This window comes from Vulpes vulpes, unplaced genomic scaffold (assembly GCF_048418805.1).
Source record: "Vulpes vulpes isolate BD-2025 unplaced genomic scaffold, VulVul3 Bu000000631, whole genome shotgun sequence".
Taxonomy (NCBI): domain Eukaryota; kingdom Metazoa; phylum Chordata; class Mammalia; order Carnivora; family Canidae; genus Vulpes; species Vulpes vulpes.
In genome coordinates this window covers 167,030-238,952 of record NW_027325738.1, presented here as the reverse complement: position 1 = coordinate 238,952, position 71,923 = coordinate 167,030, and the positions used below count along the sequence as shown (strand labels likewise).

The 71,923-nt window shown below is 42.6% G+C and overlaps 1 protein-coding gene across 1 annotated transcript; it reads left to right on the top strand.

The window, feature by feature from the left end:
* Positions 1 to 11,526: 11,526 nt before the first annotated feature.
* LOC112933391 (KIT proto-oncogene, receptor tyrosine kinase) lies at positions 11,527 to 61,056 on the top strand. Its single transcript, XM_072745199.1, has 21 exons — positions 11,527 to 11,659; positions 13,260 to 13,529; positions 16,329 to 16,610; positions 17,692 to 17,828; positions 22,222 to 22,393; positions 26,310 to 26,499; positions 29,413 to 29,528; positions 43,757 to 43,871; positions 45,669 to 45,850; positions 47,063 to 47,169; positions 47,263 to 47,389; positions 47,676 to 47,780; positions 47,868 to 47,978; positions 49,170 to 49,320; positions 51,211 to 51,302; positions 52,005 to 52,132; positions 53,226 to 53,348; positions 56,879 to 56,990; positions 57,103 to 57,202; positions 57,568 to 57,673; positions 58,733 to 61,056. Exons 1-21 carry the CDS (start codon positions 11,527 to 11,529, stop codon positions 58,859 to 58,861), a joined length of 2,988 nt encoding a protein of 995 aa, XP_072601300.1. The 3' UTR covers positions 58,862 to 61,056.
* The last annotated feature ends 10,867 nt before the right edge of the window (positions 61,057 to 71,923 follow it).

Here is a 71,923-nt window from a genome sequence, read left to right as displayed (position 1 = left end):
ATTTACAACAGGAGCTGTACTGGGCTATTGGGAAAACCCCCCTTGGAAATGAGAAAGTTCCTCTTTTCTGTTGCAGGGATGGATCCTAATATATCGTGCTTGTCAAATCCAGACCTTATCTGATTCCCCAAAGACCGACTTCATAATGGCTGAGAAAGGTTTCCTCTCCCTGTGTGTCTTTGAGATCAAAAGAGGAAGTCCTGCTTCCTCCAACACTCGGTTGTATTTTTCTTACAGTGAGTGAGTAGGAAATACATTAAGTCGTCCTATGAAAGCCTCTGCTGCTGGCGACGTATGCATAGCAAGAAGAAATTTTGCAAAATAATCAGCTGAGAAGGGCCTTTCTTCCAGGGTTGAATGATCTGTACCTTTCCACACTTCCTGTCTGCCTCCCCCTTTTGAAAGATTTTATTTATTCATTCATGAGAGACAGAGAGAGAGAGAGAGAGAGGCAGAGACACAGGCAGAGGGAGTAGCAGGCTCCTCGCAGGGAGCCCGATGTGGGACTCGATCCTGGGACCCTGGGATCACGCCCTGAGCTGAAGGCAGGAGCTAAACCACTGAGCCACCCAGGTGCCCCCTTCCTGTTCCTTTTATAAGAGGTGAGGGCCAGGGATCAGATTCCACGTCTAGGCCCTTATTCTGTTGTTCCCACAGTAGTTTTAAAACAAAGTAAGTGATGAGTTACATTATTTATGTCACAAGAGAATCACTGCTCTTCATTCTTGCTGCAGTGAACTGAGTACCTGGTCTGTCCAGCCACTGTCCGGGATCTTGACACTTGCCTGGCCTACGTATTTGATAACAGATCCTAGAATTCTAGAGCTTCTGATGACCTCTTCATAATTTTTTAGAAGAGGACATGGAGGCCTAGAGAAACCTCAGTGACTTGCCCAAGATTTAGAATCCAGAGCTGCATTTCTCCACCATGACATTTTTTTTTTCCTTCACACCCTTCCCTGAACTGCTTAAGAGCAAAAACAGGCTGTTACACATTTTATCTAAAGCCTACAAATATTGCATATCGTAGCAGAAACCAAACAATTAATAATTTTGCTAGTCTCCTTCAACCTGAGCAAAGCTTTCATAGATGTTGTATCTTGAAAAGGCATTTACCGGAAGTTTGAACCTTGGCCCCTAGGTCCTCTTAGTGTAAGTGTCCTAAGAGGCAGGCAGAATGTTTAACATCTCCTTGATCTTGGGGGGGTCCTTTTCAAACATCAGAGTCAGCTCAAGGGGTGGGGGTGGGGGTCTTCTCTTGCCATCAGATGGCATGCTTGTGAATCAGGACCTAGTGACAGGGAGGGATCCAGGCTCTGGCTACAGTGAAGCTCCACGCTGTGCAGTGTTGTGGGGACCTTAGTGGCAGGTGCTTTAAGGCAGAGGACCGGGTGTGCAGACTTTGACCAGGGATCCCGGTAACGGCCGGAAAAGCAGTGAATGCAAATAGTGCAACGGGAAAGGTGTGCTCCACGCAGGTGATTGAGCAGGCCTGGGGTTCTCCAGGCACGCACCCTACCGGTTCCGTGGTTAAGGCAGAAAGGAGAGGAGCCGGCCCGGCCCCCGGGAGGAAACCGCTCTCAGTTGCAGAGGCAGGAAGGGTCCAAACCACCGGTGAATCCACCCCCCGGCTGAAAAGCCCACAGAAAAGCGAGTGGGTGAGAAGGTAGGATGGGTGATGCGGCCTGGCCCTGCCCCCCCCCCCCGGAGAAGAGCACCCACCCCTGGTGATGGGGGGACATCCCTTTCTTAGCACTGGGGAGCCTGGTGAACCACTGTTTCCTTGGACATCCGTGAGAATGCAGGACCCACGTGCGGTACCCCTGGCCCCTTTGGGCCACAGGTATTTTTCTGAAATGAGTAGGCCCAGAGCAAAAGGGACCTGAAATTAGTGTTTTCACCTTGGCTTTGGTGCCTTTAAACCCCAAGTGGGCTAATGCCCCTTATAGCCACATGCCTCAGCCCCCAAGGTCAGGCAAGAACAGCGCACCAGCTTGTGGCCGGGATACTTTCTGGCCTTCTCTGCTGGTCGGTCCTCTCTGCCTGCCTTCCAATCCTCTTTGCTCTTTGTGATCCTCCCCCCCGCCCCTGAGGATGCTCATCACCCCTCCCCCCCAGGAGCCCTTGGCTCCCCTGCTCTCCAGCTCCGAGAGTCCTCCCCCTGCTCCTCCCTCTGCCCCTGGCTGGCCCCGACGTTGCCCTCCCCCAGTAGCCCGAGCCAGCCAGAGCTCCTTCTCCCACCTGCCAGGACTGTGGCACCGTGGGAGATCCTGGTGCTATGGGCGTGGGGCAATGCCAGGAGTGAACGTGGGGTGAACGACTAGGGTTGTCAGGAGGCATGCAGGACGCGCCATGGCCTGTCCCTCCTCACGTCGGTCAGGGACCAGTCCTGTGCGTGGAGGGTGGTGGGCCTGGTTCTCTGTTCACTTCTGCTCCCCGTCTCTACCCAACTCCAGTCACCTTGCACCTGTCATTCCGTTTTGGGCCATCTCTTTGTACTCCCCATGCCCACCCTCGAAGATCTTATGAACATGGCTGGTTACTACCCCTCGCCCCCTGCATCGCCTACGGTGTGCTGCGGAGGACGTTGGTGGCCCTGACACCAGCCACCACCCCTGGCTTGATCTCCAGGACGTTTCAGTGCCTCCCACTGGTCCACATATGCATTTAAACGTGTTCTTCCTCTTCTCTTCTGTTGGCACCCCGTCTCCCCATCACCTAAGCCAAAAACAGGTGTTCTCTCTTCTTCCTCTCACTCCTTCGCTGCCCAGATCCAGCCCAGACCCTTACCCATCAGTCCTAACCCTCACTGCTCCCTGAGGGGTTCCCCCCAAGCGCACATCAGTAGCTCCCCATCAGGGTGGGCTCACCCCCTTAACTGTGACACAGGGGGCCCTGAGGTGATGGTGCCCCCCAGGACCCGTGGCCTCACACCCCGATGCTGCAGCGATTCTGAACGATCCTGTGATACTAAGCACACACTTACTAGGTCTGGGATAGTTGCTCTTGCGGTTCCCACACCTAATAGACCTCTCTCCTCCTCCACCCCTGGGCTTCACCAGGTCACACACATTCTTTAATTTGAGCTTTGGGAATCCTTTTCTGACCCTCCCGCCGCCCCAGTTTCCCCTGTTGGCTGTGCTGGCTCGCTTCTACGGTGATTATCTCTGAGTCCATCTCCCCCACTGGGCCCCAAGCCCCTGCTCTGTATTCCTGGTTCCCAGCCTCTCCCAGGACCACTGGTAGGAGCTCAGTTACCAGTTCATCAATGAAGACAGTTTGAGAAGTGCCTGCTTTGTTACTGATCCGTCTCTCTGCCAGTAATGACTAATGCTCCAGCTTTTATTTCCCTGTCCTTTGGTTCCCTTCTGTCAATTAGTTCATCATCATTAGGCCAACGCTGGAATACACTTAAGGAGCTGCCTTTTTTTTTTTTTTAACTGTGTTTCAGTGAAGTCTTTCTTATTTTGGGATTTTAAACTGACTTCCAAATGGCTGATCATTGTACAAGGCTTGAAAACTGTGAACTGTCTCCAATACTGAAACACGTTTTGTATGATTTTGTAGTACCGAGCCCTGGCCCGCAAATAGCAAAGTTATTTTGTTTTTAAGGACTAAGTACAAATTTGCACCGTGCCAAGGAATTGGTTTTTGAGTCCACGGACACAGGACTAGGACAGTGAAAGACTTAAGACAGTGAGGAGATCGTGTCAATTATTATAGTATTTACCTCCTGTCTGACCCGAGTAGATTTTCACAATGAGCTCTTTCTGGGTAAGTGCTTTAATCTCTGTATTACAAGGTTAGAGATACATCTGAACTCCCCCTTACCCAGAAAATCCTTTGGAAACAGCAGAGTTGTGAATCTGGAATTCTGTGATGCAGTAGGGGACTGTTTAATCTTGTCCATGGAGGTGCTGTTAAAAGTTAGGGATTGGGGTGTTGTGTTTGGGAGGATGTGGCTGGAAGGTAGTTAAGTTTCTCGGAAAGCTCATGTTTTTCCACCAGAATTTTTCTTTTACTTTCCATGTTATGATAGATAATATAAAAGCGTTTAAAAAATGATTTGTCCCTGCAAGAAATGGACCTCCCAGAAGACGGGGTGGGGTGAAAGCACCCGAGATCCCGAGAAGCACTCCTCTGTAGGATGGTGTTCCAAATTACCTTCCCCTGTCCTGCACCTCCCCAGTTAATATATGCAGTAACTCTGTCACCATGCATTTATTGTCCCCTTCCGTATTTCTGGTGCTCTGTGAGGCTTTGGGGACACAGACTTTGCTTTGGATTCTGAGAGCTTACCGTTTGAGGGTGAGGTAGGAGCAGGAAGCAGGGGTGCTTGTAGGGAGGAGCTTTTCCTGACTACCACACACCTCTGCACTCAGAGAGCTTTGCCTTTGCCTTTCCCCTCCTTGATTACACATAAACATGGACACATGCAAATGGACCAAGTCTTACTGGCCCAGCTCTCAGGGCCCCCATCCCTCTGGACATTTTCATGGTGCTCTAGGCCGAAGAGTAGCCGCTCCCTTTGAGTCCTGGAACGTGTTCATCCCCTTTCCATGTTTTTATTTCATTTGTATTGCATTTGTCTCTGAGCTCCTCCATCAGCATCTGGTTCACTACCGTTTTAATGATTATGCAACAGATGCATGGTGAAGCCAAAGATTTCAGTGCTTATGGTAGCATGAACTCACCACAGTAGAGTGGGGGCCATTCTGGGATCCTCCATCGCATGGCTTCCTTCACTCTGTAAGGGTGATCCAGAGTGGATTTACAGTGCCGCCCCCCCACCCCCTCTCTGGGCAAGAGCATTTTTTTTTTCTCCAGATTTGTTTGGTTTTCACTGAGCTCATACTCTCTCTCCTCCCACCCCAGCTTTATTCTATTTCCAGTATCATCTACTTGTTTTTAAAGCCTCATGGGTGTTGTGGGCAATTACTAGGATCCTTCCATCTTGGTTTTTATCCAGTTTATTCCTGTGGGGATCTAAAAGTATGTCAGAAACAGTAGGATATACAAATCATGAGCTTTTTTTTTTTTCCCCTTTTCCTGAATCACAAATTGTGGTTAAATAGTGCATCAGAAAGGATGAATTCCTACCATTTACTTCGACGTGGATGGAACTGGAGGGTATTATGCTGAGTGAAGTAAGTTGGTCGGAGAAGGACAAACATGATTTCACTCATACGTGGAATATAAGAAATAGTGAAAAGGACTATAAGGGAAAGTGAGCGGGGGGGGGGGGGGGGGATTAGAGAGGGAGACAGACCATGAGAGACTTTGAACTCTGGGAAACAAACAAAGGGTTGGGGAAGGGGAGGTGGGTGGAGGGATGCGGTAACTGAGTGACGGACACTGAGGAGGGCACTTGATGGGATGAGCACTGGGCATTATATATTGGCAAACTGAATTTAAATAGAATATTTAAATAAATAGTACATGAACTAAAGAGTAGTTGGACTACAATGGAGCTTGGAGCTTTGTCTTTGCTATAGGTCCTTTTCTACTTCCTCAAAACCAGAATAGGCCTCTCTACGTGGGTTTTCCTCCCTGCCGTTATTTTACCTGGTTCCTTATATTTGTGTCCAAAGGAGAAAAGGTTTTGAAATGACTTCCTTACTTTTAACTCCGGCTATAAATCCAGTCTTTGCAGCTTAGACATTTGTGAAGTGCATAGACCCCTTAGGGCGGAGGGATCTTTGGGACAACATTTGCAATAATGGGTGGTCCAGCCACCGCGGAGCTGACCAGGGAGCGCCTTGCACTCAAGCAGGTGGCTCTTACACTGGCCATCGAGAACATTCTATAGGACCAGTGCAGCCTGGACTCTCAATTAGTCTTTTAATCGACAGATGGCAAAGATGACAGGTGTATCTTGAATAGTTTATTTTCCCTTAAGAAAGATGGACAGCTGTGTTCATTTTGATGGAGAAGCAGAACCTTTTCTTTGAGTTTTGGTTGACTTTGAGTTTGGGATGAGGGGCGGGAGTTCTCACCACACACCACACCCAGAATGCAAGCCAGGTATGCAGTTTCTAACTTCAGTTTCCTTTAGTGTAGTGCTTATGAAATAGCACTTGGGATAAAGAGCCCCCCTGCCCTTGGTGGTCACCCCCCCCCAGGTTCTCATGTTTCAATCCCATTTAATTGGACACTCCTTTTAGTTGAGTCACCCTTTGAGGGTTTCTTTGTTACCAGAGAATCAACAGCTCTTTTTCAGCGTGCACACACACACACACACACACACACTCCTATTTCATCAATTTTCATAACATGCACTTAATCTGTATATATAATACGCCACAAGTCTAGCTTCTGTAGACAGTTTGAGAATAAGACCACGTGACTCTGATGGTGCAAGCAGGAGAGCAGAGGTGCCAGAGAGAAGAACCTCACAGTCTTGAGCACTCAAAGTCCCCGGTTTAAAACTTAGAGCTTATTCAGCCCAGAAAGTTGAAAGCACTTTTATGAATGCCTGCTTTGTGTCAGGTAGCGGAGAGATGGGAACCAAGATGGTATGCTTGCCCGCAAGCACAACTGTGTGGGACAAATACAAATAATGACAACAATTAATTTTTTTAGATGGTGTGATTTAAAACAAAGGCAGGGGGCTCACTGAGGCCAATACCAGAGGTCAGAGAAGTCAGCTAAGAAAGAGCCAGGAGAGCAGAGCAGCTTTGAGGCTCACCAGCCAGGGCTTTGAAGAATTGTTTTTTGTTTAATGTTAGGGTTTTTAAATTTATTTTAAATTTTTAAGATTTTTCTTAAAGATTTTATTTATTTATTCATGGGAGACACAGAGAGACAGAGACACAGGCAGAGGGAGAAGCTGGCTCCTCGCAGGGAACCCGATGTGGGACTCGATCTCAGACCCTGGGATCACGATCTGAGCCAAAGGCAGACGCTCAACCACTGAGTCACCCAGGTGCCCCTAGGGTTTTTTTTATTGTGGTAAAATACACACAGTACAAAAAGTACCATTTCTAAATGTCCAGTTCAGTGCCATTAGGTGTATTCACAATGTTGTGAATGGAAATTCTGTACCCGTTAGCCCCATTAATTTTCCATTCTTCCCTCCCCCTGTCTCTTGGTGTCTACATTCTACTTTCTGTTTCTACAGATTTGTGTACTCGAGGTGCCTCATGTAAGTAGAATCATATGACATTTGTCCTTTTGTTTCTGGCTAATTTCACGCTGCAGGATGTTTTTGAAGTTCGTGGATGTGGTAGTCTGTGTCAGAATTTCCTTCCTTTTCATGGCCAAATAATATTCCATTGCACGATCTTGCCACTTGTCCATCCATTGACCTGTGGATGGGTACTTGGGTTGTTTCCACCTTTTGGCTATCGTAGATAATGCTGCTGTGTACATGGGCGTGCAAATATCTGTTTGCATCCCTACTTTCTCGGTTCTCTTGGATATGGTTGGATTTTACATGAGCGAAAGGGGTTATAGAGGGTATGTTGGCATTTATCGTGATATTGTTAAACTCTTGCAACCTTATTGACTGTTCATAAATGCTCCTTTTCTCCCTCATTCTTGTTCTTTGAGAGCACGGACTGCCTTCTAGGTTCAGCCCTTAGCCAGGTACCTGGGATAAATATATCAATATTTGATTAGTTCCTGGAATTCTTAGTCCAGAACCATCATATGCTCTAGTAGTTGGCCCCCAGAATGGTAGGTTTTGCCATCTATCTTGTTTTCTTTTTTTTCTGGCTCATTAATTAACATGTGTTCAGGGAATAGAAAACAACTCTTAAATTAGCCTTAGCCAAACATGATTAGGGACGTACATTTTCTAATGCAGAGACTCCTAATGTAGATAAAACCCAATTCAACAAACATTTGTTGAGAACTTGCTATGTACCAGACACCTTTTTAAAATGTGTAATTTCAGGGCAATTTCTAAGCTCAGTTGGAATACCTTATTGGTATTGAATTTTAAATATAATAAGGGTAGGTACATACTTTTTAACATGAATCTCTAGTCTTTATTGTAAGAGCTTCATAACAACATTCAAGATAGTTTGGGAAAAAGAGAATAAATAATACCTAGGGTCCCATTCTAATATAAGCTCTATTTTCATTTTGTAGGATGAGTTTGAGGGTTGAACTTATAAGTAATTTACTTTGAAAATAAAACCCTTAATCTTTTGGTGCCAATTATCTTAAAATTTATTCTCTAAAGCTCTAGAGGTAAAGCAGAAACCAATGACCTCAAGTTCGGAGGACTCTTTTTTAGAAGCATCCATAGCAGTTTAATGGATGCATAGAACCCCACTCCCTTTTCTTAGTGGAACACCAGAAATGACATCTGTCCTCTTTTGGGGATAGGTCAGTGGACTGTTGACACCCGTTACAGGGGCTAGGTACTTAGGAAACTGTCCTTCCTCCGATCTTTTCTATGTTCAGGGATTGAAATGTATGTTTTTATGGCTTTGCCAGGGGGAAAATACAATTTAAGATCCTTGGAGTAGGTGGAGGAGGTAGGACTTAGATTTAGAACATGGTGAGCGTCAGAACAAACGGATGGGTGATGGGGCTGGACATGTTGGATGGAGTTAGTGAGGGCAGGTGATCGTGGTTAGGGACCAATGCCTATGGAAAACAGGGCTTTCCACATGGCAAGAAGGTGAATTGGTGGAGTAGATGTGTTCCGGGGTTGGGAATGGGGGCGGGAAGATGGGCCCACGAAGGGATGGAGTTGTTTATAGGCTCCTTAGCCCGCCAGCCTAAGACTCTGTCTTACTGGAGAGGGAGGTAAAAGTCCAGAGGAAGCAGCTAGAAACTAAGTCCCATGCAGGTGCTTTGTGAGCTATCCATGAGGTCAGTCTTAGCTGCTGCTGCTGCCTCTGACAGAGGTTTCTGAAGCTGGGACTGGGGTTGTTGAAGGACAGTGGTTTTCTTTTTTTTTTTTTTTTTTGGCCTGATGGATCTCAGGGCTATGAGGTTTGATGAGTTGGGAGTTTGATGAGCTGGAAGCACAGAGATCTCCTAGGAGAAGATGTCATCTGTCTGGGTGGTAGTAGGTGGCTAGTCGGGGGTGGGGCAGCAGGAGAGGAACGGCAGGCAAGGATGAGAGGCAGAGGCTCCAAAGGAGAGATGGCTGGGATTTGCTGCCAAGGAGGCAGAAGTCAGGCAGGAACCCATTTGGGAAATGATGGAACCGTTTACATTCATGGGAAGTGAGTGAGTCAGGACTGACTGGAGGGGTGATAAGAGGTTCTGTTTTTAGAATAATTGTGTCTAACATTTATTATGTATTTTCTACGTAATAGAAACAGTTCTGAGTGCTTTGTATGACAGCCTTATGAAATAGGTTCTGTTGCTGTCCCTCCTTTGCAAATGAGGAAACCGAGACAGAATTGATTAGTAACTCGCCTCAGGATCACACACTTAACTCCTTGGCAGAGCCAGGATGCAAATCTAGAGTCTTAACTCCAGAGCCAGGCTCTTACTGAGTATGCTCGACCATCTCAGTGTGAAAGCCAACATCTTCAAAGTGCCCTGTCCTGTCTTAAGCTCTTTGCATGGATTTGTCACATTTGATTCCCATAAGGACTCTAGGAGATGAGGGTATTTTTATCATTTTCCAGATCTGGAAACTTGGTCACAGAGAAGTAGAGTGGCCTGCCATTGAGGTCACGCAGCGAGGCTTAGCTTCCATTGGTTACGGTACTTCTCCAGAAGTTGGCGATGGTTATTCAGCTGGATTGCCATGCACCTATGGCCCTTAAGATCCCCTCCCGAGAAAGCTAAATTGATTGAAGTGTATTGCAGTATAAATTCTTTAAGGATTTTTGGATTAAATTTTCTTTCAACGTCACTGCTATTCCCTTGCAACAACTCCCTTTTTAAAAGGGGATAAATAATTGACATAATAGCGTCTCCATTTATTGCTGTGCCCATTTTCATTATTTAACACCGCATATGACTCTGAAAACAATCCCAAGCACTTCGTTTCCTATTCTGGCCCCCTGCATTTAGATGCTGAGCCCAGCAAGGGACAGATGATCTTGCCTATAGCCCTTCATGTGTTATTGGTGCTTAATAATGTTTGATGATTGTAATCGACCTTGTTGTTACCTTCTGCGAATCGAGGTTTGCTGAGTATCTTCAATCTGGGGTGTACTTGGCATGACCTCACGCAGCTGCAATTGAAGCCATGGTTGAAAGGTGCCCAGATGAAATATTGGGTAACAAATTGGAATTGAGACCAGTCATCATCTATATGCACCTGCAGGGGATGGTTTCACTGCTGCTCTAGAGCATCTTTGGTCTGTCCCTCTCCTCTTCTGTCCTCACATGTCAACAAGTCTCGTCTGGGACTGACTTTCTTTCTTTCTTTCTTTCTTTTTTTTAATTTTTATTTTTATTTTATTTATCCATGAGGGACACACAGAGAGAGGCAGAGACACAGGCAGAAGGAGAAGCAGGCTCCATGCAGGGAGCCCGATGTGGGACTCAATCCCGGGTCTCCAGGATCACGCCCTGGGCCAAAGGCAGACCTCGACCACTGAGCCACCCAGGCGCCCCTCTTCTGGAACTTTTCACCTCATTTGACTATAAATTTTTTTTATTATTATTTATTTATGATAGTCATACAGAGAGAGAGAGAGGCAGAGACACAGGCAGAGGGAGAAGCAGGCTCCATGCACCGGGAGCCTGACGTGGGATTCGATCCCGGGTCTCCAGGATCGCGCCCTGGGCCAAAGGCAGGCGCCAAACCGCTGCGCCACCCAGGGATCCCTCATTTGACTATAGATCTGTTTCTGTGCCTTCCGGTGCCATAGCTTCTCACAGAGGTCTACACGTAGAGCCTCTGACCTTGGGAGCACATGGAAATTCCCACTCACCTGAAATTGTACTCTTGCATTTCCTGCAGTCTCTTTCTCACCAAATAGATTTGGTTTGTTCCCTTGGTCACTTTTGTTCATCCTCTTGATCTCGCTCAGCATCTGCCCTAGTCCCTACCACCTCTTTGAAACCTTCTGATGTGTTGCCTTCCCCTCCCACCCTCTTCCTTTCTGGTGGTGGTTTTGTTGTTGTAGCTTGTTCATTTTTGTTTGACTTTTAAATCTCAAATCTATACCCTCTTAGCTGGAAGAGCTCTTCAAGATTGGTATTTTGTGTGTGCCTCTTTTTTCCACAAGCCCTCACCCTTGACTATCCTGCCTTTTTTTTTTTTTAAAGATTTATTTATTTGTTTATTCCTGAGAGACACAGAGAGAGAGGCAAGACATAGGCAGAGGGAGAAGCAGGCTCTCTGCGGGGGAGCCTGATGCGGGACTAGATCCCAGGATCCCAAGATCATGACCTGAACCAAAGGAGATGCTCAACCCCTGAGCCACCCAGGCATCCCCTGATCCTGTCTTTAACTTCACACGTTATTTGCTCTTCCTCCACCATGTGAAATGCAGGTCATAAGGTGAGAAGTCCCATCCACTGGCCCGGGAGCCCCTGAGAGCAGGGCTCTTGGCCTTCCTGGCCCCACACGTTTCTGATCATGTCTCCCCACCCCCAGTCATGCCAGACTTGGGGAGAGCTTCCTGGCGTGGCTTACCTGCTGCCTTTGCCTCCCACCTGCTCCTTTCTCCACCTGGATTGGAGGATTTTTACTCCAACATCAGAACTCAGGTCGCTTCTTGTCTCCGACCTTGTATGTGTGTGGAGGGGATAGATATGCCATTTTGCCTATGACCCTGCAGAAGTGATTGAAAGCTCCCTCCCCCTCCACCCCCCGGCGGGGAGTGCTGTTACCCTGTTGCTCTAGCCTACCTCACCCGGGGACCCTTTCTTCCCACTCACTCACCCAGGTCGAATGTGAGTCAGTCTTTGTAGTTTTAATTACACTAGAACCATTAATGTGTTTTTCCTCTGATGGTATAATAATGCTCCTTTAGTCTCAGATCCTTACTGTAGGTCTTATTCCTTCTGCCAACCTTTGAGGACTGGAGCTCTTCACTGAGTTCCTTGAATCCAGAAGATCTCGGTATCTTACTGTGCATGTCACTTTTCTGCTGGAAAATATCGAGTGTCTCTGTATGGTCTGTGTGGTCTCTATGGTATACATCTACGGCCCATGTCTGTCTTCTCTTTCACCTCTTCTGATATGGTCAAGGTCCAGCCCACCTCTTCCTTCTTCTTCAGCTTGAAGCCAGAACAGCTGTGTTTCACTTATTGTGACATGTGAGTAGTGTATTCTCTAAACTCTGGTGTGCGTGTAAGAACCAGGTGTTGCACTTATGTGGATGTTTCCCGAGCACCCAGCTCGAAGCTTTTGCAGACCGTGAATAAGGAACAGGTACATTTGCATTCATGCAACAGATGGATGAATGAATGAATGAATGAATGAATGAATGAATGGACTGCCGTGAATTTTCTAAGCTTCAAGTTTCATACTCCGAGTCTAAAGTTTGCATCTTTATATTAAGAAGCCTATCTAGGCATTAGTTTGATTAGGCTGCAGCCCAACATATGTCATGAGTTATGTCATGGTCTGATTTTTTTTTTTTTAAGATTTTATTTATTCATGAGAGATACAGAGAGAGAGAGAGAGAGAGAGAGAGAGAGGCAGAGACACAGGCAGAGGGAGAAGCAGGCTCCATGCAGGGGCCTGATGTGGGATTCAATCCTGGGTCTCCAGGATCACGTCCTGGGCTGAAGGTGTGAGCCACCCGGGCTGCCCTCATGGTGTGATCTTTAAAATGGGATTTTCATGTGCTGCCTTATTATTTGAGACTCTTAAATAGTTCTCCTTTTGGGGAACATAACCATATAAGGAGAATTTCACACAAATAACTGAATTCACAGCCAACCCATGTCATGGTCATGTACATTTTGCCAGAAGAGTAACAGGCCAGTAGGTTTTTTTGTTTGTTTGTAATAGTGTGGGGTTTTGTTTTTGTTGTTTCTAAGCAGGGCGTCAGCATGTCAGTACCATTTCGATGGCCCATATTCAGAGTGGAAACTTGACCCAGCTGTGTGTTTCACCCGGAGAAGGGCCATGCGTGGCATCCCGCGAGGATGGCTTGCATACCAAGTGTGACCCTCAGGATTAATGGAGAGTTGCAGAAAATAATTTTCTCGATGAACTTAAGAAACTTTAAAACAGAACTCTTTCTAACTATAAATAGTGGGGCAGCTTTGTCCTATTTTTATTGTAGAGCGCACAGAAGATGGAAATCAATATTGGAAGAGTTGCTTTATTTCGCCAAGGAAAAGATCATACTCAACACGATTCTTATTTTTCTTGGCAGGCTCTTCTCAACCATCTGTGAGTCCAGGGGAACCGTCTCTCCCATCCATCCATCCAGCAAAATCAGAGTTAATAGTCAGTGTCGGCGACGAGCTTAGGCTGTCCTGCACCGATCCAGGATTTGTCAAGTGGACTTTTGAGACCCTGGGCCAACTGAATGAGAACACACACAACGAATGGATCACAGAGAAGGCAGAGGCTGGCCACACGGGCAATTACACGTGCACCAACAGAGATGGCTTGAGCAGGTCCATTTATGTGTTTGTCAGAGGTAAATGTGTGGCTTTCTTTCATGCTATGCTTTAGAGAACTTAATATCCTGTTCTTAATTATGGATGACATAGAGATGGCTGAGCCATAGAGAAAATATGGCTAGGTCTAGAAAGCCTAAAACAAATTTTTCTTTGTTGGTCCCCCCCCCCCCGCCCCCCCACCATCTCTTGATACATCGTGGCTGTGGGTATGACTTCAGCTGAAGGTCTGTGAGCCTGTGCTGCTCTTCCTAATGAGATTACAATATGGTTAGCCCATTTGTCCTGGCACTCTGAGTAAACCCTGAGAATAAATTAGGCCCTTTGGGAAAGCTGCATTTTAATGCCTTGAGATCCTAGATACTCCCACTTAGTAAAAACACTTCAGGGAACGAAAGGCCTCGGAAGGCCCAAACAGACCAACACTTCAAAAAGAATTGACCCACTTTTAGGGAGCAAATTCCAGAAAAATAACCCAGTCAGCTAAATCACCCCATGTCCCTCTTAGGTTCTTTAATAGTTGTCAGTTGATTCGTTTAAAAAAAAAAAAAGAAAAGAAAAAGAAACAAAGAACCAAAACAAAATAGTGACCTTTTTAGAAACAGAAGAAAAATATGAATGTTGGATTTCCGTACCTCATTTCCTATGATAAACTCGGTGATTCGCCTCTGTTTGCTTAACATCCTTGTCAAGAGGAGGTTTGCTAATGTGTGGGAGGCAGGAGGCTCTTTCTGTTGCTGTAAAAACAAGTACTTTGGGCTTTAGGAGACGCATCCTCAGGTCATAGGAGGAAGAATAGAGTCCCGGTCCTGGCTCTGAGTTTCTGTCCAGTGAAAACGGGACTACGTAGGAGGCCTCATCCACAGTATTGTGGGGGAATAATGAATACATCTGTCCTAGATTGCAGGTCTGAGGGACCTCAAGAGTTTCGGTTTCTTACCAGAACACTGAGAGTTTCCTGCCCTGTCTTCCTGGTGTAATTGTTGTCGTTCAGGAGACCAGAATCGTGCAAATTCTAGCTTTCTCAAGGGTTCATAAAGTTGACTCCCCTCGTGTTCGCTGTAGAGAAGGTTGCCTCTCCTCAGTGTATCTGTTATTCTCCTACGTGGGTAAACTGAGACCTACCCGTTGATAAGGCACAGCTTAGCCTCTGGGTATGTTTCTGTAATTGTGGAGGTATCCTGTGTGCTGGTCATTGGCATTCGAGAAGATACTCTAATTTCCAGGTGGTAATGAAATCTCATTCTGCATATGCATACAGTGGGTAGATGACTGAATAAATGGGGGGAGACTGCTCAAGTAGCCAAGTCAGTCTCGCAGAGTTCATGGATTTTTTTTTTTTTTTTAGAAGGGAAGTCTTCCTCAATAAATCAGAGCTACACTAAACTACTACTGATTTGAGATGTTTTGGATACTTGAGTGGTTTATGTTACAGCAGTGAAGGAGATTGGGGCATTGTAGGAGCTGGCTTCCAGCAACTGAGAAAGAGGAGATGGAATGATAACCAGCGATGGTTTCGGACCTCAGTTCTATCCTCATGACGTGCTTTATTCATAGAACAAAGGAGTGAGGCTGGGACATGCGTAATTATTCATTCTAGAAGTTGTTTTTTTTTTTTTTCCTAAAATCAGATGGTAAATCTATTTCACCACTGTCAAATTGATTTTTTGTGGGACACCGAATTCCAAGTGGAATGGACAATGAATAAAGAAATTTTTTAAAATTTATTTTATTTTTACTTATTTTTGTATATTTTTTATTGGAGTTCGATTTGCCAACCTATAGTATAAAACCCAGTGCTCATCCCATCCAGTGCCCCCCTCAGTGCCCTTAAAAAAAAAAAACATTTTAAACATGATCTGTTGGCCCAACCATCTATCTGTATTATCTTTACACGGTAGGGGTGGCCGCATATTGTGTGTACAGAATGAGGTTTGTCGTTGCTTATAGGAGGTCCCAGTCTGCCCGAGGCTTTTCCAGTCCACACCTGGTGTCCTGGCATAATTATTAATAGCACTCCCCTTCACTCACAAGTGTCCTGGTTCGGATGATGAAGTATTTGCCATAGCATTCCCGAAACTCATAAGACCCCCCTTGGGAATATGGCTTCATTTGATTTCCAGAAGTTTATGTTTATACATATCTTTCAAGAAATAGGAAGAGGGGGGCCCATGATGACATTTGTACAGGGTGGCCGGCTGATGGTCTCCCAGGCTCTATGCAGAAGCTGAAAGGTCCTGGCCACTGGGAGTTCTGGAAAGGCCCCGCCCCACCACCAGAAGGGGAGAGAAAGAACACCTTTCCCTGACCCTAATGGGTATCATCACACAGCCTTAGTCTTAGCCCATGCTGCTTGAGTATTCCCTGTTGTAGAAGAATAGTAACTATTGTAGTAAAATACCCTCCGAGTTTTAGGGGCTCAAATCATGGTATCAGTTGGACAGGGATTTGAGTTCCGCTCAGCCATTTCTGGGCCATGTCACTTTTTTAGGAGAGTCACTTTTGAGACTTCAGTTTCTTCACCTCTAAAGGGGCGGGGGGTAAGCATAGTGCCCATCACATCAGGGGGGTAAGCATGTACCCATCATGTCGGGGTGCTTCGAGGATGAGATGAGCTAAAGTGTAATGGTCCGAGCTTAGTGTCCGACACAGGGGAAGTGTATAACAAATGTTAACTGTTACTCAATTCGTAGTATTTGGATAAATTCTACTTATGCTTGCAAAGAACGAACAAAATGCGGAGTCATCCGTGATCTTTTAAAAATGTTCTCGGTGCCTGTGGCCTGCCATTCAGACGACTGATTTTTGATATGCTTTAGATCCTGCAAAGCTTTTCCTCGTTGACCTTCCCTTGTATGGGAAAGAAGGCAATGATACGCTGGTCCGCTGTCCTCTGACAGACCCAGAAGTGACCAATTACTCCCTCAGGGGGTGCGAGGGGAAGCCTCTTCCCAAGGACTTGACTTTCGTCGCTGATCCCAAGGCTGGCATCACCATCAGAAACGTGAAGCGCGAGTATCATCGGCTCTGCTTGCACTGCTCTGCGGACCAGAAGGGGAGGACGGTGCTGTCCAAGAAATTCACCCTGAAAGTGAGGGCAGGTAGGGGCCCTTTCTCTCTTTCTCGTGGGGAGGCAGAGCATCTGTTGATGGAGGGGTGACTTGTCTCCTCTCCCTGGTCTGTCTTACTCTCAGCGGTCAGGTGGCTGGCTCTTCATCACTTTCCCCAGCTCCCAACTACTGTCAGTGGCCGGTGAATTCTTTGTTTCGTAGCCCCAAGCCCCACACCACCAGTGCACGGCCACCATTGGCAGGTGCATCTGCCAGAAACCGGTGTGTAGACTCTCCCGGGGACAGTGTGAAACCTCACAACATCAGGACCCCCAGAGTTTCATAACCGCATGAGGTGTGCTTCCAAGGGAACCTCACTGGGGAGCTTTGATTCCACTGTTGGGAAAGATTAGCATATACATTATTCACCTCTTGATTTACTGTTGATAGAGGAATTGAGTTTCTCCTCAGCGATTTGATTTTAATGCATTCCCAGACTTATTCCCAGTCTGAGGAGGAAAGCACCAACAGAGTATGGCCCTTGTTATCATCGTGGCATTATGTTGATTAAATTCGTAGCTGGAAGATGTCTAGATTTTTGTGTCTCCGAGCTCATCAAATTCAACAGCGGGTGACATTCTGCTACGGAGGGGTTTTTATGAAGGCTTTTGAAAAAGGGCGCTCATTGGGATTAAGGAAACTTTGACTATTTAAAATGGAGATTTTTCAGAAATGAGCAAGATATTATTACTACGGCACATGGGAAAGATGCCTGTTTGGTTGAAAGAATATAATTAGTCGTAGGTCACGTCCTCATGAAACCATCAGGGTTAAAGCCACTTTCCCTGTGCCAGGGCTTCTGCCTGTTTCAAAATAGCTTTGGCCAGGAGCATTATCATCTCAAAGCAGACATTCCTATTTTTTTCACTCAATATTAATGAATTTGCTTGAAGGATGCAAGATTTAATTGCTGATGTCTTCAGATAGGCAAGTGATACAGATTGATTAGTACTTGAGATTTTATTTAAAAGACGCCCAAATAAGTTGGGTGCATTTGAGGAAAAGCAGTAGGTGACAGTGGCATATGATCATGGAACAAATAATTTGAGGGCCACGTTTCTTCTTATTCTAGCCATCAGAGCTGTACCAGTTGTGTCAGTATCCAAAACAAGCTCTCTCCTGAAGGAAGGGGAAGCCTTCTCTGTGATGTGCTTTATAAAAGATGTGTCTAGTTTCGTGGACTCGATGTGGATAAAGGAAAACAGCCAGGTAAGTGGCTTGTTTCCTTTGTTTTTCTCAATACATTGTTCTCTCTGTGGGGGACATTTTAAGGTTTTCCCCTTAAAACAGTCTATTAATTATCCTGGGGATGGCTCAGCTGGTGTGTCTGTCTGAGGTGGGGCTGTCTGGGCGTGTGTCGAGATGCACATTTCCCCCTTTCGTAACACCATATGTGGATGTGTATATTCATTATTAGCGACAAATACGTGTCATTTTGTAAATTTATTTTGAGAAGACCGAAGAGAGAACTTCAGACTCCTGTTCTATACCGTGTGCTGTTTCTTTGACTTTTGTAGGGAAAATTTTAAGAACACTTCTTGTTAGCCACGTACGTTAACCTTGATTTTTAAGACTCTTAAAATTATCCAGGCCAGATGATTTAAAATATTGGGAAAAGTTGTCAATTTTTTTCCCCCTTCCATATTTAAAAACAGTCAGTGATCTCAGATACTAACCGGAGCGCTCCCTCCTTTCCCACAAAGTGGCCTATCCATTTGAGAGCTGTGTTTCCTTTTTTATTGATCTGACTTCTCCCCTCTGAGGCTGGTTACCTGAGATCAAGTTGCTAATGGTTTTCTATTTGTTTTAGTCACTATTAATAAAATGGTTATCTTTAATTTGAAACATTTGGACATGTTTAAGTTCTCATTCATTTAACAAATGCATATTGAATGTCTCCTATATGTCAGATACTGTGAAAGGCATATCTTAAGTAAAATTTGGCCAGTTATATGAAGTTTTTTTCCCCCCCTATCTCTCTAAATAATCATTAATAGCAAGGTCTTTCAAATTCTAATTTCCCAAATATTTTGCTTTAAAATTCCCATCGACCGAATTTTCAGTAATTTTTATTTGCATAATCTTGGCCATCTAAGGTAATTTGCTATCACAGTGGTTTTTCTTCAGAACACACATATGCATTACATGGGAGAAAAGAAATGATATATTTTCCTCCTCCTCTTACTCCTCTTCTCCTTCCTTCTCATGCTCTGTATTCAACATGGGCAATTTCATGCCTCTTTAAAGAATTCTTTGCTCCATAAGTAACCATGGTGATTAGCATAATGCAAAGTACTATGATGGTATTCACATAGACTTGTGATGGATGATACCTTGCTAATGAAGCCTGCCATTGACTAGAGAATGGATTGTACTAGAGTCTTGTTCTTTCAGACCAGTGGCTCAAAGAAACAAGTTTTAGTTTCTATATCATATAATTTAATAAAAACAATAGCTTATGTATGGATTTTTGACTAACCCTACGGAATGCAATCCTATATTAATTGGCTTTCCATAATCCTTGATTTCAGATGAGAGAACGGTTTAGACCATGTGTGTATTTGAGCTTCTGTATAACTTGAAAATTAGCCTTTTTTCATGAGAAATTCAATTGCCCCAGGCAGTTTTGTTCTGAACCACTTTTCCCAGGAGTCCTGCATGCCATTCCCAATTAATCCACTGGCGCTGCTAGATAAGCCTTCAGTGTTGGGAGCTCTTTGGGGAAATCCCAGTGTGCACCTCAAGGGTTAAGGAAAACCAAATCACATGCAAACAATATGTAATGTGTGACTTGCAGATGGGGCTCGTGGCTCCATGCCAAGGTTCATCCATGAATCTTTTGTTGATATCCTTTGGCTTCATTCGGAATACTTAGCACTGTGAGCGCTATCAAATTATCTTAAAAATTCCTGGTATTTGATTCTGACCGTTTAGAATAAGTTTAAAACTCACAGAGAAATTTAGGATAAAATGACTATTCTAGAGTTTTTGCAGTTGTTTGTTTTAAACCCTAAGAGAGTCTTGGAGTTTATTCAACACTTGTGAATCTTGGTTAGCTTTCCTAGTGCCTCTAAACCCTTGTATTTTTACTTTTAATTATGTTATTTGACATCATCCTGAATTAAGGTCTTTGGGTTTAGGTGTTGATATTGTGTCACATAGGACCAAGCTATTCCTTCCTGCGCTGACATGTGTTCATTGTTCCTGTTTAGCTCCTTGTTATAGACCCTTGGGCTACATATATCTATAGGACAAATCTAGAATGTGGTATGTTAGCTGTCTGTTGTCACTCTGTCTTTGCAGAGAAGTCTGTAACCTGGTGGACTGGGAGAGGACAAAACAGTGTCCCCTCACCTTGCTACTGCATCTTCTTGATTGCTCTTCTGCAGTGAAATGGCAGATTTCTGCCAATTATTAGAAGAATCTCTTGGAAGAGAGTGTCTTCATATCTGCATTGTGCTTCAAAATGAAAAGGCCTTTAAAGACCTCTGCTTTCTTATTTCCTTTTATTTATTTGAGAGAGAGAGAGAACAAGCAAGGGAGGGAGAAACAGAGAAAGAGAGAGACAGAGGGAAGAGCAGACTCCTGCTGAGCAGGGAGCCCAACGCAGGGCTCCATCTCAAGACCCCGAGTTCATGACTTGAGCCAAAGGCAGATGCTTAACCTACTGAGCCACCCAGGCACCCCCCCCCTCTCATTTCCTTATAGAAACAAAAGCTGAGACTAGTAGTATCCTTCACTTGCTCAAGATCTCACAGTTAGTTAAGAAAGCAGGTTTCTCTTCTTTTTATTTCAAAACATTCCGCTTTGGCAGTCTGCTCTTATGTATGCTCATTTTAATGTAAAAAAAATTTCCAAAAATATAATAACATGAGGAAAAGAGAAACAGATATAATTCCACCATTGCATGTTGTAGTACTATGCAATGGGAAATAAAATGTGAGCCTCCTATGTAATTTAACATTTTCTAGTAGGCACATGACAGATCAGAGTAAAATCGATACATTTTATTTAACCTAGTATAGCCAGAATATTATCTTATCAATGTAATTAACATAAAAAATATCAATGGGTTATTTTGCACTACTATTTTTCATAACAAGGCTTCAAAATCTGGGGCATACTTTATATTTATAACACAAGTTGGACCTCAAGCATTCCAAGAGCTCAGTATTCTTTGTGTGTCTGGTCTTTATAAATACTATATTGCCCACTTTTTTTTTTCATATTTCTTTTCCCTCTGCTCCCATGCATATGTATCACCACATGTTTGCAGTTTTAAGGTACACTCGGTTTATGCTTATTAAGTAATATGAACCTTTTTCTTATTTTCACATTTATAATTTTGATACTTGGTATACATTTAGGTCATCTCTGAGATTTCACTGTAGTAAATATTTTGCAGCTTTTTTAAAAAATTGAGTTATTTCCTTGAGATAAGTTTGCTGGAATTGATCAGGGGTATGAACAAACAGCCAAATTGCTTTCCACAGGGATTGTTCTGATTTACAGTAGTGTCAGAATGGTCTCATGCTAATAGGTTGACCATAGCCTGGCCAGCGCATTACCCTTGGTCTCCTTTTATGTCAACATCAGCTCCTGTTTCCTTTTTTTTTTTTTCCAGTTGTTATTTTTTTCTGTAGGAATGTGTTCATTTTACTGAAAATTTGGAAGATGCAGAAAGTTCTATAGTACTCCCTCTAATATTTTCAGAGTGACTATAGTTTATGTTATGTTTTATTCCCGTGATGTTTTCCATACAAGAAATCTCTCTGTGTCTTGTCTGCAGACAAATAATATGAGTAGAATGGTGATATCACAAGAGTAAATTTGCAACTTTTTCTCTTCCACTCATGCTTAAATAATTTGGGGTTTGGTCTTAGACGTCTCACATACTTTGGAACTCTTTTTAATAGTTGCCAAAATTCTACTGGATAAGAACTGTAGGATGAGTTTCCAAGTTAGTTTTAGACATTGTGGTTCAATTTTTATTCGTGAAAATAATATAAATGTTAATAAAATAGAATATTATTATTAGTGATGTGTTTTCTTTCAATCACTGGGATATAGAGATAATGATATGACCTAACTATGAACAATTGGTGTCGCTTTTTTCCCCTACTCTGGAAATCTCACTATTTATTTTCTAAGATCTGCTTAATGAGAGCAGAATGTAGTGAATGTACTGGATGTTTTTGATTAACTGGAAGATTTGAGTTCTTGATACGACCTAACTATGCTGACTAAATGTAAAGTATCAGTATTCAGTAATATTTCTTATATAGTAACTTCTAAAATTTGGCACTGTTAAAATATTTAGTGCTGCAGAGAATTTGGAATTATGTATGCCATGGTTATTATGAAATGAATTTTCATGTTTTTTCCAATCATTAATAATGACTATCTTTCAATATAATCCTGTAATATGAAGTGTTCCAATGACAGACTTGTCATGATGCTTTATTATTCTTACTTAAGTAGTGTATAATGAATGTTAATATGGAGAAGTTAATTGCTGCTATTTTTAATTTATCTAGGAAAGATCCTGAATATAAATTTTATGGTAATCTTTGATTTTTTTTTTCTCTCTTTCCAAAACCAGCAGACTAATGCACAGACACAGAGTAATAGCTGGCATCACGGTGACTTCAATTTTGAACGTCAGGAAAAGTTGATTATCAGCTCAGCAAGAGTTAATGATTCTGGAGTGTTCATGTGTTACGCCAATAATACTTTTGGATCAGCAAATGTCACAACAACCTTGGAAGTAGTAGGTAAATATCTCTATCAGAATGTATAAATTACTGGCAGTAGTGAAAGAAGAAATTGCTAGATAGCTTCCCTTTTATGTTAATAGAATGTTGAAGAGATTACTAGAAATTTAATTGTCACCACATGAATGAATGAATGAATGAATGAATGAATGAAAATGATCACTGTCGCCTTTTCCAACCAGAGCACAAAAGCAAATTCCACCAGTTTAATAAAGAGGAAGTAGAAACTTGTAACTGAAGTTGTTTAAATGGGTCATTTTCTCCCATCCCTCCCTCCCCTCCCTACTAAACAAATAAGATGTTAAGTAGAACTTTTTCAAAAATTCTAGTCTTTACTGAATGACTTGAGTTTAGAAATGGGTGTGGACTTTCTCAGTGGAGGAGTGCAGATGCTGAGAACCTGAAGTAGTTCTCTGAACCTTTTAGGGGGGCACCTGAGCCTTTGGTTTATCTTTTTACCACTCATGGGTCTAGTTCATTTGTCACAGGAAGGGCTGAGTTGGGTTGCTTCTTCCTAGGACACTGCTCACTTTACCCCATCCTCCAGCCTTGTAGGCCATAGTGTGAACCTTCAGGAAGGAGGTCCCCTGGGGCCTGAATCATTGGTTCTGCGCAGCATAAACTGGGTCATGGTACCCTATAATCCTAACCCCATCATAGCTGGTATGCACAAGTGGTTTAGTTTCCTTCCCTACTCTGGAAATCTCACTAAATATTTATTTTCCAAGATTTACTTAATGGGAGCAGAAGATAGTGAATGTCCTGGATGTTTTTTTGATTTACTGGAAATAATAGTAATTTTTAAATCGCTTTATTTACACATTTCTTTGTTTTGTTTTGTATTGTTTGAATTTAATCTCTTGTGCTTTTTTTTTTTTTTTAATGCAAGTACAGTCTCTGTGCTTGACTTTGATTAAGTACTGGTAGGGTGGCAGATTTCTTCATCATGAGCAATAATAAAATGATGTGATATTTGTTTTCATTTCTCCTCTTTCCCCCATGTTTCCTCAATAATTTATGAAGCAGTGTTAGAGGTCTGTGATTTATCCCACAATAATCTCATATAATTTTGGCATTTCTGCCCATGTTGTAATGGAAAGCATCTCACCAGACTAAACGTGGGAAACACGCTTTACTTGCAATGATAGAACCAGCATGCAGAAAGAGTATTACTTTTTCCCTAAACGTGATTGTGAACCATTTATTAATTTGAATGGAAAGCTATGCTTTTAAAATATTAAACTCCATAAGTGCTAATTTGCTAAGTTGATTAGGGAGCATGTTGATATATCAGCTTCAGCTCCAGAAAGCAATTAGTAAGGATGTTTTGAACATATTATTGTATGTAATCAGATTTTTAAAATCCATTCATCAATTTCCAAGAATATAACTGTGTAACTGGAAAGGCTTGTGGCTCTGAAACCTGAATCTGGTTTTTTATTGTTTTGGGATGGGTTGGGATGGGACATGGAACAGGAGGAGACAAAGAGAAAAGTAATTTCTTTCGGGGCTGGGGGTAGGAGGATTTGGATACCATGTGGAGTGGCTTTGGGATGGTCCCCACCTGGTTTTAAGTTGGGGCCGTGCCACCCAACTTTCGAATGCACCCTACTTTAACTCTGCCTGCATTTTCTCTTCTGAGTAACTCTACCTCTAACTCCAGAGGTTATAGAGAGGAGAAAAGGCAATAGATTTCATAGAAGTACCTCGCATAGCGTTTGTACTGATTAAATATTAATGCATCACCAATTTCTTAATGCAGAAGTACCTGAAAAAAATCATACTTTATGTTAAAACAACCCTGATGGAATTCTTTGAATTGAATAATTCTGATACTTCATGAATTTGAAGGACATAAAGGTATATTGAGCCAAAGGGCTCTGGAAAACTCAGGAGGAACTTAAGTATTTTATGTATGGTGATGATGAGGGAACTCATTTCAGTGCAAATATTGTGGTCCGTAATATTTGAGTATTTTGCATTGTGTGGGATCAATTTATGACCTTAAGAACCTGAAACTGTAACATAGCGCTCTGATGAAAGATTTATTCCTTCAAAATTAACTGAAGATCTAAATTTGCTTTAAAAATGGCAGAGGGAGCTTCATTTATGATTCAGGCATTAGAATAGAACAGGGTGGTGGTTTCCATCTCCAGCTTTCACCTGGGTGATTTTTTATTCTCATCTGTGACACATCCTTTTCATTGGTGCAGTTGGACTCTTTTTCTTATTCTGAATCTCTAGGAAACTAAAGGGCAGTAAATACTAGAATGACAACTCATGTAGGACCTTAACATATTCAACCGAGTAGTGCCAAAAATAATGAGTAATTTTAAATTTTACAATTCTTAAATTTGGGGAAAGAAATGGAAGAATAAAATGTGAAAACCCTTCTACTAATGTGATATAACTGTTTTTAAGATTTGGTGAATTGCTTATATTTTTAAACGCGGCAGGGTTTCAGTTACACATAGGATGTCACTCTCTCTCTCTAACTGAAAGTAGAGAATCTAGGGAATTTGCTACTGTAAGAAGAGGCCAGCCTTGGCTTCTCATGAACCTGTACTCCCATCTGGGCTCTGCCTTTGGGTAGCTAACCATTTAGTTTTCCAGGACTGGATATTTTTCATGTATAAATTAGGAGTTCTAAGTGTTCTCTTTCAGTATTGTTATACAATTATATATTTGCCATAATTATTAATTAGAGTGTATGCTAAACTGCATAGGGCAGTTCTTGGCACATAGTAAACATTCCATAAATGGTGGCCATAAAACTAATATGGGCAATAATTTTTTCCAAACTCTTTCTTATATTATTATCATTTAACCATTTCTAAGGGCTGCTTGAGAAACCAGTTCTCTGATTTTGAAAATTATTATGTCCAGGGTAGATAGCTGTTCCTTTGGTCTGTAGTTATCCACTAAAAAGGGATCTCAAATGGGAATTACAGGGTTAAATGGGAGAATAGATAATTATAGAAAATCTATATTGCTAAATGCTTTCTGAAAGAGTTGTGCCAATTTACAGCGTGTAATTCGGCGTGCTACTTTTACCACACTTGCAAAATTATTGAGTTTCTTTCAAATTAGTTTTCCTATTTTTCCACAGGATGGATATACTTTATTTTTTAGCAGCTTTATTGAAGTTTTGCTATTTTTAATAAGTGAAGAGTGACGCCTTATTTTAAGTACTAGTTTAAATATTTTCCATCTATATTTTCATGTTCTTTTTCTTATTACCTTACTTTTACTATATAGACATTTAAAAAAGCTTATATATTCAGATTCTTGGGATTTTTATGATTTTATGATTCTTTTTCTTCCGTGGTTCCTAAAAAGCCTAGAAAACTGCCCTTCCCCCTCTCCACCTAGAAGTTTGATAGGAGTTAATTCTGTTTAGTTAAAAATACGGTAGGGTTATTAAGGTGCTGTCCTTCATTTCATCTGTGATACATGATGTGATGAGAAGATGGATGTTTATTTTTCTTCAAATACTAAACGGTGTTCTTTCAACATCTTCATTGACCATTAGGATCTCTTCTTCATCTTGATTTTGGACACCTTCATATCATCACATTTATATTGAGTCTGGGTATGACTATTTAGTCCAAAGGTTTTTTGACCTAAGAAGCATCAGGACCAGTCATTCTAGAAGACTTTTAACAAGATGGTGCTAGATCTTTAAGAGAGTTGCTTGAGAGACAGGTGGGAGAATGAACATTTCAGGGCTGTCCTTTCTCACTTTATGATGGTGATTCTACAAGAGCAAAAAGACCCAAAAAAGGTACAATGGCAAGTCAAAATATTCTTAATACCTGACCCCAGTCCGCTGTCCTTATAACCAAAGGTGAAGCTGTGTTTTCTGTTGTGTGGTTGTGGATCATAGTTTCTCCCTGTTTTATTCTGTTATAACTAGATAAAGGATTCATTAATATCTTCCCCATGATGAGTACTACAATATTTGTAAATGATGGAGAGAATGTGGATCTGATTGTTGAATATGAGGCATATCCCAAACCGGAGCACCAGCAGTGGATCTATATGAACAGAACCTTCACTGATAAATGGGAAGATTATCCCAAGTCTGACAATGAAAGTAATATCAGGTAAGAGAAGAGCCTTGCACTGGGGATTAGACATTTCCCCCCACTTCCCTTGGCGTACCAGATCCTATTTTTGTGGCCCATAAGTGTGTGAGAGGACACCTGGCATAGGAGGAAGTGTGGGGCTCCTTCCTGAATCCTCAGGCCAGTGTTTCCTTTTGTGTCGTGTTTAAAACCCGTGCAAAAAGTCTGTGCATCAGTTTTCACATTTCTGATATGGAGGATGATTGAAAGCAGGGAATGGCACGTTCTCGGGACACATTAAATTATTTTTCAGAGGAAAAGAGGAAAGTGAGTGCTTTGAAACCTTTTTAAAAATACTGTCAGGGGCACCTGGGTGGCTCAGTGGGTTAAGCATCTGCCTTTGGCTCAGGTCGTGAGATCCAGCCTTGCGTTGGGCTCCCTGCTCAATGGGGAATCTGCTTCTCCCTCTCCTTCTCCTCCTCCCCCGGCTTGTGCACGCGCGCTCTCTCTCTCTCTCAAATGAATAAATAAAAATCTTTAAATAAATACAATCTTTAAAAATAAAAAATGAGAACTGTCAGAAAAAGAGAGGTGCCTGTGTCATTAAGCCTCTGACTCTTGATTTCTGCACAGCTCATTATCTCAGGGTCGTGGGATCAAGCCTGGAGTTGGGCTCCCGGCTCAGTGAGGAGTCTGCTTCTCTCCTCCTCTTTCCCTCTGCTCCTTCCCACTCTGGTCCCACAGCTTGCATGTCCTCTCTCTGTCTCAAATAAATAAATAGATATGTCCTCTCTCTCTGTCTCAAATAAATACATAAATACATAAATAAGTAAATAAATAAAACAACCAACTAAATGAAAACTAAGCCTCATTCATTCAGTAGCTTTGGTCCAGGCAGTGAACTCCACTCCAAGTTCTATGACATCACACCTCTCTCTCTCTCTCTTTTTTTTTTAAGGATTTAATTTATTTGAGAGAGAAAGAGCAAGCGCACACAGCGAGGAGCCTAGGGAAACTTTAGCAGTCTCCTCCCTGAGCTCAGAGCCCATGCGGGGTTCAGTTCCACGACCCTGAGATCATGACCTGAGCCAAAACTAAGAGTTGGATGCTTAACTGACTGAGCCACCCACGTGCCCCCACATCTCTTATTTGATCCTCAAGACATTTCTAACAAAAAACAGTAGCAATCATAAAATAGTAAAAAATAAAATGAAAATAGTAAGTAAAAATAAAATTAATAAAAATAATAAAAATTACAAAGCAAAAGCATAAAAGTAGCTTACTTTATGTAGGCTGCAGGTGCTCTTGCCTGCGCTGCACTGTTCTCAGTACCTTCCATATATTAAGTCAATAATTTCAGTCCTCACAAACCCCATGGACAGGCACTTTTATTCTTGTCATTTCTGAGAAGAGGAAACTGAGACACAAATGAGTCTTGATGTAACTTGACCAAGGTCAAATGGCTAACAGAAGTGGATGCCTTCATAGACTTTTTTTTTTTTTTTTTTTTTCCCCCAGTGAAGAGCTATGGGCTGTTGTAGGAATATGGGTGAGAGATGAGGCTGTCCTGGGTCAAGGTGCAGGGGCTGGAGGGAGGAGGATGGATTCGGGAGATATCCAGGCTACCTCTTTAGTAAGACTCAGCGATTGAGGGGATAGGAGAGAGAGGTAGGAGCTGAAGATACCCCTTCAGATTCTGTATTTATCAGCTACGTTGGATGGTGAGAGGTGATGTCTTTCAAGGAGGAGTGGGAAGGGTTGGGAGGGCAAAGACCATGAGTTTTTGGGGTTGGTTGAATTTGAGAATGTCCATGGGCTCTTGAGTGTGGACATTCAGGTAGGAAGTATCAAGGGCAGGTTCCCTAGAAGCAGAGCCTGAGACAGGGATTCTGGGTCAAGAGCTTCATTAAGGGAGAGGGAGAGCAGGACAGGAAGGGTAAAGGAGGAAAGAAAGGATGGATGGGTGATTGGCAGGCTGATCTCAGGGGCGCTCTCCAGAGCTTTTGTCCCTCTCCACGGGCAGTCACTCATCAGCCCTAGACCTAGAGAGGCAGTCAGTGTCCAAAAGGGGCCAACTGTCCAAGGGCAAGACTTGGGAGGATGTCGCAGGTGTGAATCATTATAAGCTTGTACCCACGAGGCAGGGAGATGCAGGCATGCAAATAGCTCTGTAGAGGAGGCGAAGGACCAAGAACTCTGAACCAGAGGTAAAGATTTGAAAGCTGTGAGCAAACAGCAAGGAGTTGATTGTGAGAGTGGATCGCTCGGGGGCGTGTGCATTGTGAGAGGAGATGAAAGTCTGAAGAGGCCACTGTGTATGTCTGGGCGGTTGTGTATGTTGCTCACACGGGTCAAGGGCTGCCCAGGGCGCTCCACCCACACCAGTGCCCATGTGGGGAACTCCCTTGGCAGGCCTGTGGGCTCAGTCTACACAGCGGTATCTAGTATCATCCCGGTAGGAAAACAGAAGCTTGAATAGCACATACTGGAAAGGATGCCAGGAAGAAGTAGCGGGGGTGAAAGGAGAAATGGGAGATTACGATTTTTGCAAGAAGGAAGGTGAGGGTCCTCCATGTGGGCACCTGCTCGTCTGGGGGCCCTGCCAGGGGCACAGCGTTATAGGGCAGCAGGGCGGGTGAGTTCAGGACACCGGGGAAGGATTATGGGCAGATGGGGACCTGGGCATGAGGACAGCCAGGAGGCCAAAGAGGCTGCGGCCTCCACGAGGCCATGAAAGCCTCTCCCCACTCAGCCATTGGGCCCAAATTCAATACATGCCTATAGGTTTGTATCTGTTAACATGGATCCTGTTAATACTGAGTGAAGTGCTTAGTCTGGTTCTTCCTCCCACAGGCGTGTGTTTCCAGAGAGAAACTGTGGACAAGATGCTCACCCGAGGCAGGCCATTCACGAGTGCTTGATTTCTTTTCTTTTCTATTTTATCTTTTGTAGATATGTGAGTGAACTTCATCTAACCAGATTAAAAGGGAACGAAGGAGGCACTTACACATTTCAAGTGTCCAATTCCGATGTCAATTCTTCGGTGACATTTAATGTTTATGTGAACAGTGAGTAAAACGAACGGTCCCTTATCTTTTTATTTTTTATTATTTTAAGTTGTGGCTCGTGCTTGGAACAGCTGCAGCACTGAGCTCGTTGTGTACTATGTAAATAATGTTTCATGATAATTTTGACCTTAACAAAGACCCTGTGGTTTGGTGGTTGGAAGAATGTGTACGAAAACCAATTCCTTGCCCTACATTTCACTGACCACGTGACCTTGCAGAGGTCACTCGGATTCCGGGTGCTGCCGTTGAAGCAAACAGAGGAGCCAGAGAAGTTAAAAATAACCGTCATGTGAGGGGGGGAAAATGTATTATTATTGATTGTTGAAATGGGGAGCCAGAGGTTGAATAGGACCTGGATTATGGTGTTAGTTGGGCAAGAGATGCTATCAGGCTCCGTCATGATTTCTCTGTTAGAGCGCTTTCTCTTTCAGGGTTGTGTTATTATTTGTGTTGAGATTGTTCTCTCACTAAGACGAATGCAATATCGATCCAGCTCAACGAGACCCTCCTGCAAAGCACGTGGGGACTGTGGGAGAGGGAGCAGGTGGTTTGGGCGGGAGGATGGCTTTGGGCGTGGGAACCTGAACACCTGAGTCCTGCCCTGCTGTGGCCCCTGCAGCATCTCAGAGAAATGGCTTTGGACAGAGGTTGAGGCCAAGGGAGCATGCTCGCCAGCTGGGGGGCTTCTGCTCCGTGCAGGGCACCCTCCTGGCTCTCCTCTAGGGCCCATCTGCACATCCAGGGAAGGACAGCAGGTGTCTGATGCACCACACCAGCCAGGGGACCAGGGGACCAGGGGACCAGGGGATGGGAGGCCTCCACAGACACAGAATTCCAGGGGAGTGGTCAACAACAGGACCACCATTGGGATTAGCCATCCGGGGTGTGTGTTGGGAGGTGGGGGATTAGGAGACAATCTGGAACATTCCCTAGGGGATAGCTTAGTAACTGTGCTGAGTGCTTCGTGTGTGTGTTTGTGTGTGTGTTGGGGTGCAGGAGGGGCTGTGGGAACAAAGGAGGGGTGCCAGTTTCTTGTCCTCAAAGAGCTGACCTTCTGTGAAGTCATTTTACAAGTTACTTCGTTGGTGCTGCAGCTCAGCCGTACGGGGTAGGGGTAGCATGATCCAGCTGCAAATGAAGACAGAAAAGTGATACTCAAGGCTTTGGATTCCTAATCTGGAGTCTTTTAACTCGGTCCTCATTTCCAAGAACAAGAGGCTCTTATCTGTGGAGCTAAATAAATTTCTTAACTATAGACCTTGTCAGGATCCTTAAAATCACATCTGTGGAGCTAGACAAATTCCTTTTTTTTTTTTAAGATTTATTTATTTATTTATTTATTTATTTATTTATTTATTTATTTATGATAGACATAGAGAGAGAGGGGCAGAGATACAGGCAGAGGGAGAAGCAGGTTCCATGCAGGGAGCCCAACGTGGGACTCGATCCTGGGATTCCAGGATCGCACCCTAGGCCTAAGGCAGGTGCTAAACCGCTGAGCCACCCAGGGATCCCCCGCCAGACGAATTTCTTAACTACAGACTTTGTCAGGATTCTTAATGTGCCAGGAGGAGGCTGTGGGATGGGGTATACAGCTCAAACTTGTTTGACCACAGAATTTACCTTTTTTTTTTTTTTTTTTTTTTGAGGGAATCATACTCATTAACGTCTCCCTTCCTCAGAACAGTGTTGATTATATGGTATCTCATTGGCCTGCATTTCAAATAGCTCTAGATTAATTCAGATGTTAATCAGAGAGCTTAGCATATCGCACATGGGCAAAATTACCTGCTTCTGAAAAATCTCAATATTCAAGTAACTTAAGAGACGATTACAGGTAAATCAGTATTCTTATGAGTCGAATATGCATATTATCCACCCAAAACTGGATTTTTGGGTGCTCTAGTGCAGTGCTTCTCAAACTGTCTATGGGAAAGGACCTTTTTTTTTTTTTAATTTTCCAAATTATTCGGGATCAATCCTTGCTACAAAATATGGTAAGAACCTATCACTAGGAAAGTGAATTGAATAAGAATAGAGATGTATGCAAAACCCAAGTTTAAATTTTTTTTTTTTTAAGGAGATTCCATAGATAGAAAACCGACTGTCAGGATGCTCCTGCTAAGTGCTTCTTGTCAGCTGCACCTCACCTCTTTGCGGACCAGTAACAGCAGATCATGGCCATGGCCTACTCCACAGGCCTCACTTCAGCCCTACTTGGGAGTGGGGAATTTTATAAAACTCTGTGCCATTTGCATCTGTCTTTCCCTGGCTTCAAGGTCAAGGAGGCTGTGGGTCACTGACCTTACAAAGATGTCTCTGAAGTCCCATTTTTCTGGTGACAAAATTGCTGCCATTTTACTTACCAGGCTCATTTGCCATCCGCACAATTGGTGTTAGTCACCTCTGCTGGTGAACTCCTGCCTCTTTGAAACTAGATAGGGAACCACATTAAGCTTCCCAAATGATTTTTTTTTTTGGAGGGGGCGGATTCCCTGTTGGGGCAGGACTTTGTTTATTCGGGGGCCCAGGTCTCAGATGCCCACCCAGCATCAACTGATGAACAGCTGCTCCATGGCACTGGGCACACAGATAAGGGTGGTTTAGTGTCTCCCCACTTAGGTGAAGTTTTTCAGGAAGTCTTTCGTTGCTGTCAGTTTGTTCTAAACCCTTAACCGACAAAAGGCATTTCTTTCATTTACCTAACACATTGGATTTCTTGAGCTCCACATGCTTTGACAGAGGTGGTATTTTTGTGTGAAACTTAAAAAACATCTACCTCTTGTGAAGTGTGTCCAATCGCTCTTTACAGATAATGTTAGCTAATCACTTTGTCGATTTTTTTTAATTGGATAAGGTTTCTAATGTTACACTTTAAAATCAAAAGCTAAAAATAGTTTTGAAATTTAAAATCGGAGCGGTTGTGTCCGTTTTGACATAACATTTCAGCTGAGCCAAGTAGATCCACTGTGTGATTTGTTCTGTAAATAAGCTTAGCCCCAAGGAGGGAAGGAATTCTGCTGTGCAAAAATTAGAATTGATAAAAATCAGAATAATAAATGCATAATATTAGTGCAGAAATTCAGTGACTTTTCCTCAGTGACATTGCTGCATAATTGCTTAATAGATTCAACTGGGAGAAATGCTTATGAAAATCCCCGATTTTGAATGGTTAAATGTTTGATCGTTGAAAAATTCATTTGTTTTAAAAACTCCACATGTAGATTTGAGTACATTGAGCATGTGCGTGTACGTGTGTATGCGTGTGTGTGTGTGTGTGTGTGTGTGTTTTAATTGCTTATGTGGGAGGCTTTAAAAAATACCATGTTCTATCAGTTTGTGTTAGAGAAAAATGTGTAGCATATTAAACTTGATAATGTTTTAGGTCTGTTTTTAACTCCTCTAACCAAGCTATGATTTACATGGGTCTGTTAGTTGGCTCCATGGCATTAAAGGTGGTGTATAAAGGGCAAGAGCTATATGACATGTTTGCTATTTTTGAGCAGAACTCCCAGTGGAAACTGATGGGAGTTTTTTGGTTTTTTGTTTTGTTTTGGTTTAGTTTGGTTTGGTTTAGAGAGAATGAGAGAGAGAGAGTGTGTGGGGTTGAGGTCGGGACCAGAGAGGGAGAAAGAGAACCTTAAGCAGACTCCACACCCAGCACAGAGCCTGAAGGGGGGCTCCAATCTCATGACCCTGGGACCGTGATCTGAGCCAAAATCAAGAGTAGGACTCTTAGCCACTGAGCCACCCAGGTGTCCCCCCACCCCATTTTTTTTTGGCTGGGGGGGAAGGTGGGGCGGAGTTTTTATTAAAAAAGCAAACAACAAAAACATTGAATTTGCATTACTATAATCACCCTTGCCCTACTTATTGAAGATGTATATAGAAATCAGGTTCTGGGACTCCTGGGTGGCTCAGTGGTTGAGCGTCTGCCTTTGGCTCAGGGTGTGATCCCGGAGTCCTGGGATCGAGTCCTACATTGGGCTCCCCACAGGGAGCCTGCTTCTCCCTCTGCTTGTGTCTCTACCTCTCTCTCTGTGTGTCTCTCATGAATAAATAAAATCTTTTAAGAAATTGAATTAAAAAAAAAAAGAACTCAGGTTCTTAGTTCCAAAAAGAAGTGTGAGGGGCACCTGGATGGCTCAGTTGGTTAAGCATCTGCTTTTGGCTCAGATCATCATCTTGGGGCCCTGGGATCCAGCTCCGCGTCGGGCTCTCCGCTCAGTGACCAATCTGCTCCTCCCTCTCCCTCTTCATCTCCCTCTGTGGTCTCTCTCGCTCTCTCTCAAATAAATACATAAAATCTTTTTTTATTTTTAAGTTTGAGATCTTTGGTAAAATTGGCCATTTGTTTCCTTTGCAGATCAAAATTGGGAGGAAACAGTTCTAAAATCTATAGAGCTACCCGAACATGCTTTCTTGTTTTAAAAAATATATTTAGCAGGATCCCTGGGTGGCGCAGTGGTTTAGCGCCTGCCTTTGGCCTAGGGCGTGATCCTGGAGACCTGGGATTGAGTCCCACGTCAGGCTCCCGGTGCATGGAGCCTGCTTCTCCCTCTGCCTGTGTCTCTGTCTCTCTCTCTCTCACTGTGTGCCTATCATAAATAAATAAAAATTAAAAAAATAAATATATTTAGCTACAATGACATAATATACATAATAAAAGTGCTTTCCTAATAGGACCTACTCTTTCTAAAATTCTTAGAGGTATTAGAAAAACCGACACCACCAAGGTTCTATATGTAGCCTATGATACTTGGTTAGAAACTTATGGTCTCTTTGTTTGCAATAAATGTCACACAATTGAGGTTTTTACCAGATCTAGGACAAATAAAAAGCCAAATGCACATTTAACTCTAAGTGATCCACTGTCTCTTTTCCCTCCCCACCCAATATTTCTTGATTAAATCTCAAACGTTGCAGTGGACTTAAATGTTAGTAATGTACATATTCAATGAGTTTATTTTGACATATAATTTCAAATGCCCCATGTGAATCCTGAAGTAACCTACATGATGGTGGAAAGTATGATTAATATGATAAAACAATTGTTTTTTCACAACTGTGGAATGATTTTTTTTCCCCTGTGGAATGATTTTAAGAAGATCTAATAAACTTATAATTTTATCAATTGTACCCCAATAAAGCTGGGAAAAATAAGATTTTAAAGTGTATACATGATTTTGATATATGTAAACATTTTGAAAAAAACTGCCCCCCCCCCCCACACACATCAAGTGAATTAACACATCAGCTTACGTGTTAATGTTTACCCTTCTTGTTTTTGATTTTCTGGGGTTTTGGGGGGGCAGGGTGCTTGTTTTGTTTTTTGGTGAGAACATTTAAGTTCTACTTTCTTACCAAATTTCGATTATGTAATACAGAGTTATCAACTATAGTCACCATGTAATTCATTAGATGCCTAGACCTTACTTGTCTTACACCTGTTTGTATTCCTTTAATGCCTCTCCCCATTCCTCCCATCCCTTAGGCCTTGACAACCACTTTTCTACTCTTTTTCAATGAACTTGATTTTTTTTTAAAGACTCCATCTAAGTGATACCATGCAGTATTTGTCTTTCTCTACATGGAACATAATACCCTCTAGGTTTATCCAACCTAATTTGTTGTCGCAAATGGTAGGATTTCCTTCTTTTTCAGGCTGAACAATAATCCAGTGTCTGTGTGTATCACATTTTCTTATATCCGCTCATCCATCGAAGGAAATTTAGGTTGTTTCCATACCTTGGCTGGTGTAAGTAATACCGCAGTGACCATGGGAGTACAGATCTCTCTTCAAGGTAGTAGTTTTGTTTCATTAGGATATGTATGAAGAAGTGGGACTTGCTGGATCCTTTGGTAGTTGTGTTTTTAATTTCTCGGGGGGAACCTCCATGCTCTTTTCTGCAGTGGCACCAGTCTGCATTCCCACCAACAGTGCACGAGGGTTCCCTTTTCTCTGTGCCCTTGTCAACGTTTGTTATTTCTTATCTTTTTGGTAATACACGTGCTAACGGTGTGGGTGATCACCTCATTTTGGTTTTTTTGATTCACCCATAGTCTTAAAATGCCTCTTGAACACATTATCGGGTAACCTTTCCAAGATCAGCTTTGTGAATCTAAAATTTGGGGTAAATGGTATTGAGGGGCCATAAGTAGATCTCTGGCCAGTCTTAAAGGTCTGCCCTTTAATCACAAACCTCGCCAGGTGAGTCAGAGTATTGTGGTACTGGGGGGGTGGCTCAGGGGGTGGTCACAGAAAGGGAGGGAGGACAAGCATATAGAGAGAACTCAGGGGCTTGCCCTTCACCATCGGGCTTATGTGGAACACATGTCCTGTTAAGCTAGATCGGCTATCCAAAATGACTGCAGAAGTACACCAAATTAACTTTCAAAGTCACCGACTCTACTTCATTTACGGCAGTGTTAACAGTGGGTTGAAACGATTTAAGGAAATGCTAAATAATGCATTATTTCTAAATCACCGTATCATGTAATTAACATCCTGTCTGGTATGAGCAATTATTTATAGATCATACAGCGTGCCCGTATCAGTGAAAGTAATAAATCATCCAGAGTGAGGTCTCTTGATGAGAAAGTTTCTCTTTGACCACGTTTGCAAAATCTGGGCTGCCTTTTATGTAGTTTTGGTCATAGTTCAATCTGTCCTCCTAGGGAGAAGCCACTCTGAAGGGGAGCACCCCGCAGACAAAGTGGCACATTTGCCAAAGGTGAGGGCAGGTGTGTCAAGTCAGCTACGTAAGTAGATGGCTTAGACCCCCTGGCCAGCCAGCCCTCTGAGTCACCCACCTGGCTGGAAGTCCTCAGGGACCTTCACCCAGGGTTAAATGGTAATGTGGGCTGGCCTTCAAGGATTGCTCAGTTTAGGGGCTTTGGGTCTGTGTCTTTCATGATCCCTGTGAGATGAGAACAGAGTTACTAGAACTTTCCCTCTTTGGGAGGAAGAAATGTTTTCTACCATCTGTCTCCCTTTTTTTCAGGGCTGATAGGACCTTTCAAACATTTGGGTGTCCAAACCATTCTTGCATTAGAGGCTAAGCATTTTAATAAGGCCTATGACTAACACACTTGACCATTGAGTTTTGCTTAAGAGGTTTTGCTTTTTAGTGTTTTTTCCCCCTAGGGAAATCCCCCTAGGTGGATTCTATTAAATCTACTCTAATATTAAATTATTAGAATTCTTTTTTTTTTTTTTTTTTTTTTGAGAGAGAGAGAGAGAGCACATGAGCAGTGGGGAGAGGCAGAGGGAGAGAGAGAGAGAGAGAAAGAGAATGCCCCAAACAGGCTCCACACCCAGCCCAGTGTGGAGCCCCACCCGGGGCCTGATCCCACGACCCCAAGATCATGACCAGAGACGAAATCAAGAGTCAGACACTCAACCGACTGAGCCGCCCAAGTGCCCCCAAATGACTGGAATTCTTAAACATTAAATAAAACCAGTGCTGAATAGAACTCCTTTCTGATTGATTTACTTGCTTTTGAAAATTTGCTGTAAGGCTATCACAGTAACCAGAAATGTAGCTTGGTTAGTGCAAACATATGTATACATAAAACAGTTTTAAATTAAAACAGTTTTTTCTTATTGTAAAAATGTCACACAAAGGATAGGAAAAGCTGGAAAATCAAATAAGCAAAAACAAGAAGCACATTTTAATTGTGCCTCTTAAAGTTGGTTTACATTTTATATTGTTGCTTAATATATCCCTTATTGTATATGTTCTTTGTGAACATTTTTTGTTAACTTTTTTTTTTTTTTTTTTTTTTTTTTTTTTTTTTTTTACAAAACTGAGGTCCTAATGCTTCATGAGCTTGTGTTTTGGTACTGAATAATGAATGCATTGCGTACACCTTTCCATGACATGAGATACCTGTCTGCAACCTCATTTTGGTATCCTGTTGCATGGATAGTGCATCATTTTTTTTTAAACCCACATCTGGTGCAGTTTTGAGACATTGTATAGTATGGGATGGGTCACAAATGATTGACTGGGGTTTTAAAGAAACCCATCAAATGCTTATTTAAGGTTTATAATTATCTTGTTTAATCTCAAATGAGTGACCTAGCTTAAGTGCCTGGCAGTAAATAAGGTTATCATCTGTCATTATCTTTCATGCTTGCCCATGTCTTAAACATATGTCACAGAAGATTTCACTCTCCTGGCTTTTGGGGCAGTTCTAAATTAAGGAATAATTTTCAGGTCTTCTTAGTATGGTTGCTAGTCTATGTAAAAGTAGTCTCTTGTCTTTTTATATTAATCTTTTTATAGGTAGCGCATGTTCATTTGTGATACCTGACAGCGTCTGAGCTCTGTTTTTCAGATTCTGTTACTGAATTTGAAATGAGTTTTTGTTGTTAAATGCTTTGGAGTTATGAGTGTTGTTTTGATGTGACACTTTAATATCTCCTTCTCATAATGAAGATCTCTCTGTCTTCAAGAATTGCTGTAGACATTTGAGTTGAAAGAAAAAAGGGATATCACTGCAACCTACTTTTAAAGTCTACTTTGATTCTCTTATGTGCTGAAAAAATTTAGGAAATGTATTAGTATTCTTTTTCCTTTGTGTATCATGAGAAGGTTGGTCGGGTGAGGTGTATTGCTAATTTGGAGGATCTAGTTAAAGGCCGAAACTGAGAACAGGAAACCCGTCTAGATCGTTGGGCCCTTTGTTGGTGTGGTCTGGCCGTCATTTCGTGCTTATGGTAGAAAAGCAGGAGAAACAGGTTTAAGTTATATGACTGTGTCAGCGTCTGCTAGGAATGGACCCTGAATTGGGGCATAATTTTCTAAAGACGGTGTGAGTACTCTTCCCTCGTGTTAGTGGAACTTCGACTCTGTGGAAGTTCCCTTGCTATCTGAGCCCATATGTTTTTACATCAGATTAGCTCCCTTCATTTATACGTGGATCCAGGCTCACCTATAATTTAGTGTAAATTTAAATTAACCCGAGAATAGGTGCATGATTTTTCCATGGGTTTTATGGCAATAACCCTTGCCTTCCACTTTTGAATTATGTTGGAAATGAATTCACTGCTTTTACTGAATAGAGAAATAGCACTTATATCACATGCCAGTCCTCCACGTGTGTGTCTACACATGCCCTCTGCGTGTCTGGGTCACATGGCGGTGGTGCCCTGTAAATCGAGCATCGTGATTCTGGCTGGGCAAGGCTTTGTGCAGTTAGTTGTATCACTTTTTAAATTTTTTTTAACTTAATCTCAGGACTAGGAGATCTTTACTGGCTGTTTAGAACAGATGTTGGCAAACTGTAGTCCTAGGGCCGGAGTCAGCCTGCAGCCTCTTTTCAAAGGGCCCATAAACTAAGATTTTTGGTCAAATGGTTGAAAAAAATCAGAAGATTTTGTGAGACGTGAAGATAAAATTCAAATGTCAGTGTCCATAAGTAAAGTTTATTGGAACACAGCTGTGCACATGGCTTTGCATGTCTGGCTACATTTGTGGTACAGTGGCACAGTTGAGTATTTGCAAGAGAGACCCTAAGGCCCACACAGCCGAAATTGTTTACCACCTCAGTCTTTACCATAAAAGTTAGCTTACTCCTAGTTTAGAATGTCATTGCGTTAGGAGGGTGATTTTTTTTTTTTTTAATAGTAAAAACTCTGTTAAAGACAGCTGGATACAGGCAACTACAATTGAAGTTTTGTTTCATTTGTTAAACAAACTTCTATCAAAGTGCCCATATGCCAGTTTCTAACAATCTTTTTTTTTTTTAATTTTTATTTTTTAAGAGAAAGGGGAGAGAGGGATGGGGAAGGGCAGAGGGAGGGAGAGAGAGAGAGAGAGAATCTTAAGTAGGCTCTTTGCCGAGCATGGAGCCTGAATCCATTCAGCGGGGCTAAATCTCAGGATATCTATTCCAGTTTTATTTTGTTTTTGTTTTTTAAGTATAGCCTTATATAAGTGAAAGTTAATCTGAAATTTTTTGTAGTCCTGTTTTAGCTGATTTAAGTTCCTTTTTCATAGCAGTGTTATGGCAGGAATGTAGATTTGACCCAGGCCCAAATAGGGCCAAATTGCTGGAAAGCATTGCTGTGTGGCCATTAAAACTACAGCAGACCCACAATCGTAAAAACAAAATGCATCCTTATGATCCCTCTTCATTTAGTCTTTTATTGCTTGTGGAGGCTTCAGTCTATGTTCTTTGCTGGTTATAGAGTGTGGGCAAATGTGGTTTATTAGCAGGAACTGGTCGAGGTGCTCAGGGGCAAGAGGGGAGCTCAACTCAGAAATGCTTCCCCATCAATGACTCGTGCATCTCCTCCCACCCCACCCCAGCTCTTATTATCTGTGCTGTGTCTTAAAAATTTGTTTTGTTCTTGCCTCCCGTCTGGACCTGATGGTGGTGAGAAGGAGTATTTTTTCAAGATCACATATCTTTGGGGTAAATCAGCAAATGGTTAGGGTTTTTAATTGCACGAGCCATAAATTCTCAGTAGAGTCGTAAGCACTCTGAAATCAGCCTACAGGTTGATCAGTGTTGTTGCAGACGCTGGAATGACCCAGGCCCACAACGCTTTGAAAGGAGAAAAGGCTATTTTCTTAATCTCCGCAGGAAATACATAACTCATGCACCTCTTAGGCTTATCCAAACCTCCAACCTGGGAGGAATTAGGGAATGTGTCATTTGGTATACTGCTGATTGCCGAATATCTCAGAAACCACAGCTCAGATTTAACCTGGAGAATTGCAGTTATGTGTCTTTAAAAGCAAAATGCATATTTAATGCCTTACACAGTGCATTGAGGCACTTACAAAATGCAGATGAGCCCAGATTTTCATTTTTAGGAATCAGATTTATACCTAGCTCATTCTTTATGCATTAAACATTTTCGTAGTGCAACTTGCCATGTAGATCTGAAACTGTACTCGTGTAATTTAGCCTTTTCAAAATGAGGTCTGTCATCACCAATGTTAGGGACACGACTGGGATTAGGGCGAGGCGCCTGGGGTGTAGAATTTAAGGAAGAGCTCACTCGAGGTGCCAGCCCTGTATTTGCAAGACCTTGAGGAGGGTGAGTGCCTTCTTAAATTCCACACCTGATGTGCTTCTCTTGCCTCACCCTCATCCTACCCCCAGTCAGGATCTTTTTTGTAGGTCCACTAAAAAGGTGCATTGCTAGGTCAGATCCTTGGCTTACTGAATCTCTGGGATGGGGGTAGGGGTAGGGGGCAGAAATGTTTATTTTTTTAGTTTTTATTTTCCTAATACTTCGAACACACATTAATGTTTAGAGACCTTCTGGGCTTGGTTGGCCAGGCTAAAGACCAACAGGACAAAGCTGCTCTGCTAGCCTCGGGTTACAACCGGCCTGAGACGGTAGCTTAAAAGTCTGCCCAATTAACCAGCACACGGGAACAAGTAGGCCAACCGGACTACACCACTTGCCAGCCTTGGCCGTTGTGTAACTGCCACCAGGTGTCACGCTGGAAGGCTTGGATCTTGAGCACTTGTAGCCAGAGCTGAATGTAATTGATTATGTAATTTTGAGCTGTTCCAATTTTTTTAATTAAAAAATGTTTTATTGGTTCATTATTAGCTACATGTTCACCGTAAAAAAAAAAAAAAAAAGAGAGAGAAAATAAGTCAAAAGAATAAAGTAGAAACTATCCATAATCCTTTTACCCAGAGGTAACCATCGTTAACATCTTAAGGTACCCTTTCAGCCTTTTTTTTCCCTATTGAATTAATATTTAATTCCACTCTAAGAAATCTAATCATTTGGATTAGGAAGGATGGGTGACAAAAGGAATGTCGATGGGAGGGAATCCATCTTAGGACCTCGATTCCAGTCTAAGTCCTATCCTGTTACCTTTGCCATCTCTGTGTAGACCTCCCCTCTCACCTACAATCTCTGTGTTAAAGAAGAATTCACCTGGCCAGGTAGATGTGTGGATAGCTTCTTGTAAGAGTGGGAAGAGAGCCCCTAACACAGCAAAGTCAACATCAGGCTCTTGTCCCAGGTCCCTTCTTATGATTCTAATCGAATTCCTTGGACTCCGAGGAACTTGGTTTTTTAGAGGGGACTTAGTGGTTCAAACAGCTCTTCCTTTGTGTGTCTGCAACAGGTCAGACTCTGCTCCGAGTCAGAGGTACAATCAGGGAGATGTGGTTCTGCCCTTGAGAGCATAGAGTCTGATGGAGGAGGCAGCCCAGAAGGTTGTGTAAGAGTGTCAGGTGCTCTCGCATGCTGCGGGAAGAGGGAGGAGAGACCAACCAACTTGGCTTTGGAGAGTTGAGGATGGCTTGGAACAGGAGATGACACTTGAATGGAGTCCAGAGAGACCTGCCTTATGGCGCCTGCCGTCTTCAGCAAATAGCATTCTCCTAAAGTTCCACTGTTTTTTTGTGTTCTGTCCTACTTTTCAGCGCAATCACACAGTTGCCCATGATAATTAAATGAGACTTGCCAGATGGATACTTTCGCAAGACGATGGCTCGTCTTCTTGCTCTATTTGTGAAAGCTGGCATTGGATCCAAACTCTCAAGGATGCCCCTACCTTGAGATCGCTTTGGAGTGCCACTCTTTTGTGTGTATTTGCCAAATGGCCTGCCCATGCGTCGGGCCAGGTTGAGTGACAGGTGGGTGTGCCATGCATGTGGACACTGATCCCCGTCAAGCCGTTTTGCCTGCAAGGAGGTGAGGTGCTGAGAGGTGGTTCTACACTGGTACCTTCCCTTGAAGAAATACGCTCCTGAGCTTCCGATCTGTCGGTCCCTATCTTCTCACCATGTACAATTTTCCTATCAGTTGCAACCTAATCAAGGTCAGATTCCCAACGCGTCGGGTTAAGACACTCATTATCACACTATCTGAAGATTTTTAGATCACTGAAGAGAATATTCCTGGTGGCAAACACAGTTGAGGGGTAACCAGAGAGGGTAGGTATTCCAAAATAGGAAATGATAGCTGAATCGTTAATAAATTAATGGTTAATAAAACTGTCTCGGGTCTGCGAAACATTCTTCCTCCTTTGGGTGCTCCATCTCATTTAATTGTCCCAGCATCGTTATGAAATGGGGACTGTTGTTATTCCCACATGACACACGAGGAGGCTTGATGGAGGGACAGATTATTGGTAAACGTGGGAGCCGGCGGCAGGACACCCTTCACCCCCCCCCACACACACAGTGGGGTGCATCACATTCTGTGTCTGATGTCATACTGAGGATCCAGGGTGAGCGCATCCCCGCCCCTGCCATCAGATCCTTACAGGTCGGCTTACTCGTTCTCCAAGGCTTAGACCCCTTCACTTATATTTCCTGTAGAACAACTGAATGTAATAAGTTCATTTTCCTTTCACTTTAGAAAATAATCTCAAGAATTTGCAGTGCTTTTAGGCACCCTTGATTGAATGAATATCAGTTGATTATTGTCGTTCCCCAGAAATTAGAGCATGCCTGCTGATACAACCTACTTTTTCAGTGATTATATACAGGTTTAGATAGACATGTGAATAAAACTCTTGGGCTGGTTTCCTCTTAAAATTTTCTGTCCATATTTTGCATTTGAAATACAAATTTGGAGTTTAAAAGCCCATATTGTATTTTACTCTTATGTTTTGGCTTCTCCGTAAATAGGGTGATTCAGTTCTTTTATTTCCACCCACTGCCTTCTGCCCCCACCCCTAAAAAAGAGGACATTCTTGGAGGGGGGGAAGTGGGTGGGGGGCTTCTCATTTCCTAGAACTCCTCTTAATTTTATCCATCCCAGTCTGTGCCATAACTTGAAATTCTCTATGACAGGTTCAGTAATTTGAAAGTCTGATGGCAAGAATCTTAAACACGATTTCCACCTTCACAACAGTTTGGAATCCTAAAGTTTGGATTAGAAGCAGTCTTGCAAATTCTGCCCCCCACCCCCCAACTGGAAGCAGAAACCCGGCCAGGGGTCCTGCGAACCCCACCTCCGTTCACTCGACCCCAAACAGGGAGTTCTCACCTGCAGTGTGGACAGTCCACAATGGGGCCAGGCAGCTCTAAACGGGGGAAACCCTTTCCTGGTCTGACCCTCGCTTCTGCCTCCCTGTGCCTTCCACTCACTGGTTCCGATGCTCCCCTTTGAATATGTTCCCTCAGGGTCCTCTTCAAACTCAAGAAGGTTCTAAGGATTTGGAAACTGTGGAGGGGAGCCTTGGTGAGGTGTTCCAGCAGTCTGACCTATGGCCATTTCTCTTTTCCTACAGCAAAACCAGAAATCCTGACCCATGAAAGTCTCACGAATGGCATGCTCCAGTGTGTGGTTGCAGGATTCCCAGAGCCCGCAGTAGATTGGTATTTCTGTCCAGGAGCTGAGCAGAGGTGAGAGGATTATTCTGGCTACTACTTAACGTGCACGAGGGAAGGACAGCAGGGTAGTTGAACTTCAGATAGGTTTTCAGATTCTTTTTTTTAAAGCTTTGTTTGATTATCCTTTTTTTTCCCCTATCCATGTGCTTTTTTAAGGGGGGCATAATTGCTATATTTTTCGTGGTAGACATTAATTTTGTTTGCTGAGAAATGATTACTGAGTGACTTACTTCTCTGTTTTGGTGGTTATCTTTTGGATTTATCATGCAATTTCTAGCCTGCAGGTAGATAAAGCAATTTTCCAGGACAGAGTAATTAGATTTCCATTCTGTACACAGGAGGCAATGTGTGTGGGAGATGTGGCTGTAGTTTTCATGAAAAAAAATTGCCTCAGAAGTTAATTGCCAAGTTACCAAAAAGTAATGATCGTGCAGTTACAACATACATACAGCATTTGTAAGCTGCGTGTTTTTAAAAGGTTTTTTTTTTCTCCTTGATTAGGTGCCCGGCCCCTGAGCAGAGCACATCTGGCAGGGTGCTTCCTCTCCCTTCCAATCTGCACTTAAGCCTTAAATTGTCCTTTCACATTACCTGAAGATGAAAATGGGGTCACCATGGCTGTTTTTATCCATCAAATGCTATTTTGCGCTCGGGCTTTAAAAGCCCAGTGTAACATCACAATTGAATAGTCAGGATAATAATAGAAATTTTATTTCTCACAGAATAGTCCTTTTTATCACAACACGTTGGAAGAGGTTACGTAGGATTGTTGTTTTCAGCGGCGTTTTAGTGGAATGTTTTCTTCGGGGAACAGTAAGAAGGACCCGAGGCCCCTGGAAAAGCCCCTACAGTGGAAGTAACCCCAGCAGTTACTGTTCTCCATACAGCAAATATTTATGGGGTGCCACTTGTATGCCATACCCTGGTCTAGTGAGCCAAACACACCTCGGAGTCCCAGCTTTGTGAGTTTATATCTAATGGGTAGAGAGAGGTGAGCAAAAGATGAAATAAACAGTTAAGTGCTAATGAGAAAAATAAAGCAAGGTATAAGGGAATAGAAAAATATTAGGTATATGGGGGACATAATTTAAAATGGGGGTCCAGCCCCTGATGGATGGGCTTTGCTACCTGGAGTACAAGCCAGTGGTCCGGCCTCTGTCTCCCTCTAAAACCTGGATCAGGATCTCAGCTGCTGGGATTTGGGGGGCCGCTCCCCAAAGTGATTGACCCACTCCCTTAGTTTTAAATGTATGCCAATTCCAATGTGATTGATTGATTGATTGATTGATTTTCCTAGAGTAAATCCGGGCTGTTATTTTCTTTTCCCTCTAGATGTTCTGTCTTCATCCTTGTAGACTTGAACTCTCTCCTCCTCTAAGCTCTTTTTTCAACCCTCACGCATGTACCCTTTCACAGTTACTTTATAAAGGTCTACTGTGTGCCAGCTCCCTTTCTTCCATTCATTTCCAGCCCTTTCCGTAACTCTCCAAAGTGGGTATTACCATCCCGACCTTCTAGCTGTAGAAACGGAGTCCTGGAGGGTTTTAAGTAGCTTGTCAATAAAACAGGTATTTGAATCCAGATTCAAACTCCTGTCTCACTCCCCATTTCTTCCTTTCCGCCCTGCTTCTCTTGCTCACGGCGCCAGGGGAGTGCTCATGCATCCTCACACCCTTGGTTGAAAAAGGACATTTCTGATTATGACCCACTCCCTTAGTTTTAAATGTATGCCAATTCCAATGTGATTGATTGATTGATTGATTGATTTTCCTAGAGTAAATCCGGGCTGTTATTTTCTTTTCCCTCTAGATGTTCTGTCCCTATTGGGCCAATGGATGTGCAGATGCAAAACTCGTCTCTGTCACCGTCTGGAAAACTAGTGGTTCAGAGTTCCATCGATTATAGTGCCTTCAAGCACAATGGCACAGTCGAGTGTAGGGCTTACAACAATGTAGGCAGGAGTTCTGCCTTTTTTAACTTTGCATTTAAAGGTAACAGCAAAGGTATATTTCTTTTTAATCCAATTTAAGGGGATGTTTAGGCTCTGCCTGCCATATCAATCATGATTAAGTCCATTCCATCAATGGCCATGTCATTTCTGGTAATTTCCACATTGTACCATGCTGTCATCAAACTCACTACGTTTCATCCTGTACTAGTTTGTTAATAACATGTACGCAGCGATTTTAACCACATACATATATATTTACATGTGTATATGCACGTATGTATGTACGCTTGCGTGTGTGTGTGTGTGTGTGTGTGTGTATGTAGTGAATTGCGTATTTCCAGTCATTCCTACTGAAAAGGGGCGGGGAAAGAAAATAGGGAATTATATTTGCTTCACAGCCAGATATAACCAGAATTAGGGCAGTTAAAATTTTTAAATTGAGTTTAAAATTTTAGTCCTTGAAAATCGTGTATTTGAACACATTGCTGGATGCTATACAAGAAAGTTAACATTGCCTTTTATGAAGTTACGTCAGTGAGCCATTTCTTTCGTGTCTGTCAGATTTGATTCATGAGGGACTACCTCTGAACATTAAGTTAAATGATCCTTGTGGATACATTGATGAATTGGTATGAAGCTGGAAGACAAAGAAGCTGGGCATCTACATTCCCAGGGCTTAGTTTTGTTTTCTTGAGTTGGCAAAGATGTGTGCCAATAAGTGGTATACTTCCGGTTTTTGAGTAATGAGGGCAAGAATCTTACATTGTTCTTCATCACAGGTTTTTTTTCCCCCCCTCAGGCAATGAAAAGAACACTTTAAAGATATTTTCTTGGTTGTAAAAGAAATTCTTATCAGTGTAGAAAATTTGGAAAATACAGGAAAGCGTAAGGAAGAAAATATAACTATCCGTAAAGGAAACTTCTTAAAGTTGTCCAAGGCAGGAATTTAGTTGAAATACAAAGCTCATTTATAATGTTGCTTTTTATTGACAAAACAGCCATAAAATTATTTGTGGGCTACAGAAATCTCAACTTCCACAGTAGTCTGGTTTGAAGTTGTTCCTTCAAGAGATCCCTTTGAATAACCAGAGGAAGGTAGTATTAGCAAGGCAAGGAGTTTATGAGATGCCCTTGGCTTTGAATCCTGCCATGGTCTGTAAGGTGGGGGATGGGTGAGTTTGGGGTCAGGTGGTTGTCATGAAGCTCCACCCCTGCTAATACGTTGTGATTCCACATTCCCCTTTCATTTTAGAACAAATCCATCCCCACACCCTGTTCACACCTTTGCTGATTGGCTTTGTGATCGCAGCTGGAATGATGTGCATTATCGTGATGATTCTTACCTACAAATATCTACAGGTAATCATTCATTTGTTCTCTACCCTAAGTGCTATAATGATCGAGATGTTATTCATTAAAAGATGATTTGTCTCTCTTTTCTCCCCCGACCAGAAACCCATGTATGAAGTACAGTGGAAGGTTGTTGAGGAGATCAATGGAAGCAATTATGTTTACATAGACCCAACACAGCTTCCTTACGATCACAAATGGGAGTTTCCCAGAAACAGGCTGAGCTTTGGTCAGTATGAAACAGGGGCTTTCCATGTAACCTTTTTTGTGTACATGTAACAATGACTTTAGGGAACCCCATTAGCTTCCTTTGTTCTGTTCCAACTGAGACAATAAGTATTTTCTGTGAAGTTTCATCACTTTTGATAGATTCCACATAAAGCACCTTATAGAGAAATGTCTCTAGCTGGATTTGTCCTTAATTCCTTCACAATTCCTTGATTGTTGACTTTGAAATTACCCAGATGCTCCTTTGGTCCTACCACCACCCCTTACTCTTTTCTTCCTTTCTGCAGGGAAAACTTTGGGTGCTGGTGCCTTCGGGAAAGTGGTTGAAGCCACTGCATATGGCCTGATTAAGTCGGATGCGGCCATGACCGTTGCCGTTAAGATGCTCAAACGTAAGTTTCTGCAGGTGGCTGCATGCCCTCAACATTGGCTTGCCAAATTTGCTTCTTGCTAAAATGAAATTTTTTTTCTGATTTTAGCAAGTGCCCATTTAACCGAACGAGAAGCACTAATGTCTGAGCTTAAAGTCTTGAGTTACCTCGGTAATCATATGAATATTGTGAATCTTCTTGGAGCATGCACCGTTGGAGGTAGGGCCATGACCAAATTAACTTTCATTATCTTTCAAATTATCTAAAGAGGGGAGATTTTAATATGATTTCGACAGTGCTTGGTTATATCTTATTGCAAGATTTTTACCCGGGTTGTTACCTCTTGTAGATGTTTCACACCCCTGCCCCAAAAGCCATTCTTAAGAATGTATATTTGAGTTTTATCATCATGGGGACATACCCTTGTTACTGTCATGGGCGTTGCATCAGTATCAACCTCTTGAGGATCTTGAGAACCTCTCATCTCCTCCAGAAAACTTTTCTTTTATCTTTCAAGCTATTTTACTGGAGCATATCTAGTCACTAAAGGGTTACTATCCATAATTAAAGATAGACTTTGAAGCCTGCAAGTTCTCCAGTACACACCAAATGAGACAAACACTTCACCTGGGCAAAAAAAAAAAGTAAATTTCCAGTTGGAAGCAATTCTGAGGTAGAGCCTTCCATCAAGGATTTCTGTGATGTTTCCAGAAAACCTTTTGGTCTAAAGGAACAGAGATGTGTAAAATGAGCCATTCCTCAAGATGTATTGAGGTTCACGGTCAAGTTGACAGCTTAACTTACTTCTTAAAACAGCCCCATAAATGTTGCTTCCACATCATGACCTGTTGGTAAAAATTCCTGCCCAAGTTAATCGGGTGCCTGTTGACTTCAGAGCTGCAGCGTGAGGTTTAATTACAGCCCTGGAAACACTGGTGGCCGGTAGTGCTCAGAAGGCAGGTGGTGTCCTGGCGTGCCAGGTGCTCACCCTCTCCAGGGTCATCTCAGCTGGCCATCCCGTGCCATTGGTTTTCCTCTGAGGCTGCACTTTCTGCCCTTCATCATTTCCATAATAACATGAGGAGAGGGCGTGAAGCCCTGTTGCAGACCGAAGTGGATGGAAGGATTCGTGCAGGAAATTATGATGATCGTAGGATATTGTTGAAAGTTGGTAACTTGGATGTAAGTCAGGCCAGGCCCCGAGCACTGACCTCACTTAGGAAGGGGTAAAAGGAGGCTTACTTGTTGAGTTGTCCTCCTCAGAATGCTGGTTTTTGCTAAGCCTGCTAAGTATTTGCCTTATCAATGAACCTGAATGAAAACGGTCATGATGGCCCCTGAGTCTATTTAAAGGGGGCAGGATCGTCTAGAGAGCTCACCTCTCTTTAACCTTCTCTTACATATCTGCAGGGCCCACCTTGGTCATTATTGAATATTGTTGCTATGGTGATCTTTTGAATTTTTTGCGAAGGAAACGTGATTCATTTATTTGCTCAAAGCAGGAAGATCACGGAGAAGTGGCACTTTATAAGAACCTTCTGCATTCAAAGGAGTCTTCCTGGTAAGACTGATTTACATAAATAGCTGTCAACAGGCAGTTCAGGGGGTCGAAAGGGTTTGCAATCAAGGCTGATTCTTTAAACAAATGAACAGAGGTACTTTGAGGCGCCAAATCAGAATTATTAAATCATTTAGGTGTCGTCAACAATTTAGGAAGTTTGAATAGCGTTTGTAAAGATTTAAATAGTGTTGAACTTAGATTTTTATTGATTTTTTTTTAATGCATCTTTAGTTTTTTTTTTTTCAAAGTGTTCTGTTCACTTGAATAATTCTTTCACTTATCAGGGCTCTATTCTCGTGTGTCCTTTCATTTATTCTGTTGGGCTTGGTACTGTATGGATCTCTGCAGTGAGACACTGTTTGTAGGGAAAATGCTAAAGTCTGTCAAGTTGTCTCGGTAAATTTCTCGAAAACCTTTAACGGAGTGGCAAAAGAGCTCTGAACATATCTCTGCACGTAGGTTTCTCACCATCTACCGCTGAATTATTTCCGTATACCTTGCCCTTCTTTTTTAAAAAAAAAAAAAAAAAAAAAACTCAGTCATGCTATAAAAAGGCACGATTCTAGCACGTGTTTAAAAATTCTGTACCTTATTTTCATCTCTTTTCCTCTTTAATATCCTTCTGAATTTGAATGACGTACAAAGAGCTTCAGATTCCTTTAAGAACAATTAGTGTGGCTTAACAACCAGAATAGGATTCCTCTCTGCCTGGCCTTGCCTGTTCTTTCCAAAGGTTGAGAAAGATTTCCTAGATGCACCCAGCCCAACAGAAATCCTATTCATCATGCCCAATCCCTTATACTTTATATTTCTGAAGTTGTGTGGTGGATTTTTTCCTCTCCTTTCTATTCGTTCTGTCCCCTACGTTTTGAGATGGCAAGACTGTGTTTCTTAAACTTAGCTCCAGGCCCTCAAGAAGGCCTCAGCAACTATTATTGATGGGTGGTTACTTCTTAAAGACCTTTTCTGTACCCCTTGACTAAAGGGTTTCTTCACCCCAGGTGAAGCCTTTTCATTTTCCTTTTTTTTTTTAGTCCTATAGACTTGGGTAGTGTCAAGTGGTAGTAAAAACACATTACAAACCACCTTTTGTTAGTTTCTCCAGAGCATATGCTCCTTATGTGAATAAATGAGCCACTTTGCCTTATTTCTAAAACCTTGGCCCCATACATGTTTTTCAACTTGCTGAAATAATGGCTCAAATTGTTCCATCCGATGTCGTGTTCTTTGTGCTTTGGGATCCCATATGGGACTGGAACCACCAGCACACTCTGAAGGAGATTGTTGTCATAGTGTTTCTATGCTAATCAGAAGCAGGAAGTACTAGAAATCTTGAAGACTTTCCAGCCAAATGTTGCAGATTCAAGAGGTCCAGATGGTTCAGAAAATCATCCAAATTATTGGTGTTTATCTGAACTAAACTTGGTTTTTTTAAACCTTCTTCCATCAGTCGCTCTATGTTAGCGATCCCTGCCTTCCTCCCCATCACACATCTCAGAGCTCTTGCTCTTCTCGTCTTTCTTGTGTCTTTCATCTTGTCTCTTGGGGCTAATTTAGAGACTTTGAGGGAACAGGGGATACTGTTTATGGTTCTCTGTTTCCCATTACACCTCTGGTGTCAAGAGATGGGACATTTCTAACCTGAGTCCCATCTATGAACACAAAAGAGACCGTCTCATTCCTGGGCATCGGGCCCTGATGTTGAATATTAAAAACTCCTGTATAATGAACAAGCTTTTCTTCATTCAAACCTAGTAATACTTTCTCTGAATAAAATCAGCCTCTTACGTAAAAAGGCAGTGGGGAGATAGAGCTTGCCCCATGGGAACTCCCCCATTTTCCCATTTTATTCAGTCATAATTTGATGGATGGATATTTCATCTCTCACAGCAGCGACAGTACTAATGAATACATGGACATGAAACCCGGCGTTTCTTACGTTGTGCCAACCAAGGCAGACAAAAGGAGATCTGCAAGAATAGGTGGGTACCTATCAAATAATAAAAACAGCTTCATTTACAAAGGCTTACTCATACTGCTGGGAAATACATTACCATGCCCCATAGTGACTGGTTCTCCTTTCTTTCTTTTTTTTTTTTTTTATTTAAATTTTTATTTTATTTTATTTATTTATGATAGTCATAGAGAGAGAGAGAGGCAGAGACACAGGAGGAGGGAGAAGCAGACCCCACGCCGGGAGCCTGACGCGGGACTCGATCCCGGGACTCCAGAATCGCGCCCTGGGCCAAAGGCAGGCGCCAAACCGCTGAGCCACCCAGGGATTCCCCTGGTTCTCCTTTCTAGGAGGGCCCGATGGCAAAGCCACTGGTCAGTGGCAGGTCAGGGTTCCAAGTGAGCATTGGGGTGAGAGAGTGTTCGTTATCGTATAGGAGCATCTCACTGCACGAATGAAGATATATGTGTATCAACTATGTATTTTACACATCAAAAAGAAAATAATAGGAGATTTGTGTATTTATCCACCATCCTTCTCCCCTGAAGCCCCAGCCTGTGAATATTAACTTGGTGCTTGGGCACTTAACTTTCCTCAACGCTAGGTGGGTGACTTGCCTGCGCGGTCACATCAGTTCCTTATTACCAACCTTTGGTATTGTTGTTGTGCTGTCTTCTGTTTTCCAAGTTTTGAGGCTTAATTGCTAAGAAAGTCCTTCTTCTCCTAACAGGCTCATACATAGAAAGAGATGTGACTCCCGCCATCATGGAAGATGATGAGTTGGCTCCAGATCTAGAGGACTTGCTGAGCTTTTCTTACCAGGTGGCCAAGGGCATGGCATTCCTGGCCTCGAAGAATGTGAGTGGAAGTGGTTCTCGAGGAGTATTGCCACCACCCCCCCGCGCCGTGCCAACCCCCAAAACCCCCTAACCCCAGCGGCGCATTTTAGAGTTCATAGTTAGAATGCACAGTGTCGTTTTGAAGTGTGGTAACCTAAAACAGGGGAAATTTCATTTCTTCATGTTCCAACCGCTATCTTTTTGGAATTCCTATTCTCATTTATAAGCTTTAAAGTGTAAGCCTGTCTAAATGAACTTTCTATGAATTTTTTTTTTAATGCAGCAGATTCATTTAAAAATCCTGGCTCTTAGAATACAGGAGCTGCTCTTAGAAAATAGAGAATGGTTTCATCAGCAAAGGGAGGAGGTACCTCATGCAATTGCAGTGCTTGGTGAAGCACGTGCTTGGGTCTTGTTGAAGAGGGGCCTCAGATATCGTGTGGCTTCATGAAGTGTGGGGGAATAAGGAATCGGAGAGAATAATAAGCATTTGGGACAAAGGTAGAAATGGGAAGAGAACGAAGGAACCAAAGCAAGGAACATGGTCTCTGGAAGGGTGAGAGGAATTCAGTAGCAAATGAGACTAGCAGACCAGGAGGAGGGAACAGATCCTACCCTTAAGTGTCATTGGTGACATTTCCAAACAATTACGAAACTAAAAGAGGGATATAGGATGGCTGAAATAAAGAGCCTCTTCCCTGTGTCCTCGGGAGACATCAAATTGGAGTTGCAAAGACATTTTAAAAACTCTATAAAAGGACAAAGAGAAGCATGAAAAATGAGGTTTTGGTTTAAAAAATATGATACGACTATTTATAATGTATTTTCCTATGAATGAAAGCGAGTCATAAGAAGAAAAAAAATTTATTCGAGTTGGTTTGGAAAGTGATTATCGTAATTAAGGTCCTAAACGATGTGAAACACAAATTTTGAACATCATTCAGAGCATAATTTAGATCTTTATTTTTGGTGCACCGAAGAGTTTCAAGGCAAAGCCAAGGTACTGGATTTGTGTGACATAGCAGCATTCTCGTGTTGAACAGAGTTTTCATTCTTGAAGAGTTTAAAATAAATGTAAATGGTTTTCTTTTTCTCTCCCACTCTCCTAATAGTGTATTCACAGAGACTTGGCTGCTAGAAATATCCTCCTTACTCATGGTCGAATCACAAAGATTTGTGATTTTGGTCTAGCCAGAGACATCAAGAATGATTCTAATTATGTGGTCAAAGGAAACGTGAGTACCCACTCTGCTTGACAGTCCAGTGAAGGATTTTAGTTTCAAGTTTTTCTAAGAATTGCTTTTTATGAGTTTCCTAATGCAAATCCTACCTTTGAGATACCATGTATTTTAGCAGTCAAATTAAGTGTACTTCAGCAAAATTTGCATGGTAGGCTGAACATTACTACAACTAACATTCCGATAATAGAATTCCTAATTCTAATTGTGTAATTATGGGGCATGTGAAGGAAACAGAAATAGCCTTAATTTTCATTATAGCCTGAGAATAGCAATGAACTCTATTTTGTTCAAGTGAAACAAATGTGGGCCTGAAGGTCACAGCAGGGGAATTTTAACTTGGAGATTGACATGCTATGCGCAAAAGATTAAAATCTAAGATAATGTTCAGAATTAGGTATGTAGAATGTTGGATCTTCTAATCAATAGAGAGCATATTAAATAGGTTCGTAAGTAATAATTGGGTTAGAGAACATAGTGATTTTATTTCAAAGTGCTTTATGTCCCTGCCAATTCTCCATGTAGCATCAGAACAAGCCCCTGGCATTGGAGTGCAGTGTCTTCACATTTTCAGCGTTGGAGAAACTAAAACTCAGTCTATTTTATATATTTTAGTAATAAGCATCAGCTAAGTCTGAGATGACACAGGTCGGTAAAGGCTGAAACCAGAGCCCACGATCTCCAGAGCAACGTCCCATTAGTATGGGAAGCCATATAGTCCTGTATCTATGTATTCTTCTACATCTATTTGCCCAGGCCCATTTCCCCAGTCCAGATTTATTTCTGGAGGTAACTATTTATGTGCCTTATGATAATGTAATATTTTCTCCTCCATCACCATGGCATCTCTGTACTTGACTTGGTTTTGTAGAAATGCTGCTGGCTTTACTTCCTGATCAAATCATGTATTTCTTTCCTTGTTTGATTAATTAATTAATTTATTTATTTATTTATTTGAGAGAGAGCACCAGCAAGGGGGAGGGGCTGAGGGAGAAATAGCCCGAGCAGGGAGCCTGATGCAGGGGTTCGACCCCAGGACCCCGGGATCATGACCTGAGCTGAAGGCAGATGCTTCATCCACTGAGCCACCCAGGTGCCCCTCAATGCATGCATTTCGAATAAACCTCTTCTAAAACTAGGTTCCATCATTATGAGGGTTAATGGAAGCAAGTTCTCTCCATTCTGGTCCATGCAGTATTGGAAGAAAGAATGAAGGGCACGAGGAAGAAGGCAGCAGGTTCAGGACCCAGTCTACCCCAGTTTGAATCTGGTTCCATCGTTAAGTGGCTGTGTGTTATTATTTGGCAAGAATTACCCAGTGCCTCTCAACTTTGCTTGTTTTCCTCCTCTTGGGAATAATAACTGTCACCTGACTCATCACGTTGTGAGGATTAAATGAGTTAATCTATGTGAAGTGCTTAAAACAGTGCCAGCCACGTTGCAGCTAATACATGGCACTTGTTCTTCCGAACTGTTCTTTATAGATGGCTGATTTGGAATATAAATAATCATGACAGTGGTTGTTAGGCTGCAGCTTCTTACTAGCTTGTTACTGGTTAGTGACCATAGTTGGAATGAAAAAGGATGGGTTAGGTCCCACCTGGCTTCAAGATCGGGGGCTCCAGCTCAGGGCCATTGAACTAACCAATTACAAATCTCTCCTCACCAAGCTCACACAGCTTGTTACCACCCCAAATTCACTATATCCAGTCACTGAGATGTCCCTGTGTCGGTTTCTCAGAAAGGTCTTTCACAGGCCCCTGAACCCAAGACACCGGTAGTAGGTCTCAGGTTAAGAGCCCCCATGGGACTACTAGCATAAAATCTGGGAAGGGGATACTAGAAGGCTTTTTTCCTATCTTTTAAAAATATTTTATTTATTTATTCATGAGAGACACAGAGAGAGGCGAGACACAGGCAGAGGGAGAAGCAGGCTCCTTATGGGGAGCCCGATGCGGGACTTGATCGTGACCCTGGGGTCACGACCTGAGCTGAAGGCAGATGCTCAACCACTGAGCCACCAAGGCACCCACTTGCTCTCTTTCTTACTTTATTTTTTCCTGCTGGCTAAAATAACTTTAACGCTATAAAAAAGATGGTCTTCCCAGTTTTCAACCCTAAATGGATTAAGAGAAGGATTGATGTAGCTTTTTATGGTAGATTAAGATCCAAGAACCCACAGTGTCTATAAGAGGAATAGTCACAGCAAGTTTGGCTCAATTTTAGCAGAAAGGGTTTGGGATGTGAGGTTCAGCTGTTGAATTTAAAACCCGAACTGCCGCTCGCCACCTTGGAATAGTCATGGTCACCATAAGCCCCTACTGTTCATTGTGTGTCTGCTTATGCGAGGCAATTGCTTAGAGATTAGTGAGTCAGCAGTACTGTGCTAAGCACCTTTGGCCACCCACACGATCTCATTTAACCCGCAAAATGACTCATGAAATTTGAAACGTTATTTCTTCTTGACACAAGAACATATTGAGGCTTACTTACAGATACTTAAGTGACGTTTGCAATGTATTTGTAAAGGATAGTTTGGGTTTCATGTGAGAGAAAACCCAAAAGAAGAGTCAAAGAAGTGTCGTAGCCATAGGCCAGGGCAGGTGTAGAGCTTCTGTGAAGCACTAGGGACCAAGTCCATCTACTCTTCTATTTTCTTACCATCGCTGGTGTGGCCCTCCTTGGGCCACGATGGCCACCAGATAGCCAGCCACCAGAGTCAGAGGTAGGATGGAGGAGGGACAAGAAGGAAAAGAGCAAAGGGCACACGCCAGCCATGTCTTAAGAAGGCTTCCCTGCACCTGCCATATCATACTTCCCACTTAGTGGTCTCTTATCACGTCTTATTAGAAGTCTCTTATCTTCCAACAGATGACCTGACCCTGAGTCACATGGCTCTGCTAAGCCGCAAAGGAGCTGGGAATGTATAGTTTTTATTGTAGGAGGACCATGTTTCTCTTATTAAGGAAAAAAGGGAAAACATATTCAGTGGCAACTAACAAATCTGTGTTAATCAAGGCCAGTGGTGGAGCCAAGAATAGAACCCGTGTGTCTGTCTCTGACATCTGTGCCCTTAACCACCATGCTGTATGGACTCAGGGTGCCCCCCCCCCCGCCTTTTTTACAGATTTTGTAAGAGAGAAATTGAGAGGGAGAGACAGCATGAGCAGAGTGGGGGTTGCAGAGGGAGAAACTGACTCCCCACTGAGCCGGGAAGTGCCATGTGGGACTTGATCCTAGGACCCCGAGATCATGACCTGAGCCGAAGGCAGACACTTAACAAACTGAGCCACCCAGGTGTCCTTCAATGTCCCCATCTTGAAGATGAGGGTAGTACCATGTGAGCCACCTATTTCAGAAGTGGGGAGGAGTCCTCTGAGGTCATAGGGTAAAAGGCCTTTGTGAGATGGCCGTCACCTTCTCACCCTCACCCCCTCAGCTGGAGCGATGTCTGTAGGAATACTTTCTATTCTTTTTTTTTGAGCTTCTTAATTAACATTGCCGGATCTGTTGTGCTTCCATTACAGGCTCGGCTACCTGTGAAGTGGATGGCCCCTGAGAGCATTTTCAACTGTGTGTACACATTTGAAAGTGATGTCTGGTCCTATGGGATTTTTCTGTGGGAGCTCTTCTCTTTAGGTAAAACGCCTGGGCAAAGGCACCTTGGTTGGGCGAGAGCTCTTCTTTAAGGGGTTAGCAGGGTCCTGCTTGCTTATTATTAATGCTGATTTGCAAACCGTTTGTGCCTCAGGAAGCAGCCCCTACCCTGGGATGCCAGTCGATTCAAAGTTCTACAAGATGATCAAGGAAGGGTTCCGGATGCTCAGCCCTGAGCATGCACCTGCTGAAATGTAAGGGCCGAGATATTTCCTTCAGATCATGCTTCCCCTTTTATTTTCCTTTTCAAAGACCGAAACCTGAGTGTTGAGGGTTTTCACTAGGGTTTCATGGTTTGAAACAGCAGTGTCTCCTGGTTCCTTCCTATGACGTGTCGTGATCAAATGTCATTTTTGTAGCTTCTTTTCATAATCTCTTGTCACCAAATATGCAGAAAGTTTCAGCAGCCTTTCACATGCACGGTGTTTTAGTTCATGCATGATACGTCCAGTTTGCATGGCCCTGGAATTATTTTTGAGACTGTCGCATGACACCGTGCACCATGAGAAGCCAGGCTAAGGGCGTTGAGGAGTGACAGGAAATGGTCCTCGCTCTGCAGGTATGACATCATGAAGACGTGCTGGGATGCTGATCCCCTGAAAAGGCCGACGTTCAAGCAGATCGTGCAGCTAATTGAGAAGCAGATTTCAGATAGCACCAATCATGTGAGTTCATTCCCGCCAGCCATAGAACCTCCCTGCTTTCTCCTGGGGTTCTCAGGCTCGGGGGGTTCTGTTATCCACCCCTTCTCTCCTTGGCTTAAGCAGTGTACTGGGCTTCGGGGAGTCTAGGAAGGCAATGAAACAGGTTCTTCCGGGCCAACCCCTGTCCTGAGCCTGCCATACAGATTTGCCATGGTTCCTCCCCACCCCAAATGCTGATCATGGGGTCGGCGTGGTCTCTGCCTCACGTGTCCGGGCCATTCAGCCTTGGGACGGTTGGGGTAACATGAACTAGAATAAAAGCACAGAAAAGACAGCTTGTTACGGCAGTGAAATAAGCCTTCTGCTCAAACAAGCATAGCCAGAAATGGCAGCTAGCTGTCATGCCCACAAGCCATATAGCATGAAGAGCTTTTTGAGTTTGGGAGATCCCTGCCAGTGATTTGGGGGGGCAGGGGTGGAATTCAAAAACTCAAATCCATTATTTCTCCTCCCCCTCTTACGGAAGAATTAGTGATCCTTACTTTAACTCAGATTTTTTTAAAGCTGCTTTTTGGATGGATTGGCCTGGAGCTATCCTTTCTAAAAGCATACCACTGGTATTTTGGGGTTAAAGCTTGCTCTTTTTGGGTGTCAGAGCATGTTTCAAATTAAACAGCATTCCCCACCTATATGTTTAATTCTCAGCAGAGGGCCCCTGGGAAGGCCACCCATTCCCCAGTAAATGACATCAGCCATTGGGTTATAGTTGGCTACAGAGGTTTAGAAACCCATTTAATAGGTTAGATAGTACTTGTTTCCATATGTGTCCCAGCAAAAAAGTAAATTTTTTTTTTTGGCCATCACTTCTTATGCATCAGACCTTGGGGGAAACGAAGAATAAGACAAAGCTTATATTTTCTTTCATCAATATGGGGTTTTGGCTGTGAAAGTCTTGTAAATCTCTTCTCCTTAAGAAGCTTTGTGAGTTATTTGTGATCTGAGAATGCAGATGTGCCCCCCCCCTGGTTGCTGTGTCCGTTGTGGGGACTGGCATATTAACTGTGGACTTGTTTTCCTCAGATTTATTCCAACCTCGCGAACTGCAGCCCCAACCCAGAGCGCCCCGTGGTGGACCATTCCGTGCGGATCAATTCCGTGGGCAGCAGCGCGTCTTCCACCCAGCCTCTGCTGGTACACGAAGATGTGTGAAGCAGGAGGAGTGCCGGGGGTCTCCCCAACAAGAGCGATCCCTGTTCTTTTGGTTCCTATACTGGTTATTCTGTCCTCCTTCGGCTTGCATCCTATTCCAGGGTAGCGGACACCCCTCTGTCCCTCCCTCTTTACAAGCACACTCTAACTAGTGGCCAGTGACTTTTGTCATCAGCCACCATCCTGTTGTAAGAGTTCAGACTGCATATTGTATTCCCAATAGCAAGGCAGCCCCCATTAATGAAAAAAAAATAATACAGACTTGGAGCAAGGGAGGATGGAATGGGCTAGACACCCCGAGTCCTTTCCAAGGCTTCTCCAGTTTCTGTTTGAAAAGCACAGTTGATAGTTTATTTGAATAAATGGCAGTGGTCGCCTTTGGGCCTCCTAACCATCCATAATGATATGATGATGCAGCAAGATTAGAAGCTGAAACCTGATCTCTTGATGTGGAAAATGGAATGTTATTAGAACAAAGGGCAGAAGCTTATGAATGTCTGGGCTTAAGAAATCTAGTATTTCATGCTGGGAATGAGACATAGGCCATGGAAAAATGCTCCCTGAGCATGAATAAAGACTCGCTGCTGTGCATGAGCCTTTGTACTACTGACCTGGTTTGTAAATAGAGTTTGCTATTAGGACGCTGAGAATTGGAGAGAAGGCCTCCCCAGCCAGCATCTGTATATACTCATCTATAAATTGTACATGTTCCTATATTTGAAGGGGGGCGGAGACCCACAAGATGTAGTTTCTGGATACGACCCTGGCTCAAGTCTGCTGTGTTGTAGAAATAGATGAAGAGCCAGACAGGATTGAAGGAAACCGTGCTTTTTCTTTTCTTTTTTCTTTTTTTCTTTTTTAAGGAAAAAAAAAAAAATACATAATTGCCAAGCACAATCTTCACAAAAATCTCCTTTTGTAGTCTATGAACTTGCTCTGCAGATTCTCCAGAACAAGCCTACCAGCTTCAGAAAGAATGGCATTGCGCTCAATGGATTTGATGCCGTTTGAAAAAGTGACTTGATTTACTACTGCATGACTCCCGCGGGAGTGACGATACAGTGCTCTTTTAGTTCGGATTCTTCGGTAGCCAGAAATTAAATTTAGATCCAGCCTCCAACTGCAGGCATGTCCTGGACACCGGGCCAGTACCTATATAAGTGTGTGTGTGCGCGTGTATGCGTATGTGTGTGCTTGTAGAAAAATATTTGGGGGGGTGTTCTTTGCCTTGAGCCCAAGAGTAGCTTGGCTTTTATCATCAGTACTGCTCATTTCTCTGAACCTAGCTGTCTAGAGGAGCTTCCCAAAAGCTTACATAGCGTCCATATAGGAAGCAGAGTGCTTAAATATTTTTTTGCAGTCCACCTACACTTCAAGCACTCTGTTGTTTAGACTCAATATACTGTACCCATTCCTTAGACCTAAGGCTACTTTCCCGCTAAAGCATATTTAAATTTTACCCTTTATGCTGTAGCCTGGATATTATTCTTAGAGTTCACTTTAAAAAAAAAAAAAAACTCACTGCCCAACTGTCAGAGGTCCACGTGTTTGCGGTAAGGTTCGTGTGTTGTCCTGCGAGATTCAGGTATGCTGCCTTCATGGTTCCCCCTCCTGGGTCCCTTAGACTACATTTTAGAGAATTGTGGTCATTTATCTGGAAGTAACCATTTGCACTGGAGTTCTATACTCTTGCACCTTTCCAAAGGTAACAGGTTTTGGGGTTTTGTCGTCACGTAAGAGATTGTCGCTGTTTGCTCTCCTTTGTCAGAAACTTTCCTTTGTGTTTCTATTGACTTTGATTATGGTAAGAAAAGTGGTTGTTAATTGTAGATGTCTAGGTACTTCAGGGGCACTTCACTGAGAGTTTTGTCTTGGATATTCTTGAAAGTTTATATTTTTATAATTTTTTTTTACATCGGATATTTCTTTGCAGTGGCTTAATGTTTGAAATTATTTTATGGCTTTTTTTGTAAATATTGAAATGTAGCAATAATGTCTTTTGAATATTCCTAAGCCCATGAGTCCTTGAAAATATTTTTTATATATACAGTAACTTTATGTGTAAATAAGTAAGCGGTGCAAGTTTAAAGGATGTTGGTATTCCATGTGTTTTTTTTTTTTTTTTCTTCCTGGTATGTTGTCCAATTGTTGACAGTTCTGAAGAATTCTAATAAAAATGTACATATATAAATCAAGTGGAATTGTTTGGTTATTTCTTCAAGCTTAGTGAAACCCAACCTCAGAGTGTTAAAGTGCATTCACTCTGACATTAGAAAGTTTGTTCCTGGCGGGCCTAGGATCTGAGCAAGGCCGTCGCATCACTAGGATTTATATACTTGAAGATTCAACAGATATATTAAGAATTTAGTATGTGCTGTATTTTCTCCTTTTATTTTTGCAACCCAGTGTCCCCGTGTAAATTGAAAAATAAATATAGGAAACATTTTGAGAATACTACGCATTGCTATGATTATAATTAGGTTGATTTGTGTGAAATGACCGTTTTTGTGGGCAAAATGATAGCTAAATAGCAATTTCATGTGGTTCAGTCTGATATAACTGGCATGTTTCCTCCTGAAAGAGATTGCCTAAAAATGAACGTGAACTGTAAAGTAATCCACAGGGTTGACATGAGGACTCCCAAGACACTGGTGTGTGTTCTTGTTGGCTTGGATTTTGAAAAGAGTTTTGGTCCATCATGAGATGTTCATGCTCTACCCTTCAACCATTATTCTCACTTGCTTCTGGAACAGTTAAGCTCTGTCTCTTGCTTGGAGGAAGGTGATTTGTGCCAATTAGTTGGGTCCTGTCCTGTGGCCGGAGCATCCTTTGTGATTAGGAAATACTGTCCAGACCAGGGAAACCTGTCCAGGGCCTGCGAGTCCTCCCATCTTGAAACAAACAACAACCCTGAACCACAGAATCCTCCTAAAAATGAGTTAGGCACATAAAACACCATCAGTTTTGATTTTCTTTATTGACGTGGCGTCCAAACCTACAGAAGTTCTCTCCAGAAAGGAAAAGGAAGAAAGGTGAAAGGTGCGACCTACAATGAAGAAGAATCCTTTTACGGAGGGAATGGTGTGGCCAGGAACACTTCAATTTTCTGTGAAAGCACCCACATTTCTGCCAAGCTTTTTCCATTATTATATTACAGACAGGAATGAATGCTAATTGACCACAAAACAAAGAAGTCCTTTCTTTCTGAATGTTTTCAGTGTTATTTAGACTTTTTCGTTGTGTGAAATCTTGAGTTAAAAGCCCGTCGACAGCCCCTGTGTTATTAGGCTCTAGTTAGTTCCCTGACTGGCCCCAGCTTTTCTCCTTTCTTTTTAATTCTTTTCAATTTTCTTTAAATTCAATTAACATATAATGTATTATTGGTTTCAGAGGGAGAGCAATGATTCATCAGTCTTATATAATACCCGTACTCATTACATCCTGTGCCCTCCTTAATGCCCATCCCCCAGTTACCCCATTCCCCCACACCCCTCTCCTCTCCAGTGACCCTGTTTGTTTCCTGTACTTAAGAGTGAGTCTCTTATGGTTTGTCTCCCTCTCTGATTTCATCCTGTTTTATTTTTTCCTTTCTTTCCCTCTGATCCTGTTTTGTTTCTTAAATTCCACATGCAAATGAGATCATATAATTGTTTTCTCTGAGCCTTCTAGTTCCATCCACATCATTGCAAATAGCAAGGTTTCATTTTTTGATGGTTGAGTAGTAGTCCATTGTATATATCCCACCTCTTCTTTATCTATTCATCTTCAATAGACATCTGGGCTCTTTTCATAGTTTGGCTATTGTGGACATTGCTGCTATAAACATTGGGATGTGGGTGCCCCTTTGGATCACTACGTTTGTGTCTTCGGGGTAAATACCCAGTAGTGCAATTTCTGGGTCATAGGGTAGCTCTATCGTCAACATTTTGAGGAACCTCCTCCATACTACTCTCCAGAGTGGCTGCACCAGCTTGCATTCCCACCAACAGTGCAAGAGGGCTCACCTTCCTCTGCGTCCTCGCCAGCATCGGTCCTCTCCTGACTTGGCGAATTTTAGCCATTCTGTCTGGTGTGAAGTAGTACCTCATTGTGATTTTGATTTGTATTTCCCTGATGCCGAGTGATGTGGAGCATTTTTCATGTGTCTGTCAACCGGCTCAGCTTCTAATCACACAGTAGCATCAAGGTGCTTGATGTCCTGGCTAAACCTGGGCTCAAGTCCTGGTTCCAGCCTTGTCTTGACCACTTACTAAAATGCGTGATATTGGGCAGATCGGCTCTTGAAATCTTAGTTTCCATAATAGTATGATCTGCCTCAATGTACTAATGTGAAGCTGTCGACACCACATTCATATGCCTAATACATAAATAGTGCTCACAAATGCTAACTTTTGTCAAGACTAGTTAGGCTTACTAGGAACAAAGAAGATGCTCCTGTACCAGCATAACCCAGCTGGTATCCCATGTGGAACGGTACTGTCAACATTTGCTTCTAGTTGTTTTTTTTCCCCCAAATGCAAACAATATCGCACTAGTTTGCTGTGAAATTTGACTTTGCTATGGAGATTTCTGTGTTTTATTAAAATTCCAACTTTTTAGCCAGGAATGCAGGGCTCCCTGTCCTTGATCAAGCCTTCCTTCCTGGCTTCTCTTACATTACCATATACCCATGAATATGCCCCACTCTTTCTGCCTCCACCCATTCAGACTTCATATTGTCTGTTCCTTTCCTTTCAGCTGCCACCTTTCAAGACCAGGGAAATGATCTCAGTTGGAAGATGGCTTTCGATTCCCATGGCGTTACTCATACTTACTGCTCTTAAAATCTCTTCTGTCTTGTACGGTCATTATTTTGGTTCGTATGTCTCCTCCTCATCCCCCACTCTGTCCTGTCTTAAAATCAGTGAACATAAAATACCTCTATGTGCTAGGATTGCTAGGTTTAGCGATCATCACTTCCTTGTTAAAATATTTATCTAACACTCCAAAGGTTAAACTGCTCAGGAGGTTGTGAGAGAGCTTAAGACTTCCCTAAATTCACTTAGGAGGAGTGACAAGGAGCCAGAATTTGGATCCAGATTGGAGACTGTCCTTTGGGGGTGGCGAGTATTCCCATTCTGACGTCCCTCACTGCATGTGCGTGCAGACATCGCTCATCTATCACTCTTTCTCAAAGAGCCAAGGTGCCTTAGAAGTCCCAGTCTTCTCCAGGGAGCCCATACAGATCTATTGGAGTTAGCCTAAGCCTTGTCACCCTTAGATGATTACCACATTTCAACTTTCTTGAGACACAGGTGGTCTCTGTCTCAGACACTCAGGAAGATTCTAGGACAGTGCTTCATGAGTGATTAATATTTTTGAATGAATAATTAAACATCCCATCAGCATGGAGTAAGGGAGAGCCATCTGGGAAGACATGGGTCCAGGAAAGATAGGAACTCTACAAAAACACAACTTTTACCCAGAGTGGGACTTTATTTTACACTCACTAAGGGTGTGGGAGGTGTGTCAGAGGGTTTTTAAGTCTTTCTTTCGGGAGAAAGGGAAAGGGGAACGAGGAAACTTCTTTTGGGCAGGCTTGGTGAGGGGTGCACAGCTGCTTTGTGGGAGCGAGGAGCTAAGAAGTAGACAAAAGGGGGACTTGGGTGGATGGGGAAGTGTAGGCAGGAAGGAGCAGGGGCAGAAATTCTCTTTCCATAGCTGGAATGGGGGAAAGGCACTGGAGCTACCAACAAGTCCCTGGACTGGGAGTACAGAAACTGCTGATGGGAGACCTCCACCATTCTAGGCTTGATCTTAGGAGAGGGCTGATGTGGGGCAGCATCTGCATGGGGAAACACCCCCCATGAGGGAACTTGGGACCAGCTAAGCTGTAGCAGGAAGTACCATCTGGTCAGCATCCAAGGAGATTTTTGTGGAAGTATTAGTCTTCTGGGGCTTCTGTAATGAAGTACTGCATGTTGCGGGGGAAAATGGGTGGAAACAACAGAGAAGTATTGTCTCACAGTTCTGGAGGTGAACACGGTGTTGGCAGTGTTGGCGCCTTCTGAGTGCTGCGAGAGAATCTGTCCCATGCCTCGCTCCTAGCTTCTGGTGATTTGCTGGCAATCTTAGGCATTCCCTGACTTGCAGAGCTCTGCGTCTTCATATGGTGTTCTCCCTCTGTGTGTATGTCTGCATCCAAATTTCTTCTTTTTATAAGGATAGTGGTCCTGTTGGACCTACTCCTGTATGAACTCAACTAACTGCATCTGCAATGACTTGATTTCCAAATAAGGTCACCTTCTGAGGTCCTGGGAGTTAGTTACCATTATGACTTCAACATATGAATTTGATGGGACACAATTCAATCCATAACAGGAAGGCCTCAAAATCCCTCCATATTGTAGCCGGTGACCTGGTCCTCACTAGAGTAGTAAAATTGGCTCTCGAGGAACTTTAAGAATACAATCTCCAAAGTGCAAATTTCAGGGCACCCTTTTCAATTTTTCTTATTATTTAGAACAATGTCCGCCATGCTCTCTGGTCTGTAGCAGACACTGAATACGTGTCGAATGAATGCAGCTTCATGTGATGGGAAAGTCCTCCTCGTTGGAACTTGCCTTCTGGCCTGCCCTCCCTGTCCTCCTCTTCTCTGTTTTTCTTCTTTTCACTCTTCGAAGGTTGGAATGCTGGGCCTGGTCCTTTACTGTCTTCTTTCACCTGACATGCCCTCACCAAGCTCAGATCTGTCTCATCCAGTCCCCACCCTGGGATGTGGGCGTCACCTATGAGCTGACAATTTCCAGTGCTATCTTGACATCTCTCCCCTCAAATAGACTGTGGTTGCCAGTAAAACAGAGGCTACCTAGTTAAATGTCCTGTGCGCTAGTTGGCACACACAGATACTAATATCATTTATCTGAAATGCAAACTAAACTGGGTTGCATTTTTGTTAAATCCACTAAACTGGGTTTATTTTGTTTGCTAAATCTAATAACTCTTATCTAGATTTGGGGATTCTTGAAGTTAGGCATTGCATCTAATTATTGATTATCAAGGCCCAACTCATGGAGAAATGTAGAGTTTCAGTGATAGCAAAACAAAAAAACAAAAACCCAACATCAGGAGGAATTGGATTGTCGTAAAGGTCTGTAGGTGGCAAATCTCCTTGTTTTTGGAGTCTAAAGGTGTTATCTCACCTTTGTTCTTTTTTGTTTTTTAAGATTTATTTATTTATTTATTTATTTATTTATTTATTTATTTAAAGATTTTATTTATTCATTCATGATACACACACACATAGAGAGAGAGCGAGAGAGAGAGAGGCAGAGACACAGGCAGAGGGAGAAGCAGGCTCCATGCCAGGAGCCCACCGCGGGACTCTATCCTGGGACTCCAGGATTGTGTCCTGGGCCAAAGGCAGGTGCCAAGCCACTGAGCCACCCAGGGATTCCCCCAAGATTTTATTTATTTTAGAGAGAGTGTGTATGAGCAGGGGGATGGGCAAAGGGAGGGGAGAGAGGGCGACTCCCTGCTGATTGCGGAGCCCAGTTTGGGGCTTGATCTCAGGACCCTGAGATCATGACTTGAGCCAAAACCAAGAGTCAGATGGTCAACTGACTGAGCCACCCGGGGGGTCCCTCACCTTTAATCTTGAACAGTATTTTCACTGGAAATAGAATTTAAGAATGCCAATTATATTCAGCACATTCATCTCAGCACATTTATTTTCCTCTTTTCTGGTTTCCATCATTGCTGTTGAGAAGTCAGATCAATTTGCTCTTTTAAGGATACTTATTAAAAAAAAAAATTAAGGATAGTTATTTTGCTTTGTTTGTTGATTTTAACACTGTCCCTTTGCCTTTGGTCTTTGTAGTGTCACTATCGTCTATCTAAACTCGGATCTCTTTTTATTTATCTTCTGAGGGATTCTTTGGTTTCTAGAATCTGTGGACTGGTGTCTTGCATCAATGTTGTGACATTGTCAGCCCTTTTAAAATTGCCTCTGCCCATCATGTTTCTCTTCTGGGATTCCCGTTCAGTGCACCACAGAGTCTCTTACTCTGTTCTCAGTGTCTTCTAACCCAACTTTCACATTTTCCTTCTTTTTGTCTTTTTATGCTTCATGCAAGGCAGTTTCTGTTTTCCTGTTATCTGAATTCCCCTTCAGCTCCTGTCCATGGAGAATCTTTTTGGCATTTTTATTGAGGTATAATTAACATATCATAAAACTCACTCATTGTAAGTATATAATTCAGTGATTTTATTAAATTTATAAAGTTGTTCATCCATCCCTGTGATTCAGTTTAGAACATTGCCCTCATCCTCCCCTCAATTTCTCTCATACCTGTTTGTAGTTAATAGATATTAAAATAATTTCCATGGATTAATTTTCAATATTCTTGCCTTGTAAGATGACATCACACGTCTGACTGTCTCTTACAGAATGCACACACTCATCCAGTCTCACTTATTGTCTCTGGGATCTTTCTAGATGTTTTGGTCATAAAATTAACAGTGATAACTGATAGGTTTACCTTGTTTGGATCATCATCAATGATGATGATGATGATGGTGATAATGATAATGATAGTTATTGAGTGTCTACCGTGTACCTGGATCTACATCGGCTGTTTTATACATATTTCCTTATTTATACCTCACATTACCACCCGGAGGTAGCTATGATTTATCTCCATTTAAGATGAAGAAACAGGCACCTCGGTGACTCAGTTGGTTAAGCATCTACCTTCAGCTCAGGCCATGACCCTGTGGTCCTAGGATGGAGGCTCGAATCAGGCTTCCTGCTTTTTGGGGAGTCTGCTTGTCTGCCTCTCCCTGCCATCCTGCTTGTTCTCCCTCTCACTCTCTTGCTCAAATAAATAAATAAATAATAAATACATCATTAAAAAAATAAAGATGAAAAACTTTGCCTCTCAGAGGCTCACTATCTTGCTTAAACCTCATGTTTAAGAGCAGTGGAGCTGAGAGGCAAGTGCTAGTTTGCTTGACCTTTGAATCCTAGGATTCTAAACAATAATGTCACCAATCCAATTGGTATATGGGCAAGTCCCTTATTATTCATTTTTTGGGCTTTGGGTGATCTTTTAACCATTTCATTCACCTTCAAAAATATAAGAAAAGATAAATCAACCACTTTGATACTCATTACCAGCTCTTCTAAATGTTGGTGAGAATGGCAGTTGAAGTAAAAACTAAATGTGAGGTTCCAGAATCATCTATTGATCTAGCAGGTTCCTCATCTGTCCACTCCCTTTTGTACCACGCAAAGATCCCCATACTCTCCAGGAACATTTTTCCCTTTATGTTTCAAACAACAGTTGTTCATTTGAGCCTCACAAGAAAAAATGTTGGGTTGGCAGAGGGGGTGGGGTCTGAAGTGCAGAGAAGAGCAGGAGAGAGAGGGCAAATCAAGAATTTCGGTTCAGTGAGAGTAGGGGGTGAAAACACAACTTTGCCTTCGCTTCAACAGTTGTTATTGTTGGTTATAAATTAACAAGCTGTTAGCCATATGTCTCCTTCACTGTTGATTCCACTTTTGTTGGTTAAATGCAGCTTTTATGATGTGGGTTCTTCTATGAGGGGTTTAACCTCACAAGGGCTGGGTCCTCAGGGTAAATGTTCCTAGTTGAAATAAATGTTCTCAAGTGGTTCACCCATGTGTCTCCGTCCGTAGCTGGCTTTGAAGTGTGCGTGCTTTTTCAAGCACATCAGCAGGACTGTGGCGTATTTTATGAGACTGACCTTTTTCTTTGTGGTCTGTGGCTTAGCAGCCACTCGTATTCTATAGCAAATGAAGAATGAGGACAGGCAAAAGGACGTTTTCATGGCTGCTTGTCTCAGGATGTGAATAAGCATTCTAGGGCTGCTAAAAACCCTTGTGTCCACACAGCAAGCTGCCTGGTCTGAGTGCCCAATCTCCCTTGCATGGCATCATTTGCCTCTAATAAAAATATGTTTTTACTTTTGCAGAGTGTTTGACATAGAGAACTGGTATGAGGGAACTGACTTTCTCTACTGCTTACCTCTAAACATTCCAGTTGGCATTATAATATGATATGAAAATAGTTTTCATTTGGGGAACCAATCAATTAACAATACATAGAGTGGCTTTGATCAGAAGGCTACAGAGACCTCAAAGAGATTCAGTAAAAAAGAATGCTGTCATCGATTTATGTCGGTGAGAAATGTAGCATGTGTATTCACTTATAGTGCACACTTACATAGCTCTTACTATGTTTTAAGTGCTTTGCGTACATTAACTAATTTGACCCTCTCAACAAGCATATGCAATAGTTTTTATTTTATGGATGAGAAAACTAAGGCACAGAGAGGGCAGGTAACTTGACCAAGGCCACATAGTCAATAAGGGCTGGGGCAGGATTTGAATCCAGGGAGTCTAGTTTCAGAGTTGGGGTTCTGAACATCATGTCAAACTTCCTGTCTGTGTATTTATTATCCTGTTTCGATCAAGACAGACTGCTTGGGTCAGTAAAGGCCTTGCATTTTGTCCTGGCCTACAATCCAAGAAGGGGGTCTTCACCATCACGATCACTAGACATGAGCTTTGTGTCCTACTGGCCTTCTTTCCTCCCAGGCTGATGAGCATTTAGGAAGGAGCCTGGCAAAATGCGATGACTTTCTCAGGGAAAGAGGAAGTTCCCAGGATGAACAGGTGCTCAGAACACATGTTGGTGACCACTTAACCCAGGTCTCTGAAATGGATAATGTCTCAAGGTGACAGAGAAAGTTGAAGACAGTGGTATAGTGGAAGGTATTCCAAGCCTGTCACTTGCCCGACTTGTGCCTCTATTTACCATGTAGGTGACCCTTTTTTTCTTTTAAGTGACCATATATTAAATGCTAAGTACCTAGCTGCATTATTTCTTGTTATGCTCCTAACAGCCCTAAAAGGTCTGAATTTATCTATGTTACATAGATGAGGAAGCTGTGTGAGAGGGAGATGAAGTACATTCTGTTTGACTCCAAAGTCCCTCTGAGTGGAATTGGAAATTTTCAACTTCTTTTGTTGCTGCCTCTGCTGCAGCCCAAGTTACATGAAAATTCCAAAACAGTGGCAATGGGGTCCCTGAAGTCTACTTACCAGGCTTCTACACCCCCGTCCCACAGCTACCCCCAGACTCTCTCATCTTACAAAGACCACTGAAAGTCCTCTGCAGTTCAGAAGCTTAAAATGCCATCCCACCTGCTGTGGTTGGCTGTGGCTCATGCCTCTTCTTGCTGGAAGACACCCAGGCCTGCAGCACTTCAGGGGTAGTCCCCAGCCACTTAACCGCAGACTCCCCTTTTGACTTAGTAAGGAGACAGAGAAGAAAGTACACCTTCCTTGTCTGCAATATTTCCAGACTTCTCCAGCACCAATTTGTTTCCAAATTTCTTTTTAACTTGTATGTCATATACTATTATTTTGAAAAGATTTGTTGAGCTGTTACTGTCCCTTAGGTAATCAATGATCATTTTGGTATGGTTCCTTCCATACCTTTCGATATATATATATATATATATATATATATATATATATATATATTCCTATTATTTAAGAAATAGGGATAGAGGCGCCTGGGTGGCTCTGTCAGTTGAGCATCTGACTCTTGGTTTCAGCTCAAGTCATGATTTCAGAGTCATGAGATTGAGCCCTGAGCAGGGCTCCATGCTCAGTGACGAGTGATGCTTAAGATTCTCTCTCTCCCCCTCCTTCTGCCCCTCCCTCCACTCTCTCTCTCTTTATAAAATAAATAAATAAATCTTAAAAAATTTTTTAAAGAAATGGGGATATTATTAATACTACAACTTACATTTTTAACTTCCAATATACGGTGATTATCACGACAGATCATCCCATATAAATTAAACATATGATTTCCCATAGGATGGACATGCCAAAAACCTGATGTTTTTAGATAAGAGCTTGCCACATTGGCTACTGGAAGTCTAAGACCTAATATTTTTGGTCCACTTCTAACAAATGTAGAGGATATCATGCATTGTTTTGTTTGGGTAAGAAGCTAAATCAACAGGAAGTATGTGATAATACATTTTATTCAGTTTATTAAATAAAGATGATCCATAGGAGAGGGTACAGAGCGGTGCTAGGCGGGTACATGCATTCATTATTGAAGACCGGAAGTATAATATCCTTTAGTTGGTAAAAAAAAAAAAAAAGGACAAAAAAAGTAGAAGGAATATTAGTTTGCCTGGATTGGTTTTTATTCAATGCATTTAAAAAGTAAGATTATTAGCTTTTCTTAGATGTCTAAGGGAAATTGGAAGAAAGGAGTTATTTCTCAATCACACCCATGCTTTAGAGCTCAGTTGTCTCTGAGTAAAATAAAGCCAAACCACACCATGGTTACATTAGATGTGAACTGTTCAGACTACAATAGGCTATCACCTTTTCTTCGAACTGCTGCCCAATGATCGCAACTCCCCTGCTCCCATGAATGTCAATCCTTGCCCCTCTTTGGGCTGATTAGTAAAGCATTAGTCTGCTTTTATCCTGACAGTGAAAATAGCTGCATTCCAGGTACTTGTCAGGCAGGGTAACCTCCAACTCCCTGACATTCAGAATCCATTGAAAACCACATAGATAGAAACCATGCTTATGCACAATTGTCTAAAGAATAATTAGTTCATCTCCCCTCTCATTTGAACGTCAAGTTCTATCCATGAACAGAAGAAAGCTGTGCGCACAGACTAGGTTTATATTGTCCCATAATCCCCAGAAATTCTTTTGCTGAATTAGACATTGGGATATTCCATTGGCTTCCACCTTAGATTAAGAATATTATAAAAAAGAACATTATTGTGGTTAATGTTTGGTTGAAAAGACATGAGTTTGGTTTTTTTTTTTTTTTTTTTTTGAAGATTTGCTTATTTCAGAGAGGGAGTGGTGAGGGGAAGAGCAGGAGGAGAGGTAGAGAGAACCTCATGCAGACTCCCCACTGGGTGCCGAGCTGTTTCAGAGCTCAATCTCACAATCCTGATCACAAACTGAGCTGAAACCAAGAGGTGAACACTTAACTGCACCACTCAGGTGCC

Excerpts from the sequence above, each read along its gene's own strand:
- LOC112933391 (XM_072745199.1), top strand. The coding sequence starts at position 11,527 with ATGCCAGACTTGGGGAGAGCTTCCTGGCGTGGCTTACCTGCTGCCTTT. Across the intron at positions 47,390-47,675 it reads CAGAAACAGGCTGAGCTTTG|GGAAAACTTTGGGTGCTGGT; the intron begins GTCAGTATGAAA and ends TCCTTTCTGCAG. Across the intron at positions 47,781-47,867 it reads TGCCGTTAAGATGCTCAAAC|CAAGTGCCCATTTAACCGAA; the intron begins GTAAGTTTCTGC and ends TTCTGATTTTAG.